The sequence below is a fragment of the Bactrocera tryoni genome, chromosome 2 (assembly GCF_016617805.1).
Source record: "Bactrocera tryoni isolate S06 chromosome 2, CSIRO_BtryS06_freeze2, whole genome shotgun sequence".
In the NCBI taxonomy this organism is placed as follows: domain Eukaryota; kingdom Metazoa; phylum Arthropoda; class Insecta; order Diptera; family Tephritidae; genus Bactrocera; species Bactrocera tryoni.
Genome location: NC_052500.1, coordinates 28055053 through 28127141, shown reverse-complemented (window position 1 = coordinate 28127141; position 72089 = coordinate 28055053). Strand labels below are relative to the sequence as shown.

The following is a 72089-nucleotide window of genomic DNA, read 5'->3' as shown; positions in this document are numbered from 1 at the left end:
GCCGGGGTCTATTGCTCGGAGCCGGATTTCAGGCACCTTCAGGGGACTTTAGCTGACGGACTACAACTGTATCTTCCAAGCCATCCGTCTGACTATCGAACCAGTTCAGGAGATGCACAAGTAATGTTAAAAACGATACGTAATGAAATTTCCGAAAGGGCTGACAGACGGATCAGGTTGAGCTGGAATTTCTCGAAGGGTCTACAAAACATTTGTAATTTTAATGATAGTTCACAATCCACTGGCATGCGGAAGGTACTGGGAAGGAGGCATGAGATAGACGCCGAAATACCTGTTATACTTCTGTTCAGCCTTATCTAGAAATCGTCTTAGATATCTAGGAACTCCGCAGCTCCAGAGGCTAATTGAAGTATCAAAAGTAGATATCAAATCGCTCTTAAAGTTCGAAAAAGGATTTATGTCCTTCATGACAAATATTTCAGTTCAAATTAAACTGGATCTACATCTTGAATTATTAAGACGGGTAGGTAGGTTAAGGTTCCTGAAAGTGGTTTGTCAAATAAAGACGTTTTTCGTACAGAGACTTGAGTTTGGTCGATCAGTTTATATGACAAATATCTTATATATAACTAATTGTCCGATCTGAACGATTTGTTCGGAGATAATAAGGTTCCCTCCCTTTAGATAGTGATCTTTGGTAATTATCTTAGAAAAAGCAAAAATGTTAAGATAACCTAACAATGCTGGTAAAGCTGCCAGAAGATATGATAAAGCTACATGCGTCCCGAATACTTGATGCTTTTTATATGAATTGTTGAAATACATTGAACATCCAAACAAACTAAGAAAATTTTTTATTCAAAACTAAAAAAATCGATAAGATATATAGATACTAAGAACTATTGAATTATATGTACGAGTATACTTAACACTTACCCTCACTCCTGCAGTATAAAAAACCACATCGGGTGTAACTGTCATCTCTCTGAGCACATCGTTTAGCTGCGCTCCGATATTGACTTGATTTCGCGCTTCATATGTGATACTACATGCATGCATGGTGGCTAAGCTTTTCAATAGTACGTCCATCTGTGTTTGTGTTAGAAATTCCGCGGGATTCACCAGTGGCTCATAGCCCATATCGACAATATTTTGCATGACAAACAGATCTCTGCGCGTAAAGTAGCACTGAGCGCACCAGACCGTCGGCGCTGTAGCAGATAACAGACATAATTAAAAATCTCTATTAATGGATATAATATTATTAATGAGAATGATAACACAAGAGATAACATAAAAATGGCAATAAAAAGAAGCCAGCATATAATAAATATTAAAAACCAAACAATAGTGGTTAAAATTTATGATCAGTACGTTGGATCGATATTTGTAAATGATTTTTTTCCAACAAACCCAAATAATTGTGGTACTCACTCAATTTCCTCAACTCATTTAAGAGTTGCTCGTAGATCGCTGCTTCTTTGGTAAGCATGCCACAGGCTTCAATAAACGCCGTCATCTTGGGATTTTGATAAGGCAAGGATTTCACGAAGACTCTCGTTGTTTGAATTGTGTCGTTTGCCTAGAAGTAATAACAGAATTAGGTGCTTCGGTTTATGGAATTTTAAATTAATGAGTCTAGAGAGGAGCTCAGATGTGGATAATTTAATTATTGGCGTCTAAAATTGGTGAGTTAGATGTAGTGGATTTTTAGCTAATTCATACGTGTAGAGTTAAGTGTGGAAACTTCATGAGTGGTAAATATCCTTCAGCTTCCAATAAATAAGTGACAAAAAACGCTTCAACTTTCAAAGAAATGAAATTGTAAGCAAAATGGCCATAGTTCTCTCTGTCAAAACGAACTTCATAAGAAGAAAAAATGTTAACCTCGTCTAAACGGAAGCTTTAATACCCTATACAGATGCACATCTTAAAGGTATACAATTTATTTTTTTTGATTTTTAAAGGTCAGTTTGTATGTCCAAGGGTGATACACTGTTTTTAGCGACCCCACAACTTTTCGATACTTCAAAATAGTCCTCAGTTTCGGCGGTCATTCGACGAGAATTTCGTCCCAGCGAGCATTATTTTGAGATCTTAAAGAAGTAAATAGTCGCTGGGGTGCATATCTGGAGAATACAGTGGATGTGGAAGCAATTCGAAGCCTAATTCAGGGATATTTGTTTTTCGTTTTCACTGATTTTTGACACGTTGCATTGTCTTGCTGAAACAACACTTTCTTTTTTTTCAAATGCGACCGTTTTTCGGCAATTTCGTCCTATAAACGGTTCAATTATGCTTTGTAATAGTCGCTGTTGATAGTGCTTCCATTTTCCCTTGCGTCAATAAAAATTATTCCTTGCATATCCCAAGATACCGACGTCATAATCTTGCCAGCCGACTGTTGCGTTTTTCTTCGCTCGAATGTCTGACGATTGGACTTCGGTGCGATATTATGTTTCATCCATTATCACATACCGACGCAAAAACTCGGGTTTATTACACGTGAACACCTCCAAACACTGCTCCGATTCTTCAACTCAACGTTCAGTTGATATCTTTAGAGTATTCTCGAACAACTTCACTTTATAGTTCTCCAAAACTATTTCCCGAACTTTTTTATATTTTCGTCGGTAGCAACATCGCAACTGCGTTCACTGTCTTCGGTGTCCATATCACCTTGTGTCTGAGTACAGCAATCCTTGATAGTTGATTTTCCTTGGACAATGTCTTGAAACTCATCATCAAGCCAAGGTTTTGCTTCTTCTGTATTTTTTCCCGCCAAAAAGCATTATTTTATGAACATCCGAAATTATTTTTTTCTTTTTCTCAATAACAAAAGTTGCTTCACTCAAAATGATATAGTTCATAAACTAATAATCCGTCAGCTGTCAAATTCAAACACGGGTTTTTTCCAAGGTTAGGACTAACTAAAAAATTTTTAATTCCAGTAGGCTTAAATCAGGCCGGGGACTTTTCAGTTGATCTGCTACATATGTACTTTATATGATCTCCGAAGTTTTCTTTGGATGTTAAAACAAATCTTAGCAAACCAAAAAAAATTTGGATGTGTATTGTCCCTTAAAAATTGCAGTCGTTCATAAGAAACACCCTTTATGAGCGACACTTACCCATAGGTCAGTGCCACTCAAAGCGACATTACCTCTAGAAATTTATATTTTAATTCCAAGTGAAAATATTCGCCTAAGTAACCAGTTGGTCCACACTCTGGCGACACATTATATTCCAACAGCGAAGCCGCCACATTTGAATTCAATATATTGCTCAATATTTGCTCGACTTCGGAGCGTGAAAAGAGCTCATTTGGCTTATCAACACGTGCGAGCGTTGATGTCGTCGGACTCATTTTTATCACTTTTGCAAATGCTATTGTGCGAATGATAGACAATCAAAAAACGAGTCTCGTGAAACAAACTTGTATACTCTGCGCTCGTATCAGAAAAAGTTCACAAACACGTTCACGTCGTCGTAGCGTCTCCACAAGCGAATGGCAACTAAATCATGCCGTTAGTTTACTCATTACTTATACTAATCAGTTATAACCGAAGATAAAGAGTGATTTTTTTGTTTTTTTTATTTTATAAACACTAGGGTCAGTAGGAAATAGTCTCACAAAATTCTTGGTATTTGTGTATTACATTTTCAAATGGATATTACCGTGGGTATATACAAGATCAGTTATTAATCTTTCCTACGAATGGATTCAAACAGTGTTTTAAGAAAAATTTTACAACTCACAAACAAGAATTTTCAACCAATTTAATATCGTCTTATTAAAACTTAGCAAACTAATGCCGCTGACATCTGCTAACCCACGTCTTCGCTATGGAGTATATGGGTAACCCTGATTTCCGGCCAATATATGGTACATACAAGTAAAATATGAGGTAATGCTAATGGCTAGCCTATTCATAATTATAGGCCATTGGAGCCAGACTCGGCGTCACTAACGACATGGTATCATATTCGACCTTGTGCATGAACTAAGTTAGGAATGTGACCGAGAAAAGGAGATTCATGATAAGTAAAACACAAAGTTTTCATACACCAGTAAAGTGGATTGAATCTGTGATCGATAGTTCAAACGGCGAAATTTACTTATTCACCGATAGATCAAAGGTGGAAATAGGAACAGAAGCGGGCTTATTCTACAATAATCCATACACTCAAGGTCTGTAGCTTCTAAATAAATGACTTTTAGACCGAAATTGTGAGCATAACAGAAGGTACCAAGTAGGTTTCTATTCTAAGCAGCGAGTTCACAAACATTTTCTCCGTAGCGCCAATACTATATCTCTCCGTAGCGCCAATACTAAGTCTCATTGCGTTAGTTTATGCAAGCAGGCAATAAATAGATAAACAAAGTCTGATAGTGTTTAACGTGGGATCCTGCTGCCGACAGCTTAACTCCACGGTGATAAACAGTAGGTAACTGGATTATTGTCAACTGGTTACCCAGTCATATAGGAATAGAAGGAAATAAAAACGTTGACGAGCTGAGCCGCCTGCGCCGCTCGGTGCAGCTAGAAGCAATGTTTCCTTAAGCTGCCTATACTATTCAGCACCTTCTGGGATTGTTTGAAGCAATAGACCCTAGAAGAACACCTCAAGTTTTGGATAAGAACTTACACCGGACATACCAAAAGTTACTTTGGGGTAGTGTTGATGGGTGATAGAAGAAAAATCTTCTACTTCTAAGCCAAAAGGAACTTAGTACTAATAAACGGACATCTACTCTAAGATCCATTGTTTTTATGCTATAGTGATCCGATATCGAGGGTTCTGACAAATGAAGAACTGAGAAGCTAGTTAAATCGGCTGAGCCCCTCATGCTGATCATTTATTATGTATGAATATATAATTTATAGGGTCTACTCCTTACTGACTTCATGACAACTTAATATGCCCTGCTCAGGGTAAATTAAACATATATTTGGTGAAAGTAAAATTAATCAACACCACACCACAAGTCATTTGGATATTGAGATATCTTTAGAAAGCTCAACACAGTTGCTTCCTCCTTCCCCGAGAGACATTGTGATAAATATATTTAATAAACTCATAATTAGATACTTATTATTTTGTTGCATGCCAAATTTGGTGAGTTGCTCTTATCAATAGTTGACGATAAGCACACTTTATGGATACCATATATTATTATCTAGATCAACAGTTATATTTTGCTAACACCAGGTAGATAACTAGCAATATAATAGATCATTTGATAAAATTAGAAAAATTCTAGCAGATTTAATGTTAAAATTAATATTCATTGATAAACTTTTATACATACGAGTTTACATTATAAGATATCCGTTCATAGCCTACACCATCTGAATGAAATTTGTTTGACCTAAAAATTTAAACTTTTATAACGTAACATTGTATTATTGTAAAATAATTTAAGTAGTACGTAGGTTGCTATATATATTTCTGGCCTAATAATGTAAATAGGCATATTTATCAACGAAAATGTTTTTTTATTTTTTATTTATTTTTTTTTTGTCGATTGCTGTTTTGTTTCGGGCTCATACGCATAGATCCATGATTCCTCACCTGTGACGATCTTATAAACGTCTTTTGAAGCACCGCGATCGTATTTTTTCAGCATTTCCTTACACCAATCCACACGAGCCTTTTTCTGAGCGATTGTCAAATTGTGCGGGATCCAACGAGAACAAACCGTTTTTACGGCCAGGTGTTCAAGCAATATCGAATGTATGCTGGTGGGAGCAATGCATAGGCATGCCTCTATCTGAAGGTATGTCACATGACGGTCTTGCATTATCAGTTCACGTACGGCATCGATGTTTTCTGGCACAACGGCTGTTTTTGGACGACCTTCACGGAATTCGTCTTTGAGCGAGCGTCGGCCACGATTGAATTCGTTGTACCAGTTTTTCACAGTGCTATAGGATGGTGCTTCACAGCCATACAAAGATTTTAGTTCATCGATGCACTCTTGTCGTGATAATCCACGTCGAAAGTTGTGAAAAATGATCGCACGAAAATGTTCACGAGTTAATTCCATTTTTTGGCCGAGATGAATTTTTTAATTTCCTGTAAATAAAACAATTCACGATTAAATGGCAAAACGTTCTGAGTGATGTTATGCTAAAAAATGTCAAACTTTCCAATGGAAATGTCAGATTGCACCTGGCAACACTTAGTGTTGCTCTAGGCCAGTATATGTATATATAGCAGCCCTCGTAAGCACAACAAGATTTCTCAGTCTCATATCAGTACTTAAAGCCGAAGAGCTATTTGTAGTTTCAGACATTGATAACACACCTAAAATCAGATGCCGACTCAATTAAATTACTAGACTAGAGTTCTCTTAAAAAAAGACAAAAAACCAATTTCGGCTGCCCCGTTGCTTTAATATCTTTTACAAATACAAAAGACCTGATTTTTGAACTTTCGCTTTGTATCAAAAATCAAAAGCGACTAGTTCTCTCTTAACTTTCTTCACTCAAAAACTGCAATATGTCACAAATTTGTTCATCCATATACTTCCCAAAGTCGGGACATTCTTCCATCAGTTTTAATACTGCTTCAGTGCGTTCCACATGAACGTAAAAATTAGTAACAATCGCGCGTGGAACATGCAGAATTGTGCTGACAATCGCTCTGTAAAGCAAACCGAAAAACTGAAATTCCCAGTAAGATGCCAATAAATCGGAAAAAGAGAGCGGCACATCGGTCTGCGCAAATCCATTGGCGACACAGTCACCCTCCAGACAATCGTAATAAAAGCGCAAATATTCCATTTCACCCGCTTTTCTTGTAGCCTTATCTAGGTTCATAAACAATATGTATATCAGATCGATGGCAGGTGGACAGTAGCGCGCAGTTTGATAATCCACGAATATTACCGAACACTGATTCGCATTCGAAGTATTGTCGCTAAAGAAGATATTACCGCGCCAAATATCACGATGGCAAAGCACATTCTGGTACTTAGCAGAGCTTTTGGTCATGCTATACACGCTTGCAATGGCAGTCACAAAGCGCGCTTCAATGGATTTCCGGACCGAAATTGGTTGCGCTTCTAATTGTGATGTTACTAAAGTGCGAATGGCACGTAGCCCTGTGGTGTACCACGGCACTCGATGCGACACAGTAATCTCTTCGTCTAATTGTGGGCAGATGTCGGCAATACAAACGCCTTCTATGTGTTCGAGCGCTAAACTGGATGCGTGCTGTGCAGCTAAAGCTCGTAGCACCTTTCGCAGATAGTGGTCAGGTAGGCATGCTTCGGCTCTGGGATACAAGACATAACCCAACTTTTCCAAGTCTTCGAGCACTATGAGATCGTCGCGTGCATAGTAGCAGCGGGGCGACCAGACAACGGTGGCTGTAAATAAGGAGAAGTGAAAAATAACGCATTAACAACAACACTCACATAAGTATAAAGTGCCATATTAGCTAGAGGACTGTTACTTCAGCAGACAATATCAATCTTCTAAGGCCATTTCTAATTTAAAACATACATAGATACTTAATTGGTTCGAAATTACTTCATATTCAAGGCGGTCCGAATTGATCTTCACCAAAGCATGAATTCATTGTTACATGAGAAACCAGGAGTGCAAAAGGAGGACAAGTTTCCGGACACAGCCCCAGGAATATCAACAATCAAGAATTGGTATACTAAGGGTAGAATAGGTGAAGTGAGTATAGAAGACGGAGAACGCAGTGAACGTCCAAAAGAGTTGGTTACCGACGAAAACATCAAAAAAGTCCACAAAGTTATTATGGATGACCATAAAGTAAAGTTGTTTGAGATAGCAGGCACTCTGAAGATCTTAACTGAACGTGTGCATCATATCATTCGCGAATATTCGGATATGAGAAAGCTCTGTGGAAAGTGGGTGCCGCTCGAGCTCACTTTTGACCAAAAATAACGTTCACCTTTTTCTTTACTGGCGTAGACACCGCCTAGGCGGTTATAGCCGAATTAACAACAGCGCGTCAGACGTTTCTTCTTTTCGAAATATAGCGCCAATTGGAGATTTCAAGCGAAACCAGGTACTTCTCCACCTGGTAGAAGTCTTCCTCTTCCTATTGAAACTGAACTATTTTAGTCCATTCGGCTGACATGACCTACTCAGCGTAGCCTATGCCTCTTAATTCGCTGGACTATGTCAATGTCGTCGTATACCTCGTACAGCTCATCGTTCCATTGAATGCGGTATTCGCCATCTTCCGCAGAACCTTTTTCTCGAATACTCGTAGCGTCGACTCATCAGATGTTGTCATCGTCCATGCCTCTGCACTAAATAGCAGGAGGGGAATAATGAGTGACTTGTAGAGTTTGGTCTTTATTCGTCGAGAGACGCCTACTCAGCCCGAAGTAAGACCTGTTGGCAAGAGTTATTCTGCGTTGGATTTCAGGTTGACATTTTGTTGCTGTTAATACTGGTTCCAAGATTGACGAACTTATCTACGACTTCGAAGTTATGACTGTCAACAGTGACATGGAAGCCAAATGACGACTGCGACGATTGTTTGTTTGAGGACTGGCGATATTTCGTCTTGCCCTCGTTCACTACTAAACCCATTTTCTTCGCTTCTTTGGGAGGATGGAGTGATGTGTAGAAGTTCACGCAAGTGGGCAAAGTTCTCTGATTGACCAGAAATTATTCTTTTACATATGGCTCAAACAACTCACGACTTCCGGTCTTAGGCCAAGTATCCTCTTCGTAGCCAAAGAGCATCTGTTTGAAGGGAGCTAAAGTGAGTGTCGATGTGAATGAAACACGGCTTCATCATTTCGCTCCGAAGTCCAATTGACAGTAATCCGAGTGGACTGCACACCATGAACCGTGTCCAAGGCCTGGCGAAAAGAAACAGCCAAAGCAAGGCTATGACGTCTGTATCTTGTGATATACATTGAATAATTTCTACTGACTGCCTTGTAAAAGGAAGGACCATCAACAACGACTATTACACAGTGTTATTGGACCGTTTGGAAAATAAATTGTCGAAAAACGTTCGCATTCGTAGAAAAATAAAGTGAGGTTTCACCAAGCCAATGTACCTCGTCACAAGTCAGTGAAAATGTTGGTAAAAGAATGCTCGCTGCGAAGAATTTTCCGTCGAATGAAGAGGTGATCGCCGAAACTGAGACCAGTTTTGAAGCAAACTACAAATCTTACTACAAAAATGGTATAGAAAAGTTGGAGGGTCACTATAGTTCGTGTATCACCCTTTAAGGGTACTATGGTGAATAAAAATAATAAATTTTCGAATTTTTTACTATGATAAGCCCGGGACTTTTCAATTGACCGGTTTGCTTCGGTGAATCAGAACAATATTTTCCCATGTAGTAATTTGCAACTGTACATAAATTCCTCAATTACGACAAAGAGAATTACTCATACGCCAGCGCAAACAGCTGTGCCAAGGCGTATGAGTAATGAAAGAAATGAGTAGTTACATAAAATTTCTTTATTATTTACTTGCGTTGCAGATCCCAAACAAAACCAGGAAAAGTAAGTTGTGATGAAAGAATTTACAGTAAAGAATCTTCTGACAAGCCTCGAAATATAATTTAATCATTTTACGATACTCAAAAAGTACTTTGTTTTTGAAATAACAATTGCACCAGTTCTAGTATCAAGTTAATTGAAATAGTTACTCACAGTATCTGCGTAACTGCTGCAAGAGTGTTACATACAACGCCGCCTCTTTTCGATATATCGCCTCCTTATCTGGCTCTGCGTTGGCCTGTGGCACACGTTTGACGAAAGCATGCAGTTCGTGCATTTCGCGCCCAACAGTCAGCTAAGGTTTAGAAACAACATGCATAAAAATAATTTTGCACTCTTTCAGCCTAAAAGTATGCCACACATTTGGCTGTTAACGCCAAAACTTACATTTTTGTTTTCATCCGGCTCAGCGACGCTGTATTGCACCAACAAATGATAATATTCGCCAAGATAACCGTTTGCATTCTCCGCAGGCGTCAGTAGAAAGTCTTCTAGCCGCCACTTGAACTCCGTTTCACAGGCTTTCGCTAGAATTTTTTGGCATTCTTCGTTTGTTAGCAACTTTTTGGCTGCAGCTGGAGCACTTTTGTCTAACTCAGTCATAATTTTCGGTTTTCTTATGTAATACTAAAAATTCTTTTTTTTTGTCAAATAAAAATAATATAATTTTCCGTTGAATTTCACTACTTGAGCGTTACAAAGTGTATGGTTTTTCTATTTAGCTGCTCTATGTTTTGGCGACCGTCCAAATTCGTAGAGCTTCTCGAGTCAACTGTCCGCCGCCGATATTTAGCGAGCAATAAGTGCTATATATTGCATAAACAGATTCAGATATTTACATAAAAGTATGTATGTATGTATATATGGCGTTTGCTATTGTTTAATACAGCTGTTTTTTTATTTTGCTTTATTTTGTTGCCGGTAGCGTTAAAAGTGTTTACAAAGAAATTTGCTGTTGTTGTTTTCGGAACAAAATATCTAATTGCACTTCGCGGGTTTGATAAGAAACTTACATGCACAAATATGCAAGTGCAACTCCTCATACTCAAGGGTAGTAAACCGTCTAAAGTTTAGACTCTAAGCACACATTCTCCAACAAAAAAGCTTTCATATATATTTTCTGTTATACAATTTGCTTATTTGCGAAAAATTATAAGTACACTCTCTTCGACAATGATTTAAAGCCCTCTTAGCTTCTATATGCTATAGTAAACAATTAGAAAGCCTTTCTCGGAAGAGACAGAGCCGATATCGTCCTAATCCAATAAACTTGGCTAAGAAGTAGCGGCAGCTATGGACTAAGAATGATGAGTTTATTGCTGGCGGCCAGCAGTGCAAGTAAAATCAGAGCTTGTCTGTTGAACCGAAACGAACCAAAAGCTTTCCTCTTGCCAAATTTCAGAACATTGTTAGTGTCAGGCTCTAGGACGAAACCGGTGAATTACGATTTGTCTCTTGTCTAAGCAGTGTCTACACCAATAAAAAAGAAGAAGAAGTTTTATTTAATAGAAGATATTAAGCCTCTGAGATTCCTCTCACTTTATTAGGAGGTTCTATTCTTAAACCGGTGAACGCGGTGAATTATTTGGCGCTTATCCTGAATAGAAAGCTCTCATAGAAGCCAAACATCGTGGAGAGAACGAAGAAGGCATCGGTCGTCTTATATTGTTGTAGAGAAGTAATTGGGAAGAGGAGGAGCTCTCATTTCTGGCTATATGAAAGCGTTGTTGAGACAATAATGTTTAATGGCGTCGGTGTCTGATGGAGGGTGATTGTAAAAACCGCACTTCCTAAGCAGCTGGAGCGAGTTCAAAGAGTAACTATCATCGGCGTCTGTGGTGCCGTTAGAAAAGAGGTGCCATGAGCTTTTTCACGAATTCATCGAGCTTAAAAAGGAGGGTAGGAGGTGAAATCTTCAGTCGGAAGACTGCTATTAGATTTAGAGACGCTGTGTATGTGAAGAGCCCCGGACGGATACACGCTGTAATTCTGCAATACGTCAATTATATTCCTTACAATTTAGATCATAGCATTGCGGAACCTTTTCCTACTGGTTCCTTCCCTGCTAACATGTCAGGAATTCGAAGGCGGATTGAAGCCGTTAGAAAAGAGGTGCCATGAGTTTTTTCACGAATGCATCGAACTTAAAAAGGAGGGTAGGAGGTGAAATCTTCTATCGGAAGCTCTCGGATCAACATTAGTTTCAGCCTATCAGACCACTGTGGCGCTTTTCAAGCAATGGTTGCTGCCATCAAGTTGGCAGTAAATGTACTGTACGAAAGTACAGATTGCATTAGAGGCGTGTGCATTTACTCCGACAGCCGCTAACGCTCATAACTAGACAGAAACGTAGTACCTGCCGGCAACGGCCTTACCCCACGGCTTAAAAGCACATAGAGAAACCAAAACAATGCGTTCAACAGCGCCACATATAATACAAGTTTCTTGAAAGTATTATTTGGTTTCTATTGGTCAAGCGGAAGGGACACCTTTCAGGTTCGAGGCCGACCTAAAACCTTTGCCGTGCTATGGGTCCGACACTCGGCCGCAGTGTGACTCCACATTAAACTGAATTGTCAATTCTATCTGCTCTTATGTTGGGCAGTCGCCTCTTACGACAGCATACCTTACCGCTGGCAATTTCTACCCTCTGCCCGCTGAGAAAACAAGAAAGGCATGACCTCATCAGCAATAGCTTCAAGCTTCTTCCATATTAGACTTGTATGGAGCTCGGTCACAGCAAATTCACCGCAAACTACAAAGCCTATGACCTTGCGAAGGAGAGGTAGTTCTGGCGCAGAGTGAATCGTAGGAGACACTCCGAATCACTGGCTTTTAGCAAAGCCAATCTCGCCTCAATTGTTGGTCACTTGCTGCAAGACAGACGATGTTGGCAGCCACTCTTGTTAGATAAACGCTGTCAATAAGGGTGGTTCACGTTTTCCAATCCAAATACATGTGTAGTATTTGTATTGTTTTCAATGTTAAAAAAAAATCATAAAAACATTTGCCAAAGTGAATTTATTTATTAATTTCTCTAGAAGTAAGATAATCAGAAGCATGAGTACTCCTGAAATCAAAAGGCAAAGAAAAGTGACGCGAGTAGTCTCTGCTTGCATTAGTCATCATTTCAATAGTCATATTTTATGAAATCTGCAATTTTTGACGCATTTGTCGCTTCTCCGACAGCATGGTGCCATAAGGGCGTATTGTAATGTAATAAATTATCTCCACGAAGCTCAAGAGACTGGCGCCAACGAAAAGGCCGGTTGTGCCGCCAATGGATACTGAAAGAATCGCAATCAATTGAAGAAAGGTCAGTTAGGCTGAATTATATATAAAAATTGCAAAGATAATTGGGTAGACTTGTGCAAGAATAAGAGAGCAATAAATAAAGTCATATATATATCAATTAAAATGTATCGCATACCCACTAGATCCAACTTTCCACGCACAACATTTCGTTTGTAGCGCTCTGTGGGCAATTCAATAAGCGAAATCTCAACTTTCGCCAATGGATTCTGATTTTCAAAAATGCTGTAATAAAAATATTTATTTAAGTATAACTTCTGGAAGAATCACTGTTAGCTTTCGCAGTCGGCATTTGCAGACAAAATTGACTTAAAGTCGAGACTTCTGCTTGCTGAATAACAAGCTCTATGGTGGAACCTTCTTTAGGAGTATAAAACGAGCAATACATAATGTAAACCTTCTTTTGAAACATTATGCTAATCTTATCTCGAAAGAGTTCGAAACCCATGACACTTCCACACTCTTAAATATCCGTCAATGCGACTCGCATACAGCACGAGTGTCTAAACAAAAACCACTATCTGTCAAATGCTGACTGGGTTGTCATATTAATACATTGTTTACTTTTCTTTGCTGTCATGCACCGTAGAAATGTCAACTTCTGTGCAGGAGGGCAGACAATCACACACCAGCCCCTTACGTCCACGTGACCACTTGGCGATGATAACCGATAAGTCTTCGTAATTGCGATTCAAACACTCCAGCCCGTCCATATTGCACATCTGCCAATCGGGTGTGTTCGGCGAAAGATGACTGGAACAATTGCAGAATTCGATCTGGCGATCCTTGCGACACTGCACCGTGCAAGCGGAATAACTGTAGTAACGGTGTACGTCCAAATTATTTTCATCGCTAAAGCGACAATTGCGCTGAGCCACACTCGTTTCACGAATTTGATCGTCGTTTTGAATGTCTCGCTTGGAGATGTGGCGACTAAGAGGCAAAGATTGATAAACTGTTAGTTACCTTTTAGTTTTTTAGGAGATATTACTGAAAATTGTGATAACTGAAGAACTGATATACATATGTATATATTTTAAATGACAAACTTACACAAATGACACGTACGGCCCAACTAATAAGTAATCCGTTTTTGGTGTAACAAAAGTGGGCACCTCCTCCTCACCAAGTATAAAAACCTTAAATTAGACAAAAACGGAGAATATAAAAAGGTTAGAATATAAATACTTCAAAAGTCTAGGGTATGTAATATTTATAATTTTGAAAAAAGCTCATTTTTTAATTGAGATACTTTAAGTAAATTAGGCTCCCTAAAATATATTAACTTTGCATACAGGATAAGTTAGGTGGCACACTTTTTATTTGCCCATTACTTTTTAGATATCTCGAACGAAATAGGATTGATTGTGGCTACTTCGTCTGCCCTTGACTTTTATTTATCGTGATAGAGAAAGCTACTTTTGAACAAAATTGTAGGCGCTTGAACAGGAAGTGTAGGAAGGAAGGAAGGCCCCTCCAGTAAGGGTGATGTCAAGGACGATGTGCCTTCTCAGCTCTGTGTCACGTAATCTAGGCGTGTCCAGGTTAGGCATCGGTAGGACAGGCACAGCTAATTTGAGTTTTAAATTGTGGGAAAGTACGCTGACGGGTCGCGGGAATTTAAGAACTCTACGGCGTATATAGTAGCGTCGTCAGTTATCATCACCGTGACTATTGAGATGTAGATGCGCTCAATTTACCTAGATCTTGCTCTAATATTCTTTTATTCATTTTTTCTACCAATTTGATTTTTGTGCGCAGTGATAGCTATTTCTCACAATTTCTCCTTGTAAGCCAGGTTCTTATAATCTCGAAAATACCTCATTAAATAAGGTTATCTTCCGATTTAACAACATTGCTATATAAATAGGTTATCAAAGGTTATTTGGCCGTTGGTATCCGTCGGCATGCGACATTTGCTGACCGCGAGAAGTATTTGTGCGAAGAGTTTAGAATCCTGATCATTGAAAATCCAGTTCTTCAATATCTCTCTTGTGCGCCACTGTGCATTCGTCTCACACAATCAATTTGCACCATTGAAATAGAGCACCGCGACTTTTACTTACATATGTATGTTGCAAATAGGCGTTTCTTCACTTGCAAGGTTCAGCGGGAGCTTGAATACTGAGTGTGCGGTTGTGCCATCACTTAGGAAAGTTTGCGACTATTCCAGAGGACGCAAAAGCCAACACAACCACTGTGCCAGCAGCAAGTTTAGCAAAAAAGTTTTGCCATTGCCCCCTGATGCGTCCAAGAAAAAAACCCTTGCCCGCTAGCTACGCGGTTTGTTATTAAATTGAAAACTTGCCTTTGCTCCGTAACAGAAGCTCTGCTTGGTTCACTTGAATTCCCAAAAGTCGCAAAAATGTGTAGCGCCTCATTGGCTAGTGTTATCCCTTGGCAAAGCCGTTTTATACTTGTCTCAAAGTTGCCGGCGGTTAGAGCATCCGCAGATGCTTATCATAATCGCAAAGAGCTGACCGGCACAACATGGCATCATCCATCGTTTCGTCCCAGTAGCCGTCGCCTTTACGTGACGTTTCCATTCTTTTCGTGACGCATTCCATGTGTGAGGGTTGTAATAAGCGGAACATCGACTCGGCCTGACAGGTTTGCCTCTGTACAAAAACATGCGCTAGCCGTTTGGAAGGTGCACAGCAAGATCCCTTTTATGTAACGGTAAACCAATTATTCCTTATGTCGCTTTGTTACTACTTACTATCAGCTCAGCCAAAATATGTAGATCTTATCCTTTGGGTTGATCGTAGGGTTACTCTCCTGTCTCACGGTGAAAATGGCATGGTTATCTACCTTATATATATATATATTTTTTTTTTTATATAAAAAAACATAAAAAATTATAAATCGCATGCGTCCGTCTTCAATGTTGGTCGAAGACTGCAGATACGAATTAGTGCGCGGCCACGCACTGAGCGATGAGCGACGAAATTAAAACATATGAAATGCCATTGAAGTGGCCACGCAGTAAGCGATGAGAGACTGAGCGACTGAGCGATTTCTCTGCGACTGAGCGACGTCGCTTAACAATTAAAACATGTTCTAATTTTCAGTTGACTGCTGAGCGACGAACAGAAAGAATGGACAAATTTAACATTGAAATGCTTATTTCTGAGGTGCAAAGCTACCAAGTTTTGTGGCAGGATAGCCACAAAGACTTCAAAAATAAAAATATCACTGACAACATATGGAAAAAACTGGGAGAAATATGTGGTTGGTCTGGTGAATGTTTTTTTATTCATAAAAAAAATTGATTGTTAACATATTAACATGAACATCAAGCAATATATCAAAAGATTGTATAGACATACGTAGATATTGAAAGAATCTATCTGGAAATTTAGGTAGATTTTGATATAAATGATTAAATTCACCGAACCTCCATCTTATTTGGTTTATAGGATGAACCCCATACTTTCTTTTTTTATACGTAGCAAGATTCTATAAACATGATATCTTTTTTCAAGCAGTAATATACGCTGTACAGCCCTTGGCAACGGCATTTTAGCAACTAATCGCTCAGTAAAAAGCCATACGTCGCTCAAAAGGCCGCGGCCTTAGGCGACGTGGCCATTTAAAGCATCGTGTCTTTTTTTTTTGGAAAAAGTTATGTACATTATACGCGAATCCATTTTCATGGATTATATATTTCCTCATGGAAATCGCTCCAGCCGTTTAGTCGTAAAGAAATAACAAACCTACACACTCACAAACTTTCGCCTTTATAATAATAGTGTGATAATAACCCCTCAAAAATAAGTCATAAGTAATCAAATTTAAAATTCAGCATTACCAGTCAATTCCGTTTCTTCTTCCGTCAACGGAACCAAGGGAGAATTTGTTGCAGAAAATCATTCGTTTCTTTCGCAATGCGATATGGCACTAAGACTGGTTGAACCTAGTTATAGTCGGAAATTTTGGCATATGATGAACCAACATTTATCAAATTAATTTTTATTTTGTTTGAAAAAAGGATATATGTATATAAGGTTTTCGTCGAAACCCCAGTCGAATCAGTTACTCTTATAGCGTTCCTTCGAACAATAAACGATGAGAATTTTGTGCCCAATTCTGTCAGTGTGTTCATAAAGGTTTGCCATTTCATCATGTCACGTTTCATTTTTGTCTAATGGTTGAAAATTGTTCAAGATTAATAACTAAATTAATATTATAGCTTCGCCAACAAAGAAAATTGGGGTGAGTCAAATCGTTATGTGGTTTAGGAAACGCCATTGCATCCCCAAAAATTGTCCCTTTGGTTAGGATTGTGGTATGGCGGTATCTTTGGGTCATATTTCTTCTGGATTATAACACCCGGAATTTGATGAAATTGCCGCGGACAATCTATATTTCTAACAAGACCGGGCGCCACTCCATGTTTCACGTCCATTTTTAGACTCATTCCGTACAAAGTTTGGCGACTCGTTAATTTCGAGAAATGACCCAATCAAATGGCTTCCAAAATCAAGCGATTTAACGTCCCTAGATTATTTTCTCTGAGATTATTTTCTTGTTAAAATAAAAGTTTACGCCAATCAAGCAGCAAGTTGTGCTCGAAGACAACATTCAGCGCTCTATAGCCGGGTCATCGAGAATTGGCGTAAACAGATGAAAATTGAAAAAATGCAAATTTGAGTTTTTCATTTCATTTTAACAGCTTGTTGTTCATTTTGGTAGACCCTGTATATATTTTATAGGGTCTCCGACGTTTCTTTCTGGGTGTTATAAATTTCATGCCTAACTTCACCCTGTTCCGGGTATAAATATGGAATATCTATTGGTTAAAAAATAATCTCATTTCGAATTTTTCGAAATTTTTAATATTATAAGTTTTAAGCACTTACAGTGGCTTCAGTGTGCAGTTCCATTTTCAAGGATCCGGGTCCAGTATAGCGATTTGAGTACATATTCAGCTTGGGGCCATTGTTTTTACTGAAATTCGAAAAAGTGTTCAGTGCGTGAAGAATGTAAATTCTTTATTTAAAACAAACAATACACACCCCGCCTGTAAAGAGTTAATGGCATAACAAATGCCCAGTTCCGTTTCCATGCGATGGAAATATTTACAGCACTCAAAGGCCTTGTCATTCCACATACAATTTTGTATCGAGTCCTGACAGCTGCTGCGCACCAATTGAGCGTAATAAGAGAAATTCGAGTAAAAGCAGTTTTCCGCCGGCTCCTCACCGCCACATTCATGCACGGTGTGATAGGATTCGCCACGAAAGAATGAAATCTCGCTAAGCACTTCCTCCAAAGTGAAGTCATGATCGGCGCCCCAGAGCCTGAAAAAACAAAAACAAAATTGATGAAAAGTGTAAATTTTTCAAATGAAAGCGTAGAGAAGATCATTTCGGGCATTTTAAAACTTACTGCTCCGCCACTTCCTGTATGCGATCCATGTTCTTTGATTCACAAACAACGATTGCGGGAAAATTGGTGTCCCAATCGCGATAGGAACTCTCCACCACAAAACTGATGGCATTGTGCTCAAAAGCATCTAGAGGGCGTAGCAATATTAAATAAATATGAGCGATTCATTGTGATATCATGAAAGGAAAATGAACATTTACCCAATGAAGCTTTTATCAGCTGCCACGAAGCCATCCACGATGCCACTAGGCATAACGCCCAAAACAATCGCTCTAGCCATGATGCATCTTTGTCCACTATGAATTTTGCTCCATGCAATGTTGAGTTTTTGAAATACTCCTCAACAAGCTGACGTAAACGCATATTTTTTTCTCTTTTGGTATACCGTGAAGGATCAAGTGATTTCAATGAACGCCAAACGACCAATAACTCGTGGCGATGTATGGCTATGCTCAATCAGGTCAGAGCTTGACCTCACTTACGTAATTTATTATGCACATTCATATCTTATTCGAATCAGGTTATTAAATTGTTACAGCAAACAATGGAACAGGTGTTTCAATTCGCATGAAATTAGCAGTATAAGCTCAACCCCTGAAATCAAAGGTGCACGGCGTCTGAGAGTCTGTGCCCATATCCATTTTTTGGTGCGTGGTACATAATCGACATACAAAGCAATTTGTTCCACTTTTCGCCGCTGGTTACCTTTTATCATTTGCCGTATTAAGTTGTTCAAGATTGTTTTGAATAGTGTTCTCCGTGCTTCTTTCTATCGATTGCACTAAAATAAAGTATGATTTGCATCTAGTGGTTCTTCTCTCTAAATAAATGCACGTCGTCCATGTATTTTCGGAAATACCCGTGACCGGAACGCATCTGTCTTAAGTATAGTTGCCCTCGCCGTGTTTCCTACCGTACCACATCTATGTACATACCTTTGATTACTTTGACGGCCTTTTTATCATACACCATCTATGAAAATTCTATAAAGCCTTACTTAAAAAGCCGAATATCTCGAGAAGTATTAATGATAGCGATTTTGACCTCGGACCTTTTTTATAGCAAATAAAATTTCATACAAATTTATCATGATCATTTTTTCTATAGCTCCTGTCATTTACGAGATATATACAAAAAACTGCGAAATTCTTGGAAAAATCGGGTTTAGAGCCCCGTACTACCTCGTCGGTGTGAGTTACGACTTTTTTGCACTGGGCACTTTTGTAGAGTGAACAATTCTGAGAAATATGCGTCTACAGTCAAAGAGATGCCATAAAATATGTACCTCTGATCTGTAGGAATTTAAAGATAAAAACTCACGATTGTGGTGTATTTTCTATGGAAAATTTTTAAATGTCTTGGTCCAGTTCTTAATGTTAATATTAAGGGCTAAAATTTTCAGGGAATTTTTATTAGGGTATTTCCAAAGAAATTTCGTGACAGGACTGAAAAAAATTAATTGTTCAAAGAAAAACACCCTTAGAACTGAACGATCGGAATCAAGTTCTTGTGTGGAAAACTTTCACATTTGACGATATATCTTCACGAAATTTGGTATGGATTATTTTCTAAGGCAACAATGTAATCTCCGAAAAAATTGTTCAGATCGGCTCACTATAGTATATAGCAGCCATACAAACTGGACACATATGTAGTTACTAAAAAAAATGCACCTGTGAAGGGTATATTACCTTCGGTGCAACCGAAGTAAACGTTTTTTCTTGTTTTTGATTTAGTTAACAATAATATTTCCGCTATTTAATTGTCGAAAATATGTATATGTAAATAACGTCTTTAAGCATCAGTAATCCGTTTATTCTGATTATATTATTTATATTATGAACTACATAAATGGTAACTTAAAGGACCAACCATGATGAGAATACATACTTTCAAGACAATCTATCCGAGCATATTCAAAAGTCAAGCACTGGTATAAGTAAAAATGTTGAACCTCTTTGAGAAAGGGTACAAGAGGCAATAACTCCAAAAATATCACAAAACGTTAAGGTAAACAAGTAAGAAAGAGCTAACACATAACACTCTTGAACTTGTAGGAGTCAAAGCCACCGAAATACATACCTTAAAATGTGAAATGTCAACCAGAGAATCGGAATCTACTCCAAATGAACTGCGAGACGCACAACAGTCGGAAAACTTTCATGAATTAAAAGAGTAAATATCTTTTAAAGGGCTTTATTGCAGTCAACGATCGACCTATTTGATACTTCCTGATCTCATCGCGTTCAAGGCCAATAACCGTCATGTTGCTTCCTTTAGTGACCTAATTACAAACGTATTTTATCGATTACATACACCAAATTGCAATATTCAACCTTTATGTGAGTTTTGAATGTGAATTATTGTCTAATGGTGAATATAATACGATCCATGTGTTGACAACTTCGATATTCACTGTTCTAAATTGAATGCTGAATGTTCTGCCATTTTCGTCTGGTGAGCGTCACCGATAGAGTAGATATCCATCATTTGTAGTTTGTAGTTCCGAAAGAAAAGCATGTGTATACATAGTATTTCGTGCATTTATTGTCAGACATACAAACCGAAGTGGAATTGTGGTGTCCATGTACCATATTGGTTTTCACCATTTCGTATAATACTGGATTTTTCTCTGCATCAGGAATTTCCGCAGAAATGAGTTCATCAATTTGATCTGGTGTAGCCACCATCCACCATCCAAAGAAGAATGTGTACGTGCGACAAACCTCTCTTTTACCACTCAACAGAATGCATCTGGCATCTAACAGCACCACATATATGTACGTTGCTTCAAGATAAAGTCCATCAAGCATCGTAACTGTTGTTACTTTGATCACTTTGTGTGAAACACACATAAAGTTTTTCAATAATTTTTCTTTCGAATAGCCGGAATAAAAGAGGAAGCGGCCGAAATTGAACGATTCAAATAATTTACAAGTCAAAATATTGAAAAACAAAACAAACAAAACTTGAAAAAAATTTTTATGGAAAATAGTTACTTTTTGGAATTTTCCAATTTTCCGACTTTTCCTCACAAAAAATAAAAGGTATTTTTATTTCTAATCCTTCCCCGATCCACATGGAACAACCTCTGAAAATTTCATCAAGATTGGTGCAGTCATTCTCTTAGCGTTACTAACAAACAAACATTCATTCGTTTGTATGGAAAAAATAAAAGGGCTGCTTTTAGGGGTTTTCCGGCAACTATTCGAAGTTTTCTTCCCGTAAAAACCATCCTTGAACCTCAACGAACATTTTGAAAAAAGAATTAACAAAATTGGTCCAGGCATTGTTGAGTTATGCGCTTAGCAACACATATTGCGATCACGCCCATCTACGAACTCGATTTTTTTTTTTGTACTAAGAAACCGTTAAATCAAGTTTCATCAAGATATCTCAATTTTTCTCAAGTTACAACTTACACGGACGGATGGACGGCCAAACGGACAGATAGATAGTTAACCGGATTTCAACATCACACAATTTCTCATCATCCTGATCATTTATACAAGTTTATATATATATATAACCCTATATCTATCTCGACTAGTTTTAGGTGATACGTACAACCGTTAGGTAAAAAGAACTATAATGTTCTCTGTAGCAACAGGTTGCAAGAGTATAAAAGAAAAATCAAATATATGTACGTACATATTAACTGTTGATTGGAAGATATAAAATGTTGCCTGAACTTAGACTTTAAATTGTTTGAAAAAACCGCTGAAAAGAACTAAATATTTGCTGTTGAATATTTTAGTATACCTTGAGGGATACTAAAAATAATATGCAGTATAAATAAACTCATCTCTAAAATTCACAGTTTTTGAAATATTGCTTAAATCGCACAAATGGTACATATGTACATATGTATGTATATAGGTAAAGCGATGACAACCAGACGCAAAGCAAACAAAGTGTGTGTCAAAATGAGAGCTGTGCTTCTCTCTTACAATATCTTTTCCGTCTGGTGTTTATTTTTAGCAAAACAGCCTACATGCATACATACATATAAATTTGAAAAATGAACTTCAATATCACTGAAATTGTAGGGATGCTGTTATGGAGGTAAGATTTTTGAATTTGTTTTATTTGGTATATTAAGTTTTTCACGAAGTTTGTAACGTCCAACTTGCGGGACAAGTACACAAGAGAGACACCATTGTTTGCCTAGCGCCTTGCTCCATTTCGCGGGCCTGTGTCACCACCAGACGGTGACCAGATTTTCTTCTGATCAGAGACATTGTGGGAATCTCTTCTATGGAGTGGCAATAGATTTTGTGTATTAACATATGTATGTATATGTACATAGCTGCCAAACAAACTGAACGATAAAAATGTAGTCTTTGTTGGAAAACTTTTTATTTGACAAATTATCTTCACGAAATGCGGTGTTATTGTCCAAGTGAATGCTATAATATCCAATTTATCATACAAACTGACCGATGAAATCTAATAGTTTTAAGTAATCTTTTTTATTATGTGCTTCAATTCAAACGAATTTAACTTTTTTCTTGTTTGGATTGAAGGCAGTCTGTTGGCTTGAAAATTGATAATCTCATTTAAATACTACAAACAGATAGAATCAGATAGAAATTAAAAGTGAATTAACTATATGGGAAATAGGCATCATTGTAGTCTAACTTCGGCCGACTTTCGACATTAGTTCATATTGATCCAGCAGTTTTTGAAATATGCAATTTCACTTAAGAGTGGACTGGTAATAATTCTAACAAATTTATTGAACAATTTATCCCGCTTCTGACAGTTTTCTGCATAATATCCATATCCATATAAAAAATGGGGCTGACCATCATCACATTTCATCCAAAACCTCGAATACTAGGTTCCCTTACAATCATAAATGCAGTGGTGAAGTGGCTGGGTTGCTGTCTAACCTCACAAATAATAATTCAAATAATGATAATCCCTCCGCAGGCAATAACAATCCATAGTGAATAGATATCATTGTCATGAAAAGTTTCGTAAAATTAGTGACGTTTCTTAGTAACTTAAAATCATTTTTTGAAAATTTGTAATCATACAACGCAATTGAAGAGTGAAACTTGGTAAATATAGTATATGTATGTCTATTCGTATAATTGTCTACATATACAAGTATGTGCATTGTCATTTGAATACCTGAGTACTGCTTCAACTGCGATAATAATACTTAGAATCACTTGCTTGAGCCTGTCTAGTTTTTAAATAGATTTAAGATTTTATAACTTATTGTTAGGCTTTAAGAAAAAGCAGATCCAATAAATAAAATAATTTTGAAAAGAAATAAAAAATATTACATAATTTTTCTGAAATTCTCTCGTCCCAGAGGCTACTTCTGGTAGATGTTTAAATACCGGCGAAGGATACATGGATAGAGTGAAGTAGCTGAAAACGAGGCGCAGTGAGCCTTTTCAATGTTGACGGAAACTTCTCTAAGGAGGTCTCTCTCAAGCGTAGGTTTAAGCTATTGTAGTGATTTTCTGGCAGAAGTGGCTTTTATTAAGGTAACAGTAGACAAACTGCTTTGAAGTGAGTATTCATTCCAACAGCAGAGCGGCAATACTACCGCCAAGTTTGCAAACTGTGCACTTAAAGTTAATCAGGGTGTGTTTGTCCTCACTAGAATAGAATAAAGGTGGTAAGACAAAAAATTATGTCGGACGCAAATTATCCAAGTTGTTTAGAAGCAGGTGAGGCGGCAACAACAGACAGTTTATCTTCGATTGTCCAGCTTTTGCAAGATTGGGTTATCGATGCAAAACGCTTTGTCGATTCATGGGGGTCTTTTTGATCAATCTTACATAAGTTCTAGGTACCATAACGGACCGGTGTTAAAAGCGGTCCAAGTGCTCTTGTTCGGTTCCCTATTTAACCTAACTTAGCCATACCTAGTTGATAATGGCCGATCCATATTTTTCAAATGTTGTTCGCGGCTACGTCTCAGACAGTCCATTCGTTGAGTCCAATTTTTGATGACTCATTCGAGCATTTCGACTGGTAACTGGCGAATGACATGTGTGATGCTTTTCTCCAAGGCTTGAGTCGAAGTGGATTGTCCGCATAGACTTTAGATTTCCCCACAGGAAAAAGTTTAACGGCGTGATATCACACGTTCTTGGTGACCAATCAACCGGCCCAAAATGTGAAATTATCTGCTCACCGAAGTATTCTCTCAGTAAACTTATTGATTGATTTGTGTGGGCAGCGACACCGTCTTGTCGAAACCAAATGTCGCCGCGATCACGAACAATCATTATTGACGGTTACCCTCTCACTGGCATAATTTTTGAAGAAATATGGACCGATGATTCCACCGACACACAAATCACAGCAAACCATTGGGTTTTCTGAATGAAATAGCAGCTCTTGAATCTCTTCAAGTTGGTCTTTCGAATTGCGGCATTGCTTGTTCATACACCCATTGAGTCAGAAGTGGACCTTATCGCTGAATAAAATTTAGTTCGAACACACGTCGGATCTTTTTGGAACTTTCCAAGAGCCCATAGAGCGAAGCTATGTCGCTTGGGATGGTCCAGCGGCTTCAGTTCTTGTACAAGCTGTATTTTGTACGCTTTCAATTTGAGATCTCGACGTGAAATGCGCCAAGTCATTGAGTTGCTGTGTATGTTGACCATAAATTGAACAAAACTGCCGAAGCACATTCTTTACCGAACGTGAATTTTCGAAATAAAGTTAAACGATTTGTAAATGTGGCTCAGGGGTAAGTCTTTCATGATGAAATGCCATACAATATTGGACAAAAGTAACATGACAGCTTGACACGACTCACACTGAAGAACTGAGAACTGTCAAAAAATGCTATTGAATTAAGTACCTCTAGTTAGATCACCCGTTATCATGCACCAATCGATTAAATATGAAAAATATTTGCAGAATATTCCCGGCTTGATATGCGTTTTAATTTTGTCGGGTTCAATATTAAATAGCCCGAATATTTTTTAGTCAAACTTGTCAGATGTCGAAACCGTACGATGCACGGCAAATTAGGCGTGGTCAAGGTCAAAATGTATATGCAGCATAATATATGGCGCATATAATTCCTACTCGTGTTAATGTCAGAAACTATTTGCATTAATTAACCATATACCTGCTGGGAAGGTGCACAACAAGCTGCTGGTTTGGAGCAAACCTGCTGCAATGTACGCGTATGTTGACGAAATACCGAGAGCATGATGATGCGACTGGAAAACGCAACAAAACAAAAAACCGTTAAGAGCACGCGGCATCGACAATGTCAATGGTCGTTGAAATAGATTTAAAATAAATTAAAAATAAAATAGTAGACTAATAACGGCATTATGTGTTGAAGTGCAACCCCATTAAAGGCAAAACGTGTTGCCGAACATGCAAAATATGCAAAATCGTATTCAATTTCATATTAACTGGAAACCGACCCCTTAAAATCGATAATTTATTACATACTGCCTGGGGATATGCGAATTCATTTCAACCGCATATTTTGATAATTTTCATGTTGTGTTTACGGAAGAAATATTGACTGATTTCTGAAGCAGGAAATTGAATCCTCTGCTAGAACGTGTTGATTATTCTAATTGCTGAGCTTCTACAAGCTTCCCGAAAATCATTTAATTTCAATTCTCACATTATAATTAAAATATATAGTAATAATATTTAGTAAACACGTCTGCGAAAGTATTTATAGACATATCGAATATTTGTATGTATGTAACAATGTATGTGTGCTTTGCTTGTGATACCTCTTCCACGTTAAATTCGTTTTCATAATATCACCGCACAGATTATTGCTAATTTATGTGCATACATATGCATATCGTCACCTTAAATGCAAAACAGCGTATCATCAAAAAAATACATACCGAAAAACACTATCAGATTTAATAACCAATATATAACCATTTTATAACCAAAACTCAATTTATTTTTTATTTTAGTGTGTGATAACCAATATATAACTAATTTATAACGAAAACTCAAATCTTATTACACTTTGAGTGGTTTTTATTAAATAGTTTTACCTTCGCCTGTAAACTAATGAAAAGTGATGTTACGTTATTTTACATTTTCTCTGATGATATATAGTATTTCAAACATTGTTTCAGGATTAATGAATGAACAACCATTAAATGATATTGAGTCACATACGTCGGTTGCCTTTTATATTTCGGGATTAGTGAACAAAAACAAATATAGGGTAGTCGAAAAAGACTTTTCGTATTTCTAATCAAACTTAAACTTATTTTTTTTATATTAATAATCAACTTTAACGAACCAAATATGCAGCATTTTGGTCGGCCACTTTTTGCCCTTTTTTCGCTTGAAACATTATTTCACCAGTGCAAAAGTTTTCTGGTTTGCGACAAGTAATTTTCATAGGCTTCTCTTGAAGCAAATTTTACTTCATTAAGGGAGTTCTGCATTGTACGAAACAAATGGAAGTTCGTTGGTGACAGGTCAGGGCTATATGGTGGATGCATCAAAACTTCCAAGCCAAGCTCTCCCAGTTTTTGCCGAGCCAACAAAGATATATGGGATCTAGCGTTGTCTTGATGGAAGACGAAGTCCTTTCTGTTGTTCAGTTCTGGCTGTTTTTTTCTATTGCTTGCTTCAATCTCATCAGTTGCTGACCGTAAAATGTAGAATCAATCGTTCGACATGACTGGAGCAGCTTATAGTGGATGATTCCTTTCCAATCCCATGAAACACGTAGCATAACTCTTCGAGGCGTCAATCCTGGCTTTGCTACCATTTGTTGAGCTTCACCACGCTTGAACCATGATATTTTCGCACATAATTGTCGCATTTGATCCACTTTTCATCTTTTGTTACCATACGCTTCAGAAATGGTTCGAAACATACCTTTTGAATGCATCAACCGCCTATACAGGAGTCGAAAAACGTTGACCTCTTAGTTTATTTCTTACGAAAGGGAATAAAAAGAAGTCAGTCGATGCCATGTCAGGACTATACGGAGGATGACTCATCAAATCGATGGTTTTGAGTGCTCAAAAATGCAGTCAGTCAATGCTTCAGTTGATGAGTGAGAGTTAGCATTGTCGTGGTGCAGAGTGATCTGTTTTCGTCGTTTGGTTTTCCTAATTTCTTGAAATACAATTGGTAAAGGAATGATTGTGTACCGCTAAGAATTTATTGCTCTGCGTTATCCTCATGGTACGATAGCGACAGTTGTGTAAAAAAACAGGCAACCATTTACTTGGAAGTGCTTCGTGCGCGAACAACTTTTGTTGTAGTCGGCTCATCTTGAAACAACTACGAATTTTACTGCTCTTTTCTTTCGAAGCTATACGCGTACGTCCACGTTTCATCATCTGTCACAATTTCATAGACTCCTTTCCAAGCGCTGTTATCGTATTTTTTAACACTTCTTTCGACTAATCGACTCGAGCCTCTTTTTGAGCGCTTGACAAATTGTGTGAGATCCAACATGAACACATATTTTTAACAGTGAAATATACTTGTACATGCAATATTGAATCCATGCTGGTCCCACTTATGACTATAGTTGTCTCTATCCCGGATAGGTCACATGACGATCTAGTCATATTACTTTGCGCACAGCATCAATAGTTTCCAGAACAACAACTGATTTTGGGTGACCTTTACGACATCCGTCTTGTAGTGATTTACAACATCGATTGAATTCACCATATCATCGATAAACAGTGATACTTGATGGAGTTTTATCTTTAAAAATTGAACTATGTTCATCGATTCACTCTTGACGGGTCAATTCACGTCGAAAGTTGTAAAAAATAATCACGCGCAATGTTCTTGGTTTAAATCCATTTTTGATCGAGAAGAATATTTTAAGTTACTGTATGAGTACTGTATGTTATGAGTAAGCATATCATCGAGAGTGTCAAATTTTACGAAATTGTGAGTTTCCAGATTGCTACACTAGTGTTGCTAGATACCGAAATATACCGTCTACCATCACCTTAACAATAGCCTCTTATACTTGCAAAACACTACAGTTCGGTAGTCTAAAGCTAAGATTGACGAACCCACCTCGAGTAGTCTTTGAGATCCAATGATCCAAGTTTCCAGGAATGCTGTTAAAAAGAGGGAAGAAAATTTCGGCGTGTCCCTGTTCGGACCTCTTATTATGCCTAACATCCCTGAGTGCTGTGTGTAAAACGGCATTATGTGCTATTGTTGGTGCAGTTCTCAGGGCAACAGAGATGCCTGCGAGACGTTCAAGCTACTTAGAAAATGTAGCTTTTTTGCCATTTACCAGACGAATACACCATAGAAAATTATTAGCTTGATTACGGCCACGTAGAGCCAAAACACTGCTTTTGGTGAGAGTCCCCACAATTTCCCTATAGCTCCTCTACAGCAGCATATGAGAAACGATGGCTTCCCCTCGACCCCGACCTCCATGATAGCTTTCTATAAGCAACTCAGTCGATTTGATAAAGCTAGGTTTTTCACTCGCCATTAGATTAACAATGTTTCCAAGTTGAAATATTTGTAGCATGTAGTCATCCTCCGCGCTTGCTCTTCATTCTGCTGACTCATTATTAGCAAGTTTCTGAAGGTGAAACCACAGAGGATAGATTACTCACATATTGACTGACAGAAAGGGTATAAGGTCAACCTATGTATAAATATAGGGCTCTCAATAAGTGTCATATCAAACTTCAAATTTCACTTCAAAAAACTTCAAATAAAAGTTGTGGCCTTTGCCTAAAAATTCACAAATCAAAGACTATCTGTACCTATGTACAAATATAGGGCTCTCAATAAGTGTCATATCAAACTTCAAATTTCACTTCAAAAAACTTCAAATAAAAGTTGTGGCCTTTGCCTAAAAATTCACAAATCAAAGACTATCTGCATTATCTTCGGTAGATCTAAAAACAAACTTTTTTTCAAATTATCCAAGTAAAAGAAAACACTCGAAAACAAAGTATGATTTCATCAACCAGAAACATTTAACATTTAGCTTTAACACCGTGCAGTAGCGGTGCCATCGAGCATGACAGTTTGCTCCTTAATGTCAGCGCTAAGTATGCGGTCGAAAATGCGTAACGCAACATGCAATGAAGTGCACTTCCTATAATATACTACATTAAGATTATGTATGTGTGATGTAAGCAATATGCGTCAAGTACCTTCATAAACGCAACTACTTGACATATAACCCAGTAAACCTAGTAATCAAATTTAAGTTAAGAAAAGCATATCTGACGTAGCCAAGTTGCTACAATAGCAGCTAAGTGCAAAAAATATACTTATAGTGCTATATTATATATGAGATCCTTAACAGACAAATGCTAGCTTACATGAAAACCTCGATCAGCTTAGAATGTTTGATCAACCTACCACTTATTACAGTTAAACTATCTTTGAATTCGACAGTGAGAATAAATGCAGAATTCTGTCTATTCTAGACGTAACTCGCATCGAACACTATATTTTGTTGTTACACCTAACCTATCTTAAGAGTATTATCGAAATTTTGACACTGACGGCATGAGGGTTATCGCGGTTACTTATCCTAAATGCATCAATTTTGCTTGTTTTCATACGCATTGTGCCAGAAATGGCACTCATCGCTGACACAAATTTGGCTCGAAAACGCGGAATCTTCTTGAACCTTTTCAAGTGGAAGACACAAGCTGAATTTTGTACGATTTCAATTTAAGATCTCGTCATAAATTGCTCCAAGTCGTTCCATACGTCAGTCCAAATTGCTGCGAACGGCGATTCGGCGCCTCTCCATGGTCTTCGTGTACATTCTATTGAACAAAAATAACTTGACAGCTTAACACGACTCTTGCATGATCTGTTAAAAACAAGGCTATTGGTAAACAGGTATTTCTACTTGCATCACCCGTTATCATCTACCGAAGACATATAATCAAACTGTTTATTTCGCACGAAGGCTTTACTTTGTTCAGTTTGGCTAGTTCTGCAAGTTTAATTATTGGATTATCCTCAGAGGGTAGAGGAAAGCATTTTACAGAGATAATGTGGGAAATGATAAAAAAATTAATAAAATATAATAGAAAAAATATTTAAAGAGACGCAAGTCTTCGTAGGTGACTGTTACAGTACAAAAATTTAAGTTATTGATCAAGTGGTCAACATGTTAAATGAGGTAATAAAGACCAAATTTTACAAGTCACGCATCATCTACATCATGCTATATGGTGCAGAGACAAGGACGATGGCAACAGCTGATGAGTCGGCGTTACAAATTTTCGAGAGAAAGGTTCCGCGATAGATTTATGATCCAATGCGGGTTGGCAAGGACGAATATCAAAGACGATGGAACAATGATATGTACGTGTTATTCGACGGCATTGACATAGTTCAGCAAATTAAGAGATAGCCGCTACGCTGGCTAGGTCAGATCGTTCGAAAGGATTAAAACACTCGAGCTCTGAGAGTATTCAACGCCATACCCGCCGGGGGAAGCAGAGGAAGAGGAGGACCTCCATTCCCTTTGAAAGACCAGATGGAGAAAGACCTGGCTACACTTGGAATTTCCAATTGGCACCACGAAAGAAATGACTGGAGAACTGTTATCAACTCAGCTATAACCGCGTAAGCGGTTTCTACGCCAATAAAGGAGAAGAATGTTCCCATATCACTGATAGAATATAACATTTATTGTGCTTTAGTATGCTCAGTATCTTGTTCTCAACTCCATAAAAATCTCAGAGCAGGTATGAAAAGAGTATTATATTCGTACCAGACCCTGCGTCACTACGGACATACTCCCCTTGTTAATTAACTAAATTGGCAATGCCACCAAAAAATGGAATCCATGAGGAATTAAACACAACATAGCGTTCAATACTAGGCCTGACTGCATTAGGTTATGCAAATAGGTAATAACTGAAGTCGGTTAATATCATGGTGGGGCCCAGTCATACAGGGATAGAAGGAAACGAAAAACCAGACGAGTTTGCCAGTTTGGAACACAATTAGCCTAAGCTGCTCCAGACCATTCAGCCCCTACAAGGGTTGTTTGTAGCAATTATCCCTAGAGAAAACAACAGGTCTTGGAGCACTAGGTCATGTCACAAAGTTACTTTGGGGTGGTGTTGTTGGTGGACAGACCAAAAAGCTTCTACTTCTAATAGACGTCAGCTGCATGAGTCCGAATATATTCTACTTCTTCCAATGCTCTTTATTCGGTATTTTACAAAATCCACATAGTTGCTGGATAAGAGCTTATATGATTACCACCGAAAAGCACAATGGGTCTAATGATTGATTAATTGCGGACCGGTTACGTCGTGGCGCTCTTGCGCCTTGACGAACACTTTTGGCTTGCTGGGCTTAAAAGTGCATATTTTGGGTTTTGGATAATTAGGAGCGCCGTTATGTTCATGTATGTTCAAGAGTGGACAATGAAAAGCACTTACGCATGCGCATGCGCATATGCACTTGTTATTGTTGTTGCTCTTATGCAATGCAAACCGCGATTTGCTGTACTCAGACACCTCAAAGGGAACAATACATAAACGAGTACATACCTAAACACATACATACATACTACATATTCACAAGCTTATTTGGCAATATTATCCATTGATTGATTTCACTGAACGCAAATTTGGGTTATGAGGGCAGAGGCATGGTTACAAAATGTAGATATGTGAGAGTATTTATAACTGCTATGTACTTTTGCTAATGTTAATTTAAAGACTATTCGGCTTGAGGAAGCCCTACTGGCCAAAGTCATCCAATTTAGTCGCTATACTAGCTTTGAATAAGGCTTTAGTACTTTGGTGCTTTGGCGATTATTTATGATTTATGCTGTAACAAACAACTTTTCCTTTTCTTCTAAACAATTTAGGAAAACGATGTTAGCAGACTTTAGTAAAGCTCTGCATTCAAGCCACTCGCTTGTACTAACTGTGTATGCCGCAGGTGTGGTAAGTTGCATATGATTTTTGCTTGACGGTAGCATTGCAGATGGCTTTGTGCTGACCTTGAGTTTTCCCAGTTGAAATCTGTCAAGCCGCTGTCACAGCTAACAGATGCAGCTGAAGAAATATTAATATTTAGCATTGGTACAAGTATGCGTGACTGGCATAGATTATGAAATCATATGCGTACATATGATGTCTCCCATATGTGAGAGTGTATCTGCAACAAATAATAAATACAAGTTTTGTAGAATTTCAAGTTTGCATTTTAAAAATGATTTAAATGCAGCTTGGTGCGCTTTTTGTCCGCCTTAGTGTAAGTATGAGGTGGCTACGAGGGTTCGACGGCTCTTCGGCGAAAACTCATTCAACTTCTTTAAATAACGGTGGCTTGGAGGTTAGGGAATGAACGAACGGAAAAGCAAACACTAATTTACATACGTCGAAAAGTTGTACCGTAAATATGTATGTTTCTTATTTAATATCTATGCTATTTGCATTTAAATTGAAGACTTAATTCATTATGCGATCACCCCGAGTTGACATAAAAAATAGAAATAGTGTTCTATTGTATTTAGGAGCTAATAGTAAATATTATTGCCTGCGGAGGTAAGATTGATAAGTGTAGGTGGGTACAGTTCGCCGAATGATGACATATATGTACGTTAATTATACTGATTTGTTATTTATATTTGTTGTTTTTATGTTTAAAATTAATCTTTGCTGCTTAGGTATCCCTTGAGATAAGCGAACGATTATGAGCCATTAGGGCATATGCTTCGTAATAATGGTTGTCAAAAAAGTCTTGCGGAATTTTTATTGAATTTTCAATTGTTCATAAAATTGGTTACAATAATGCGACTCAAGCCAAATATGCGCCGTTTTGTTCGATGACGCGTTCCCAACGAGATGACAACTTCATAATGGCCCTCTCATAGAAGCTCGCTTCCCTATTGGCAAAAAACTCGGAGAGTCAATTTTCACAGGACTCTCTTGTGGCCAACTTCAGACTACCAAGCGCATTAGCCATGGACAGAAACAGGTGGTAATCACTTGGTGCGAGATCCGGACTATACGGTGGTTGCGAAAGAACCTCCCATCCGAGCTCCCGGAGCTTCTGGCGCTTCACTAAAGATGTGTGTGGTCTGGCGTTGTCCTGATGGAAGACAATTCGGCCTCTGTTGATCAAAGATGTCCTCTTCTGCATGAGTGCTGCCTTCAAGCGGTGCAGATGTTGGCAGTACAGGTCCGAATTGAGCGTTTGGCTATAGGGGACCAGTTCATAGTGGATTATTTCCTGCCAATCCCACCAAACACACAGAAGAACCGTCCTGGCCGTCAATCCAGGCTTGGCCACCGTCTGGGCCGCTTCACCGCTTTTCGACCACGACCGTTTGCGCCTTACGTTATCGTAAGTGACCCACTTTTCATCGCCAGTCACCATACGCTTCAAAAACGGGTCGATTTTGTTGCGATTCAGAAGCGATTCGCATGCGTCGATACGGTCAAAGATATTTTTTTGCGTCAATTCGTGTGGCACCCATACATCGAGCTTCTAAGTGACACCAAGCTTCTTCAAATGATTTATAACGGTTTGATGACTCATGCCAAGCTCTTGACCGATGCTACGGCTGCTACTATGCCGCTCTCTTTCGACCAATTCAGCGATTTTATCGCAATTTTCGACGACAGGCCTTCCGGAGCGTGGCGCATCTTCGACCACTTCTACACCAGAACGAAAACGTTGAAACCATCGTTGTGTGGTGGAAATGGAAACTGTATCGGGTCCATAAACTGCACAAATTTTATTGGCGGCTTGAGATGCATTTTTGCCTTTATCGTAGTAGTACTGTAAAATATGCCGTATTTCCTCTTTATTTTGCTCCATGTTTGCGACGCTATAACTCACGAACGACTTAAAAGAAACGACATTCAATCAAACACGTGTTAGCGCGTGAAATGAGCTTCCCAAAAATGTGTAGCATGACCCGATGCGGCGAATAAAACTAGAACTACGCGCTTTCAGCGCCAACTAGCGAAAATACCGCAAGACTTTTTTGACAACCCATTATAATAAAGGCTGGATATGCTTGAATAAGGGGTTAAGTGTAGTCAGAGACATGAAAAATAATACTTTTAAATATTTTTTTTGCCAATAAATGATTTTATTTTATAAAAGTAAAAACATCATCTAAAATGAGTCCGATAAATAAAATTACTTTTATTAATCGATAACCCGATCAATTAAAAAAGCTTTTTTTTGTTTCGATTAACAAACTGGTGATGTTTATAAAAGAAGATGGAGTCACAAGTGAGGAAAGTTTTCCGTTTGCCATTAACATGGGAGTGGCCAAAAACGATTCTTTTATATATGGCTCAAGCAGCTCATGACTACCAATATCCTCTGGGTAGCCACAGAACATCGGTTTGAAGGCGAGCTAAAGTGAGAAGGCGAAACATCACCGCCACAAGGTTGTGCGCTGGGTTTGGGAACCGCCACGTAATTCCCCCCCTTTTGAAGCTGCAATCACAGCAGATAGCCGAACGACTTTCTACTTGTCTTGAACTCCTGCACACTGAGAGCACTCGTCAACAACTCGGTATAAGTGAACTGTGAGACGGCATTTCAAGTTCCTTACTTACAGCTGCAAACAAAACTATTGGTTTCGGAAAATGCAAAAGATCAGCTGGTGTGATGAGAAGTGACGTGTCGTAGTGGAGAGAAAACAGACTGCTTACCTTGTAACGTTACAATCGATCACAATACGTGCGGGATGGGATAGATACCGATAGTTTAAGAGGGACAGAAAAAAATAGGAACCGAAATGCGTGAGTACGAAGAGCTTGACAAACTGACCGACAGTGGTAATGCTCGAAAACTCTGCAAAAAGATGCGGAGACTAACAGATGTTTTTAGTGACTGATGCCCAGAGCGTACTAAAATTATTGAGATAACACTTCTCCAGCCTGCTGAATGGCAGTGAATGTATAACGCCACCAGAAGACGTATCTGATTCCCCAATCAATGAGGATGGAGCAGACGTTCCATTGCCTGACGGTTGCCAATCAAGCTATTCAAATACGGCGGCGAAGAAATGATTAGGAGAATGCATCATCTCTTTTGTAGAATATTTTCGGACGAAAGAATGCCCATACATGCACGATTGAAATTTAAGTATGCTCTTCTCAATCCACAAAAAGAGATATCCCTAAAACTGCGCCAACTACCGTGGGATAAGCCTACTCAACATCGCATATAAGATTATATCAAGCCTATTATGTGACAAATAAAGCCCACCCTTAGGCCAGATTTTCATCATGCGCCAAACCTTGGGAAAGACCCGTGAAAAGAGGATTGACACACACCACCTCTTCGTCAGCACGAAGCCACCTTTATGCTGCTATGTCTGAGTTTGGTATTCTTTAGGAATACCGAAAGCTCCGTCAGTATCGGGAAGGAGTTTTCCGAGCCGTTCGATACGAAACCAGCTTACAGACAAGGCGACTTCCTACTGCTTGACTTCCTCAATCTACTGCTGAAAAAATAATTCGAGCTGCGGAGCTTAATTGAGCAGGTACAATTTCTATAAGAATGTAAAACTGTTGGCAAAAGCCGAAGATATTGATATCATTCCCTCAACAACCGAAAAATCTCCTCTCTTCAAACAAACAGTCATCGCATGCGTGACTTGGCTGCCACATTGCTGTTGACATTCATAACTTCGAAGTCGTAGATACTTTTGTCTATCTTGGAGCCAGCTTTAACATCCAACGCAGAATAACTCTTGCCAACAGGTGTTAGTTCAGTCTGAGTAGGCAATTGCGAAGTTAAGTCCTCTTTCTACAACTTCCCGTCCTGCTAAATGGTGCAGAGGCATGGGTGAATACCGCAGTCGATGGAACGATGAGCTCTACGAGATAAAGGACGACATTGGCACGGCTTATTGCCAAGTCAGTTGAAGAAAGATTCTGGTTCGGCCTTCTTAATCATACATATGTATATCTGCTATACAAACTGAACGATCAAAATCAAGTACCATCTTGATCAAATCAAGAAACATCTTTATTTGTGAAGGGTATTCTATCTTTTGTTTGACCGAAATTAATGTTTTTTTATTGTATTTAGTTCATGGTATATCTGTGGTATTTGGCAAATTTTGAACTTTTGTATATTCTCATTAGAAAATTTAGACACACATTTTTATTTTTATTTGTACGCGCTTGTGAACTTGCAAATGAAAAAATATGGTTAATATAAGGTATGAGATATATATTTACTCCCCGCAGTATTGTGAGCGTTGAAACGTATTAACGCTAAGGGTATAACCAACGACATTATGACACTTAACTTTTAGGTTTCACGGAGTAATTTCAAATTTACTCAAATAGTTCTTTACCCCCTTCGCTAGATGAAGTATTGAGAGATGGGGCATATATACTACATACAAGGTCTGTCGCAAAAGAAACAGGACTGTTAAAAAAAACCACAAAAAATTAATATTTTTCAAAAGTTATATTTTTTTTTATTCAAAGCAATTTCCTTGTGCTTCGATACAGCGTTTAGCCCGGTCAATTAGCATTTCAAATGAGTGTTTAAGGTCATTTTTGGGAATGCTCTTGAGTATATCGGTCGTCGCCTTTTGGATAGCTGAAATGTCCTGAAACCAGTGTCCTTTCATGGGCAAATGAAGTTTCCAAATAGGTAAAAATCACAGGGTACCAGATCAGGTGAGTAAGGTGAGTGATTAATGGTTAATACGGAGTTTTTTTCCAAAAAATCAGTGACAAGCGTCGCCAAGACCCTGCCTCTCGGTATTGTGGTCGAGCACGACGAATGCGTGACAAAAGACGCTTCATAACATCAAGGTAAAACACAGCATTAATCGTTTGGCCAGGTGGGACGAACTCTCGGTGTACAATACCCTCGGAATCGTAAAAACAATTCATATATTTATTTCATATACCCACCAATAGGTGGCGCCATCAGAAACAGTTACATATATTTAAAAAGTTCTGTTTCTTTTGCGACAGACCTTGTATATGTAAATATATAAGATTTCTTTTGAAATTATTCCTTGCTTCACAATCACAATTGCGGTTTGTGGTGGGCGTTCAACGGCATCGGTTTCTGAGAAGGTCCAAACGATGGATTAAATTTTAATTTTTTTTGACAGCTAATATATTGAATGTTAGACAATTTTATTGTTTAGTACAAACCATGATTAAACAATATCGTGTCTCCCTAATGCAAAAAAGAAACACCTACTTGTTGCCATCAACCACAAACGGTTGCTGCTTCTGCATGCAATTTACACACAATGCCACCATTGAAGCTGCTCATTAATTACAGCGAACGTCGAAGAGTGAATTGTCAGGTGTTGGCTGTCAATGCTGACAGAAATTGGCTCTTTCAGTTCCCGTATCTGCACAAATCATTAATATTTCGTCGAACGGCGCAACGCCGTCTACCACAGACCACATTCCCACAACTCGTACATAAATATCACTGCTTCTCCAACAGCTTCCAACTCATGCGGCGCATATGACTACACTTTAGTACACGAAAGGTACACGAGTGCGCCAAATAGAATAATAGAATGCCAAGGCTGGCAATCGAAGATTGTTGCTTAATTTCTTTAATTCGCCATATATGCATATGTATGTATGTAAATGTGATTTAAAACCATGTTTTGTGTAGACAAAACTTTTACCTGCACTCGACATGAGTTTAATTAGTTTTGATAGTTCGGCGGAAGGGAGCCAACGATGCTCGTCTCTTTGCAAAGCTTGCTGTTTCAAATAAATGTTTTCAGTTGGAAGTTAGCATTAAGGCGAGGTCTAAATGAGAATATAATTTACTTTAATTTATGCACAAATTTAGCTTCATCTGAGTGCACTTAATTAATTACATTAATTAAATGTGGATGTAAATGACATACAATTGAACTACCTCACTCAAACCCTACTCCTGCGTCCGCGTTTAGTAGCACGTTCAATATGAGCAATTTTGAAATCGATATATGGAACTCAGAGTCATGACTAAGAAAGAGATGGCATTGATGGAACACTCCGAGGTAAACGATTTAAAAGCTTAACAATGTTGCAGCGGCTGTCTAGCAGGAGTTGTGGCTGCAAGCCAGCGCGACCAATAAATTTTCTCCACAGCTGAAATTATGACACTGGGTTTGATACTCGACACTTCAAAATGTAATTCAAATAAAAGAAAGCTCGGATAATGATATCTCCAAAAGTTTGGATCGACGATTGGAAAATTAAATTGAGCCTTCATGACAATACCCCCAACAATGTAGACAAAGGCAGCCACCTTTGTCGCGGCTCACAACATGGTAGTTTGTAGTACCACCTTTAACATTTAAATATCCATAAAACTATCTGGATGTTCCCTAATCGTAACACGTGCAACATTGAAGAAGGTGGAACTACGAACTCTATGGGAATGACCACAGAGATGGAGCTAAGCGCATTGGAGCTCAAGGTTTGCGTTGATTAGGCTATGTCGTACGCATGGAAGATGATGCTTCATCGAAAAATTCCTTCGATTCGAGACTCGTGGGTGGAAGCAAATTCGCCCATACATCCGATGAAAGGACCAAGTGCATAGGGACAACTATGCACTTGGTATGTACAACTGACGTGACCTCGAAGGTCACTAGGCAATGACATAGTATTGTGCTCTCGGTCTAGAACCACCTACCATTGTAGTGCCAAAGAAGAAGAAGAATATTTATTTTATTGAAATATTTAAAAAGAATATTATATATTTCTATTTTAGGAAGCCTATTCTAAAGGGTGATCCATTTCGAGGTTCCCTACTTGTTTAAAGAAAAAACACAGAAACTTCAAATTTGTTGGGGAGTGTTCATTACCATTCGAAAAAACATTTTATGGCATTTATTTTTTGAAGATTATCTCTTTCAAATCTTTCAGATGGTCTATCCGTTGAGTCTAATTTTCGAGCATTTCGACTGAAACGCGTGATGTTTTGTTCCAAGACCTGAATCGAAGCGGATTTGTTCGTATAGACTTTAGCCTTTAAATATCCCAACAGGAAAAATACTAACGATGTAATATCACACGTTCTTGGTGGCTAATCGACCGGCCCAGAACGTGAAATTATCTGCTCAAAATCGAAGTGTTCTCTAATTAAATCCATTAAGGAGGCGACGTCTTCTTGAACTCAAATGTCACCAAGATTACGAGCTTCAATCAGGCATAAAATAGTCGGTTATCATGACGTGATAACGGTCGCCATTGCCGATTACGTTCTCACCGGCATCCTTTTTGAAGAACTATGCACCAATGATTCCAGCGTTCCACAAACCACACCAAATCGTTGTCTTTTCTATATAAAATGGCAGCTCTTGAATCTCTTTAGGTTGCTCTTCTTGCCAAATGCGGCAATTTTGCTTGATTATATACCCATTAGGCCAGAAAGAGGCCTTATCGCCTCACAAATCCTCAAAATTTAGCTCGAAAACGTTGGATCTTCTTGGAACTTTTCAAGAGCCCATAGAGCTAAGCGATGCCGCTTAGGAAAGTTGAGCGGCTTCAGTTCTTGCAAAACCTGCATTTGGTACGTTTTCAATTTAAGGTCCAACGGAAAATGTGCCAAGTTGGTTCATTTGTCAATCCGAGTTGCTGCGAACGGCGCCGAATCAACTCTCCACAGTCTTCATGTACACTCTCAGCTACGCCTGCTGTATTTACGACACTGCATGTAGGACCCGGTCTATTCGGTCGAATATTATTCAATAATGAATGCAGGGTCTCAAGACGGGTGATGGTGTTGCAAATAGTACGCTCAGTAGGCCGATTTTGTTGACCATAAGTTAGCGAAGCGCGCGTAACACATTCCTTACAGAACGTGAATTTTCGTAATAAAGCCAAACAATACTGAACAAAAACAAGATGACAGCTTGACAAGACTGACGCGGGATCTGTCCAAAAAAGGTTATTGAATAAAGTACGTCTACTTGGATCACCCGTTTTAAACAAACATCGACTGTCACCCAATGTAATATATATTTAAGTAGACTCTTCTTACCTTTGCGCAATTATTTATATTGACTTTTCGAATCCATTTTTGATTAGCTCACAGCTAAGCAATTATTGCCCATTTATAGTAAAATATCAAAAACTTGAATATGAAACTATTATAAAAATGCAGCATCATTGAGAGGAGAGCAGGAACTAGAAAAGTAACGTTGTGAATGAAGCAACCAACCACTCACCCGATCGCTATTAAATCTCGTACATTAACTCTTATGTGAGCTTATATAATTGTCTGGCCACATTTATGTCCGTGGAGAATTTATATGCAGTCAATAGCACAAAACTACACCTAGCACATACATATATGTACACTATATAGTATAGCATATATACATTAGCTTATAAAATTATATGAACAAAAGCAATTGTAATTTCTTCATAAAGTATTTCCTCATGCATAATGAATTATAGTAAATTTTTGTGGCAGTAATTAATTTTGCACAGAAATTATGGCATTCCCACGAGTGCAAATAACTACTTGGCTTGATTGATGAAATTTTCTTTGCTAGTTCCCTCAACCAATAAATGGATGTTAATGCTGATCAATGGAAGACAAACGATTCGGTCAGTTTTTTGAACTACAGGCTCGGTCATTCACACTTTAATTTAAGTGAAGCTTTAGTAGTCTTCCTCTTAAAGGCTTTACCTTTTAACCAAAGAATACTTTAACAAGTAAGGAATAGGGTGTTAAGAAAATATTATATACCGAATTTCATTGAAATCGGTTGAGTAGTTCCTGAGGTATGGTTTTTGGTCCATAAGTGGGCGATGCCACGCCCATTTTCAATTTTTAAAAAAAGCATGGGTGCAGCTTCCTTCTGCCATTTCTTCCGTAAAATTTAATGTTTCTGACGTTTTTTGTTAGTCGGTTAACGCACTTTTAGTGATTTTCAACATAACCTTTGTATGGGAGGTGGGCGTGGTTATGATCCGATTTCTTCCATTTTGAACTGTATATGGAAATGCCTGAAGAAAAGAAATTCTGTAGAGTTTGGTTGACATAGCTATAGTAGTTTCCGAGATATGTACAAAAAACTTAGTAGGGGGCGGGGCCATGCCCCTCCCTAATGCGATCCTTTGTGCCAAATTTCACTTTAATATCTCTATTTATGGCTTAGTTATGACACTTTATAGGTTTTCGGTTTCCGCCATTTTGTGGGCGTGGCAGAGGGCCGATTTTGCCCATCTTCGAACTTAACCTTCTTATGGAGCCAAGAAATATGTGTACCAAGTTTCATCACGATATCGCAAGTTACAGCTTGCACGGACGGGCAGACGGACGGACAGACGGACGGACGGACAGACAGACATCCGGATTTCAACTCTACTCGTCACCCTGATCACTTTGGTATATATAAATAACCCTATATCTGACTCTTTTTGTTTTAGGACTTACAAACAACCGTTATGTGAACAAAACATAATACTCTATTTAGCAACTTTGTTGCGAGAGTATAAAAATAGTAAACTAATTTCTCGATAATTTTTTCTCGTTCTTTTAACATTTCTCTTCAGTAAGGGTTGCCATTTTATCATGGAAAGATATACGATCTAACAACGAGCCGAAATTATTAAAATTTACTATCGAAATACGCAGTCAGTGGCCCCAACTTTAAGAGTGTCATAATCGTCCTGTCGTGTCAACAATTGAGCGTCTAGTGGAAGAATTTGAATCGACAGGCATAGTGCAAAATGTTCATGTGCTAGTGAAACAAAGAAGTTGGGCTGAGCAACAACTTGAAAATTATGCGGATTTTCATCGCAAAATCATCTTCAGCGATTGGCGCATTTCTGGCTGAATGTCTTCGTCAGTAAGCAAAATATGCGTTATTGGTCAGGCAGCAATCCACACGTACTCCATGAGTCACCATTGCCTCCCGAAAAAATTACGGTTTAATGCGGATTATGGCCCAGCAGCATCACTGGGCTGTACTTCTTCCCTGATGAACAAGACACGTTACTGTAAATGAGAATCGCTACTGCTCAATGATAACCGAATATGTTTGGCCTGAATTGGATGATATGGACTCAGTCCTGGTTCCAACAGGACGGCGCCACAAGCCACACATCGATTGTCACAATCAATTTATTGAAAACAAAGTTTTGTCAATTGGCCGCCACGGTCGTGCGATTTTCGTTAAACTCTTTGCTGTGGGGATACGTCAAGTCTATGGCTTATGCCAACAAGCCAGCGAGGATTAATGAACTATCGGGTGATTTTTTAAGAGCTTGATAACTTTTTTAAAAAAAAAAACGCATAAAATTTGTATCGTCCGATTTATGCTTGAAAACCGTCGAAAATTGGTTTCAGCGGTTGGACTTCTGCAAGCGACAAATCGAGTTCCACACATAATGGCATTGAATGTACATTCATAGGTATAAATTATTCCATTGATATCCCCAACTGCTTTTGTAGTGCTTACAAAATTTTGTAGCGTCACAAAATAACGACTGGGGTTTTCAATAAGACATTACTTTTTTCGAAATTGATCTTTTTGACAGTTTGGTTTACCATTTCATAATAAACAGACTTACCAGACATACTTGTACTTCAAAACAACATTTTCAAATCTCGCAAATTTATTGCTAAGTTAATGATTCGGTTCGCGCGACACATCGCGCCCTACGTCCAATTTTCAGTCGACTTTATCGCTCAATAGAGCCGGTTTCACGCCACATTTACGCTACTGGATAATACCCATCGTCAAAGACGCCATATAGTGCGCACCGAATACGCTATTGCTGTTGAGACCCAAATGAGTCCAAGAGCCATCAGGCGCAAAAATTGGAGCTCTGGACATCCAGTTTATGAAGATATTGCAAAAGGATCTTGGTTTGCAGATCTACAAACTCAACTCGTGCAAGTATTTAAGCCGTACGACTATCAAGCGCATCACACATTCTGCGAATAGGGCCAAAACGAGATGGCCATCCAGATTTTCACAAGAACATGTTGCTCAGCGATAAAACTCATTTTCGGTTGAATGGGTGTGGTTAACAAATAACCACATGCCATTTTTGAGACACCGTGACATTTTCAAAAAGTCACGTGTGCTATGCTGTATGGGAGAAGGAATCACTGGTTCATATTTGCAGTCGCCCATAATGTTAGTAAATGAGGTCATATGTGACCTGGTCTACGAGAAGGGAGCTAACGTGCGAAAACTAGTTTTCTGGGAAAAACTGTTAAAAATAATCGTCAGTTTCTCGTTATCTCATTAATTGTTCTCCTTTTTTTGACACCTAAGCCCCCTTTCCGTAGACCAGGTCACATATAGCGCCTTGATTAAGGCCAACAGATGGCACTACATGCCATACAGCCGGCGACGCAATCAATTTATTGAAGAAAGTTTGGGTGTGAGCATTATCTCTCACGGTGGGTCCTTGTCAAGATTGTGACATTTAAAACCACTGGACCTTTTTTGGGGCTATGCAAAAATGCTTGTCTAAGCAGATAAGCCCGTGACGATTGACGTCTTAGAAGAGAATATTCGGCACCTCATTGCTACAAAAAATTATCGAAATTGAAACCTTTTTTACAATAAAGCTAAATTCTTTGCCGTAGCAATAAATTTCTAAAAAAAAACCCTTTATATAGGCTGAAATGTTACCTTTAGCCTGCCCAGTAACCGAACCGAAGGTTGACTAAATTTAACATGAGTTAAGCGTTCCCCCAATGATGTTATCTGAATTCGCATTTGCCTAATTGATAATTTATCTAAAGACTCCCTTTCCAAATACTTATGTACAAAGAACAACCTCATAACCACAAATATTGAAGTTCGAATGCCTTTAGGTTCAAGCAAATAAGCTAGTCTTCAAATTGAATTAACGCTGTGTTTATGCTGGAGCTGTAAGTGCTGATCCAAAATCGTTGGCGAATTGTAAACAAGGTGTGTCCTCAAATTCGCTACAAATTTGTATGCGAAAAAAAGCAAAAAGTTCCGTCTGCATAAAAAACAGCCATCGCCCCTTGACCGCGGGGCTTATAGCTTGAACATATGTATATACTCGTACATACGTTAAGTGGTTTTCGTATTTGTGCCTACAAAATTTACTTGACATTGCGAGTTTTATCGTTTTCGCTTAACCCATTGCTAATTAACATTGAACACGGCTGGATTTTTGTTTTTATCGTAAAATTTATTTTTAAATAGTCATATAATTTATATTTTTTGTAAATGTCAACTGGCATTCGCGTCCGTGGTAAACGATCGTTTGTCTTTTTTTAGACAGTATGGAAGACATGTTGCTCATACATTAATTTTAGTTTTTATTGGTTTTTTATTATTAAATTCTTCATAAAAATTTCGTAGTTGTTTATAATACTAAATGGGCGAGTTTCATGTGTTGAGTACAATAATTTAATATGAGAAGGGTCTAGATGGTTTGTTGTAGTTATAACCATCAGGTCCGAGAGATCCCGCCTCGGGACCGCTAGGTCCTGTTGGTCCACCAGGGCCGCCTGGACTATATGAACCACTTGGACCACCTGGGCCTTGTGGACTTCCTGGACCGCTTGGACCACCTGGTCCTCCTGGACCATATGAACCGCTGGGGCCTCCTGGACCGCTGGGACCACTTGGTCCACCTGGGCCTTGTGGACCACCTGGACCGCTTGGACCACCTGGTCCTCCTGGACCAAATGATCCGCCTGGGCCTCCTGGACCGCTTGGACCGCCTGGTCCACCTGGGCCTTGTGGACCTCCTGGACCGCTGGGACCACCTGGACCATATGAACCACCTGGGCCTCCTGGACCTCCTGGACCGCTGGGACCGCCTGGGCCTTGTGGACCACCTGGACCGCTGGGACCACATGGACCTCCTGGGCCATATGAACCGCTTGGTCCTCCAGGACCTTGTGGACTACCTGAACCGCTAGGACCACATGGACCTTCTGGGCCTTGTGGACCGCTGGGACCACCTGGACCATATGAACCGCTTGGACCTCCTGGACCACCTGGGCCTTGTGGACCTCCTGGACCGCTGGGACCACCTGGACCATATGAACCGCTTGGACCTCCTGGACCTCCTGGGCCTTGTGGACCACTTGGACCGCTTGGACCACCTGGACCATACGAACCGCCTGGACCTCCTGGACCACCTGGGCCTTGTGGGCCACTTGGACCGCCTGGGCCTCCTGGACCACTTGGACCGCCTGGTCCGCTTGGGCCTTGTGGACCTCCTGGACCGCTGGGACCTCCTGGATAACTAGGCTGAGGAGCAGGGTATGAAGGTTTTGGTGCTGGATAGCTAGGTCGAGGTGCCGGTTGACTAGGTTGCGACGGCCGAGGTTGTGGTTGTGGACGAGGCGCCGGCTGTTTTGGGCCTACTTCATTTTCACCAGGTGGTGGTAAATATTCTGGACCGGGTTTGGCAGGCTGTGATGGTTTCGGCTGTGGTTGTGGACGTGGTTGGTATGTTGGTCCCGGAGTGGGTTGCTGTGGCCGTGGTTGATATGTTGGTCCGGGAGTGGGTTGTTGTGGTCGTGGCTGATAAGTTGGACCAGGAGTAGGTTGTTGTGGTCGTGGCTGATAAGTTGGGCCAGGAGTGGGTTGTTGTGGTCGTGGTTGATAAGTTGGGCCAGGAGTGGGTTGTTGTGGTCGTGGTTGATAAGTTGGGCCAGGAGTGGGTTGTTGCGGTCGTGGTTGATAAGTTGGACCAGTAGTTGGTCCTGCTGGGGGTATATACTCAGGACCAGGTTTTTGCTGACCTGGCTGTTGTGGACGCGGTTGAGGCTGTGGTCGTGGTTGAGGCTGAGGTTGTGGTTGAGGACGTGGAGCAGGATATGAGGGCTGTGGTTGTGGCTGAGGCTGAGGTTGAGGTTGAGGCTGAGGTTGAGGCCTTGGGGCAGGATACGAGGGCTGAGGTTGAGGTTGTGGTCGTGGCTGTGGTTGAGGACGAGGTCTTGGCTGCTGTGGTTGCTCTGGAGGCAAATATTCCGGTCCTGGCTGTGGTGATGGCGCTGGACGACCCGGTTGAGGTTGTGGACGAGGTGCTGGCTGTGTAGGCTGTGAGGGTGCTGGATATGAAGGTTGAGGCCGAGGTTGTGGCTGCGTAGGCTGTGAAGGCTGTGAAGGAGCGGGATATGAAGGTTGTGGTCTTGGTTGCGGTTGTGGCTGTGGGCGTGGTGCTGGATATGATGGCTGTGGTTGTGGCTGTGGCTGTGGACGTGGCGCTGGATACGATGGCTGCGGTTGCGGCTGTGGCTGTGGGCCTGGCGCTGGATACGACGGCTGTGAGGGAGCTGGATATGAAGGTTGAGGCCTTGGTTGTGGTTGCGGCTGTGGACGTGGCTGTGGTCTTGGTTGATATTGTACATCATCTATGCCATTGCCCGAAGGTGGTGCTGGGAAAGGCACCGAAGGCTGCTTATAATGATAACCATCCTCCTGCAAGTCGCTGCTCAAGTGTGAGACATCAGCATGCGCACCAGTGGCAGCTAGTGCCAGCAGTAGTACAAATAATTTCTGAAAAATATATGCAAAAAAAGAAAATTTCAAAATTTTTTAGGTGTCAAGCCATAAAATATAAACATATTCAGTATACATCAGTATATAGTATGTATGTAAACAAGTCAAGTTTGGCAGACAGCTATTGCGCAAGTCATAATTGCTTACAATGTGTAGTGTATCCGCAAACTAGTCATTAAATCATAATACACTTTGGCCGCCTGCACTATTCAAATCAGTTGAAAACAATCAAAGCGTCTTCAATCAACAAAGAAATCTACAATTGTAAGCACAGTCACCGACTCGCCTAAAAATGTCGGTGAGAAAACGCAAAAAAAATGTATAAAAATTAAAAAAAGGTGTTATTACGCGAGCTGCATCTATAGGCCGCCCTTAAAAGTTATGGTTTTGTACCACTTCACTATTTCGTGATGGTATTCTCAATAAGCTGGGAACTGATTGTGCATTGAGCTGCCGTTTGCATTGCAATTGCACTGTGCTTCATGTCACGATGTCGAAATAAGCCCGGCAATAACGCCATAGCAATGTACGCTTATAAGCAAAAAAACGCATTCGAGTCAATGTTTCGTTAATTTTTCAAAAAAAAAAATTTTGCTACGACATAACCGAATTTCTCCATCACAAGTTGTGTTTCCATTATTAAAGCTAGCGTTGTTGATGCCGAGTCAACCCTCCGTTAGGCGCCCAAAAAACTCGGCTGTATAAGTAGAGATTCGCTATATTTGGTTGTTAAGAAATTGTTGTTGTAGTTTTTTTTAGCAACAAGTCAGACAGACGTTGGTCTTCAACTTTTCATTTTCCATTTTCAGCATTGCCAGGTATTCTTTGTCTTCACCTATGACATAAATTTTGTTGCTAAGCACATATCGTCACACTGGCTCATAAATCACATTTCGCGCTAATAGTAGGTAATACCACATGCATACATATGAACATGTATGTATATACACATATGTGCCCCAACATGTTGCAAAATAACTGCTTGGCTGGTGCAAGTAACCGTCTTGCGAAATTAAGATGCCCATTATGATTATTTCTTAAAAGCTGGTTTGCCTTTAACTCACCATTCTCAAGTTTCGGTCGCTAGTACACGACTAAAGAAAGTTACGTAATATATTTTGCGATCCTTGTCTGTATAATTATATATTATTCATATAATCGGTAATGAAATTTTAATATTATCACTAAACGTTTGGAGTTAGCGAATTCACTTTGTAGTTGGTTCACAACTGTTGCACGCCCGATCACCGAATGCTGACCAATTGTTCTCGCTCAGCTCAATTTATATGAAAATGCGCGCGGTTCATGGATGCTACGGTGCTAGTAGGGAATCCCAACTCTCGCGCGCGCGCAGTCGCGTCATCTCAATTGTTTCTCCACAGTAGCATCTAAGATGCGAATACCTTAGACTCTTTCCCTTACAGAAATACTATTAGATTCAGTGGCTGGCTAAGCTGTCAATCCGCTAAGCCGCCGGCAACCTCAATAGCAGCGTCATCGCAGTCAAAGCGACCTGAGACTCAGCAGCAGCAACAACAAGCCCAACAGCAACGTAGCTAACGAGCAGTTATACTCGTAATACAACAAATACAACAAATACGAGTAAGGTAAACAAACAAACCAAAAGTCATTTAATAAAGCGGTGGCGCACGCTCAGTAGACGAGCTCAGACACACCATGTCACATTTACATATACATAAGGGTTTTCCCAAACTCTATGGTCTTTAGAAAAACAACAACTAACTCTATGATCTTTATGAAAACAACAAGTATGTGTGAATGTAGGAGCAACATAATTGCGTTTGACGGCTGTACATAGCTTATAAATATGGTGGTTTTAATTATTTATGAAAATTCGCTAATAAATTCAATATTAAATGTTATTGTAATTAAATAAAGTTTGCACATGAATTAGTGATTATTTTAAGTTTTTAATATTCAATATCGAAGTAGAATACAATTTACTTTTTTTTTAATATGATTGCAGAACATTAATAATCATTAATGATATTTCCATGTGTAAGTGTGTTGGTCGACATTCCCACGAAAAGTAGTTGTTGGTGGCTTTGAGGATATTGCTCCGATGTCGAACCGAACCCATAAATTGAATATACATATATAGGCACTTAATTGAATTTTTTAAGTGTTAACAACGATTTATCTCAAATTTCGAGTAAAACTACAAGTTCCATAGAAATTAAGTAACAAAGTCATGGAGTCAAGCCGTTAGGCTCTACACGAGTGTCATCAGTGCAATGACAAATGAAAGAAGAGAAAGTCATAAGCTTAACAAATTGGAGCAGCGGTAGCAAACCTCACTCACAAAGGATGATGGACCCACAGACTGATACCGGACATACATTCTTGGATCGACAGCCGACATGGGGACTTGGGTTTCCTCCTAACCCAAATACTAAGTGGACATGGGTGCTTTAGAAGCCTGATTCTAGATTCTAGCAGAAGATTAGTCCGAATTGTCCGACGTTTTCAGAGATTTTTGAAGTCTCTGAGCATGTATTCTTTTATTGCCCTCTCTTTTTAAGTACATGGAAAAAAATTAAAACTGCACTCGGTGGTAGTTTTACTGTGGAAACTCATCTGTCTATCCACTGAGTACTGGAAAGCTGTCAGCGAAGCGGCAACCTTAATCATGACAACCTTAAATAAGACATATAAAGCAGGTTTGGTGTCCGTCAGTCCGTGGCATAGAGGAGACTTAAATGTCTATCACTTCCACAAGGTAATACTTGGTGATATGGAGAATGATATTATCGAAAAAATGCCGTAAGTTGTCGTATTGCTGAATGGATTCAAAGTTTTCGAGCTATGCTCGACATCCAGCCAATACAAATGAAGCAAAAGGCAATGCTTACTGACTGCCGACTCATAATTTTAAGCCATTGCAGTCAGAGTTCGAGCCACTGCGACGATGGTATGGGGTGAGTAACCCTGTTATGAACACAGGCTAAATTGACATTGCGATCAAGAAAAGGACATACTTGAGGAATTAAAAACAACATTTTCATTCCTCAATAGAGAAGAATAAACTGATGGTTCTGTGGACAACACTATCAACAGCCAAATCTACATATTCACCGAAGGATCAAAGGTTGAACTAGGAACAGGAGCAGACCTCTTCTGTAGTAATCCAAACACAGAAGGTAGCTTCAAACTAAATGAGCACAATTCATTCTTTCACGCCGATATTGTGGGCATAACAGAAGGTGCTAAATGGACTTCCACTCTAACCAACAAGTCCATAAACCTTCTAGTGAGTAGCCAAGTGGCAATTAATGTTATCCGTAGCGCCAATACTAAATATCAACGAGTTAGGTTATGCAAGCAATATGCAGTTATGTCGACAATAACTAGACCACTCAGTGGATAACTCGGCTAATATCATCTGGGTTTCCAGTTAAATTAAATTAATACCCGTTTGGAGGGAGCTGGAAACGCAATTCCCGTAAGCTGTCCTAGACCATTCAGCTCCAAGGGTTGTTTGAAGAATGGACCCTAGAGAAACCCGTCAGTTCCTGGAATACCAGCAAAATTACTTTAAGTTTGTGTTAATGGTGATCTGACAAGAAAACTTCCAGTACTTCTGGTCAAAAGGGAACTTACTAACATTTTAACGGTCATCACAAGGTACCTATCCTTAAACATGCCACCTTCAGAAAATTAGAAAAGTGGTTTCGGCGAAATGCAGAGCATCTTCTATGCGAAGCCCAGCTTTTGCTAGATGAAGCGGAATATATTCCACGGCTCCCAATGATCCAACATATAAGACATAGCTACTGTGGTGGAAAAAAATCATGTTTTTTCCAAATCTACTGAGTTGGTCGGTTGGAATTTGGTTACCATCCGGGAGACCCAGTGGAAGCATGGTCTAAGTGTGGTCGACTTCGTTCTGACACTCACATGCCTACCTTTTCAACCAACCAATCAAACGAGTTATAGGAAATGAAATAATTTAAAATTTTGGAATTAACACCTATTTCACATAACCTCAAAATGTATGCGAAAAAATTCAAATATCCAAATTTTCGAAATTACTTTTTTCTTGTACAAAATAATTCTCTTTTACGATCTGTGAAGGTGATGTATCATACTTATGTCCCAAACATACTGCATTTTTTATATAATATTTAAAATATTATTTAGTTTTTGTTTGAACATTTTGGGTTCTTTTCAAATTCAAGTCGAAATACGGTTTTCTATTTTTAAACCAAAACTTTCACGGCAAAATATCAGGCTTCTTTTTAAAGTCAGTAAACTTTAGGATGGAGTTATGTGTGGAGGATGGAGTTATGTGTGGAGGATGGAGTTATGTGTAGAAGTTCACGCAAGTGAGGAAAGTTCTCTGATCGCCATTCACTTGGGAGTGGCCACAAACGATTCTTTTACACATGGCTCAAGCAGCTCACTACTTCCGGTCTTTGACCAAGTATCCTCTGGGTAGCCTAAGAACATCCGTTCAAAGGCGAGCTAATGTGAGAAGGCGAAACATCCCCTACATAGGGTTGTGCGCTGGATTTGGGACTCGCCACGTAAAAAGCCCCCCAATGAAATCTAAACGACAGCCTCAGCTGAGAGACCCCCCTTTTGATGACGACCATCGCAAACGAAATAAGGACTACGATTTGAGGGCAAGCACCTGGAATGTCCGGACCCTTAATTGGGAAGGTGCCGTTGCCCAGCTGGTTGATGTCCTCGCGAAAATAAAGGCTGACATCACCGCCGTCGATGCGATGGACGGGACAAGGACAGAGACGAGCAGGTCCTTGTGACATTTACTACAGATGCCATATAAAGGAGCGCAAGTTTGGTGTTGGATTCGTGGTGGGAGAGAGACTCTGTCGCCGAGTACTATCATTCACTGCGGTGAATGAACGTCTAGCCACAATCCGCATCAAAGCGAGGTTCTTCAACATATCGCTGCTCTGCGCCCACGCCCCGACGGAAGAGAAGGACGAGGTGACCAAAGATGACTTCTATGAGCGCTTGGAGCGCAGTTATGAGAGCTGCTCCCGCCACGATGTCAAAATCGTGCTTGGCGACTTTAACGTCAGGGTGGGCAAAGAAGGGTATCTTTGGCACTACGGTCGGTAAATTCAGCCTCCACGACGAAACATCCTCAAAAGGGTGGAGGCTGATTGACTTCGCTGGGGCCCGAAATATGGTTATCTGTAGTACTAGATTCCAGCCTAAGAAGATTCATCAAGCTAACTGGCTGTCTCCGGATCGAAAAACTACCAACCAGATCGATCATGTTGTGATAGACGGAAGACACGTCTCCAGTGTTTTAGATGTGCGTGCGCTCCGAGGTCCTAACATCGACTCGGACCACCATCTTGTTGCAGCCAAGATTCGCACCCGCCTCTGTGCAGCAAAAAACGCACGCCAACAAACACAAGGAAGGTTCGACGTCGAGAAGCTGCAATCACAACAGACAGCCGAACGATTTTCTACTCGGCTTGCACTCCTGCTCTCTGAGAGCACTCGTCAACAACTCGGTATAAGGGAACTGTGGGACGGCATTTCAAATTCCTTACGTACAGCTGCAACCGAAGCCATTGGTTTTCGGAAAGTGCAAAAGAACAACTGGTACGACGAGGAGTGCCGTGTCGCAGCGGAGAGAAAACAGGCTGCCTACCTCGCAACGTTACGATCGACCACAACACGGACGGGATGGGACAGATACCGAGAGTTGAAAAGGGAAGCGAGACGCATTTGTAGACAGAAAAAGAAATGACAGAAAGGCTGAAATGCGTGAGTACGAAGAGCTTGATAAGCTGGCCGAATTTAAGAAAATATTGATTTATTTATTTTTTAACTAAAATGAGCCCAAACACAAAATGAAACTTCGCTTGATCACCATTTTTGATCATTATCTATAAACGTGTTTGACTCATACATATTACTCATTGAAGTACATAGCGCATATGTATGTATTGATAATGAATGCTGATAAATTGCAATTTTGATTTCTATGAACCGAGTCTAGATGGTTGCAGTCTTATGCGAAGAGTGCACATGAGCGTATGACTCTACATTTTTAATGTGAGTAATTATTCGAATTATCATATCTGTATTAAAATAGCAATTTGCAGCTGGGATCTCCAATTTGTACCATCTATTAAGTGCACGGCATTAAAAATCCAAACACCTTCTTGAGAAACTTGCAATATCGACTGACCCAAAAAGTGCAACTGTGTCAACTGAAATTGCATTCAATATTTATGGTTTCAAACATAAATAGTGTTTATGCAAATACATTATAATATATATTATAGATAGTAGTATAAATGAAATCGCAGACAATAATTGCTGCAGCGCTGGGAATTCGCATCTAGCGCTGTCAGCGTGGCTTCGTGGCGAATTTTAGCATTATTGTCATGGTGTCGCCGCTGTTGTTATGCATTTCATTCAATGTCAGCTTACTATTATTCTGCGGCAGTTTGCGGGTTTCCATACTTTCTGATTCCATCAATATGAAATTAATAAGCCATTATTTGTAGTTGCATTATGACAATTGGTTATTCTGTGCGAGTGCACACAGACGCACACACACACACACACATAAGCGCAAACATACAAACATCGATCAAAAAATCTTTTCATTACATAATAAAATATTTTTACGACTGATTTTGAATGATGAAACCGCAGTTGAATTTCAAATTATTTTTAAAGTTTCTGCCCACACACACACACATACATATATACGCAAATGCATAGTTATGCAGCTACGGATATTAGGGTGCACAAACGACTAAGCGTGCGCTCCAAATCCGGTTTGACGTTGTGCAGCGTCAACAGTTAGGCAGCTAGAATTTCTATTCCATAAATATTAAGTGTGATAGGCGTTGTTGACCTTTAGTTTTTTAAATTGAAAAATTCAAAAATTCATAGTAGTGCTCTCTTCGAATTGCCTAGTAAATGCACGTTTTTATGCTCTGTGCTCAAAATAGTCGCAGACCAGCCACTTGACCGGCGTGACACAAGTCTAAAATCAAATGAAAATTAGTTTCTTATTGTGTGTGACCAGAAAAAAGTTATTCCCTACTAAAAACATTTTCGTATATCCTTAACGCACGTCTGAAGCCAGGTCACCTGCAATAAAGGTCACTCACTCGCTGTATAGAATTGATGTTAAATTCGGTGAGTGGGAAAAGAATGTGGTGGTCAGGTATGCAGGGATAAATATTTATACCGATAGCTCCAAACAAGATCATCAAATTGAATTGGTGTATTGTCAGCGTGATCTTTTGCCTCAAGGCCTGAATCGAAGCTGGTTTGTCCGCATAGACTTTAGACTTTATATATCCTCGCGGAAAAAAAGTTTACCCGCATCATATCACACCATCTTGGCGGTCAAACGACCAGTCCAAAACGTGAAATTATCTGCTATCTGCTCAGCGAAGTTTTCTCTCAATAAATCCATTGAGATCATGTGCTTCAATTTCAGGCATCAAATAGTCGGTTATCATGGCACGATAACGGTCGCCTTTGAGGATTACGTTACCGGTATCATTTTTGATAAAATACGGAGTGATTATTCCACCGTTTTATGTCTTCAGGTTGCTCTTCGTCCCAAATGCTGCCATTTTGTTTACCCACTGAGCCACAAAAGCGCCTTATCGCTTAACAAAATTTGGTTCGAAAACGTCGGATTTTCTTGGAACTTCTCAAGAGCCCATAGAGCGAAGCGATATCGCTTGAGAATGTCGAGCGGCTTAAGTTCTTGCATGTATTTTGTACGCTTTCAATTTAAGATCTCGACGTAAAATATGCCAAGTCATTCCATTCGTCAATCCGAGTTACTGCGAACGGCGCCGAATCGACTCTCCATGGTCTACGGCTGCTATATTTCTTCACTGCGTGCTGGACGGGATCTATTCGGTCGAATATTATCCAATAATGAATGCTGAATCTCAGTGATGATGATGATGTTGCGAATAGTACGTTCAGTTGGTCGATTATGTCGACCCTCAGTTGATTGAAGCTTGCCAAATATATTCATTGTAGGACTCGAGTTTTCGTAATAAAGTTGACCGATTTGTAACCGTTGTTTCCGAAATGAAATGCCAAACAAAACTGATCAAAAACTACATGTCAGCTTGAAACCACTTATGCGTGATCTGTCAAGAAAGCGGCTTTGAAATCACTAAAAGGCATTAGCTTTATCAAAGATGTTGAAATAATGCCTTGAACTGGATCTAACCTCCTATAAAACGTTGGGTTCTAGGACATACTGATATTCCTGGGAACTGTGAAGTACATAGATGAAATAGCCAGGGCAAGCAGCACCCTACAAGCAAAAGACGGAATTTATATAGCTAAGTCTTAGTAGAGTCAATTCCTAATAAGCTTAATAAACAGGTAAGCGTGGCATGAATGAAGTGTAGAACTAGTTACACCATACAATGACTATTCTAGAAGCTGTTAGGAGGTAAAATAAGAAGAGGATAAGAATATTTTCTGTGTGAATGCAAGGTTTTGTATAGGAAAAGAATCGCAACGCAGATAGAACTTTTTGTACTGTAAATTTCTTTCGAAGCTCGATGTGTTTCAGGGAGAGCATAATAAAGTGAGGCGATTTTAGTCCCGTTGGTTTCCCAATGGGCCTCCTACCGACTTATCTAAGTTCTCCAACATTTTCTTTTGGGTGTTATGAACGTTATGGCAAACTTAACATACCCCGTTTCGGGTTGTAAAAAGTAATGGGATGAAACCGCAGGCATCTTTTTTCCTATTAATCTTGAACCCGGTAGCTGGCCTAAGAAATCACCGCATTCAACGGCTATTCACAATAATTTGAAAATATTGACAAAGTAAACAATTCGTCATTACGTTGACGCGACGCTGCGCTGTCTGTTTATTGAACTATTTGGGCTGAACTTCGTACTTTTAATTAGTATCGGCTGGCATGAGATGAAGCAACACGATTTTTACGTATCAAAAATTGATAGCAATCCTCGGAAATCGTGGTTTTATTATGCCAAAAAACAATGATAACAATGCGGATATAAGAAGGTCGTGTGATTTTCATCAAAATCATCTTAACAGAAAATTAACTAGTTCCTGTAAAAATGAACGAGTCAGCTCTTGCCCGAAGCAAAGCGCACACTAACACCTACACATATTTAAACAAATATATTTTTAGCGTGAAACGCGAACCGCAACTTGGATTGTTCAAATAAATTGGCTTGTGTAAATTTCAGATATTTTGTTTTTATGATTCTTATTTAAATTCATGCTTAATTTTCTGACAAAATTACCTCCTTCAAAATCAAATTAAAGTAAATAGAAGTAAGCTTATATAATGTACATATGTATTACTTTAAAGTTTATTACCAAAGCATGTAAATTTGGCAAATAATTTTTTTATTATAACAAATAAGTCAAATGGATGCTTTAGGCATATCAAAATCAGACTGGCATTTAATTTCTAATTACTATTACGTTATAATATAAAGCAATTATTACCACTATATAATACATACATATACTTCGTGGTCTATGAATATTTTTTTAAGAATCTAAAAAGAGTATATTAAGTTTGGCACGATGTTTGTGAGACCCAGAAGGTTTAGGTAAGGTTACTTGGCTGATCAAAGATCGCATGTGAACTCCTATATATTGTCCTTTTTGAAGCCAAAGGAAAGAAGAACTCCTGTGTTCGAACTTTTGAATTAGCTAAACGCTTAGTAGCCAATACAAATTTACGCAAGGCGTTTCATTTTTCGGTGGGATGTCTGAAGGTATGCGCTCCCAAGTTCTTAAGTCTTGACCTCCCAAACGCGGACCAGTCTTCTTCCATATAGCTTCTGTAAATTTTCAACCTTACAGCAGGGACGCCAATAAGGCAATGGCCTGTTAAAAGTCCCACAACTAAGAAGAGACTAGCTTTACTGAAGCAAAGAGAACACCAGATCTCTTGCGATCGATCTTGGTTCAAAAGGCTTTTGCGATGGTGGCACAGCGCTGGTCCATCTTCCGCGAAGCCCAGCTATCTGGACTAGTAGAGTACAAGAGGATACGGGAGTACCAACCCGCTCCCATTCTACCGATAGTCGATCTAGAGTGCATTTCATTACTATCTTATCAGCTTAGCTATTTCCTGCTTTTCCGTTATACTCCGGCAACCATACCAGTCTTATCACAAAGACAATGTTCATGATAATAGTTTAGGCACTCTTCGACCGCACTGTAAATAAGTCAATGAATGGTCACTTCTCAGAAGGAGCCTGCACTTTGGAGCAGCAGATCTACTGCTACCCTAATGACTGCAACATCGGCTTGGAAGACACTGCAGTAGTCATGAAGTCTGAAGCTGGAGTTGATGGCGAGCTCCTGACGGTAAACCCCTCCACCAACCATCCTCCAAGCTTTGATTCATCCGTAAAGAAGCGCACTGACCCTCTCCTTCAACGTCTTCTTTTCATCCACAACTCCCTCGCCGGTATGTGAACAGAGAAAGAGCCGCCAGAGTTCGGTTTGGGGACTCCATGATCCGCTATGAAGTTAAAGTGTGTGAGGATATCCAATTGTTCCGTTACGTGTTCTTTTAAGAACCCAGATTCGCTGAGTCTGATAGCAACTTTCGCAGTCATACAGTTTCCGACGATGTGCACTATATTCTAGCTGGCGTTAAGTGCCATGGTTGAAATAGACCTTGGTGCACCACACATACTGATGAGTTTCTTCGCAAGTGTGGTCTTTGAAAGAGCTCTCCATCGCATAAATACTCCATAGAACATAATAGGCTTTACTAGGGTGTCGTAGAGAAACGTTACGAGGCTGAAATACTCCTGCATCATCGCGTACACGGTACTCAAGAACCTTCTTTTGACCATAAGTGCTACATCGCCTGCATAGGCAATCGCCCGGCAGACACGATCCTCAAGTTTTTCAAGCAGATCGTTAACGACCAGGATTCACGATGAGGAAAGAGAACTCCGCTTTGTGAGATCCCCCTACTCACATTTCGGTTATCAGAGTGACGAGCTGTGTCGATTTAGCATATATAGCATTTGACTACCATGTCCGCAAACAAAGCTCATAAAAATCATGTCCATGCATGGAAAACTTTTTAATTGGCAAGATATCTTCACGAAATTTTTGACGTATTACTGTCGAAGGCAATGGTATAAGCTTCTTAGTAATTGTTAAGATCGGATCACTTGTATGCAGCTGTCATAAAAACTGACGAATCATAAATAGATACAGCTTTGTATACCCTTATATATATGATACAAAAGGCACCTGAAAAGGGTATTCTAGCTTTGGTGGAGTCAACGCGGTTAATATTTAAACTAGTTTGGAGTGCGTTTAAGTGATAGAATCGTCGGAGAGACGGTAAAGGTATAAATACATGGACAATAATCGGTAGAAATGTTCAAATTTATAAATTAGCCGCTTGCAATCTTGTACTTCACCTCAATTTAACACTTTGAGTCTACAGAATGAAAATAGAAAGACCGAAATATATCTAGATATCCGGTACTGTTTAACTTCATTGACAGCGCACGAAAATTAAGAGTTCTAACTGTTATTTTACTCCGCATAATGACATTTGCAAAAAGTGCGTACAGCCATTAAGGCTTAGGACTGGTTCCACAAAACATGAATATGTTCGTCATCATATCGCTCATTAGCTGTAAGACCGGCACAAATCAAAAACCGTGATTTTTGAGTTAATGATGCAGAATTGTTCGTTATATCATACTTCATGTTGAGTGAAAAATTCATATGAATACCTCTTATATGCTCCGCTTGAGAAGAGAATATGATTCCTGTTTTCCGTGTAAGGTTGGAGTCAGTTGAAAACTTTTAACGCCTTTTCTGGCAAATCGATTTTTTTGACTTATGCCGGTCTTGCAACAAATGAGCGATATGGTAACATAACTAGTTAGATGGTAGCTAGAATTTCAATGCGCGTCCAACAAAATATGACTTTTTTAGTCATTGCTTATAATCATTTTATTTTTCATACATTTATAATATAATATTATTCATATATTCTTAAACAAATAAATTAAAATTTTAATTAATTTGGGTTTTTATTTTTTTTTTTTAATTTATGGGTATTATTTTTTATACTCAAAAAACTTTCAAAGAAAAGTGCAAATATCATATTTAGCTTCGATAAAAAAAAGGAAATCAAATCCAGCTGTCATAACAAAGTTGTGTGTTCATAAAATTTTGATTCTTTATCACCGTTATTTCTGTCTTTTTTCCCATCATTTTGCTTTGGTTGCGGACTGTTGGAGAGCATGGTGCGCCAAGTAACTGTGCATGCTAAATACTCCGCTTTAAATATGTTGTCACAGATGTTAATAAACTTTTGTCATTCACTCGGTTGCATCAGCAGTAATCGAATGTATGTAAATCTAATGTTTGTTTTCACATACTAACAGTTCATTAAAAGCTCTTTAAATGTGCAAATTTATTTTGTTTCGAGCATAAGCAAGCAGTAAGCAGCAAAGCATGTGTTAATTGCTGTATACTCGCGTACAACTTTTCCATTTTATTTGTTTACTTTGTTGACACAGTTTCAGCTCTGTTAAGCGTGTGTCCTTTCTTAATATTTAATATTAAAAGTTAAGTTATTGATGCAAATAAAAAGAATTTTATATTTTAATTGGTTATAAATATGTTGAGGTAGTTGAAATCTATTCTCAATAAGTTTTATGCGTTTGCAGCCAATATATTATAAATACATATGTACATATATTAAAGTATAGAAAAACATATTCATCTATTCAAAATTTTCAACATTTCAATTAGCATGTGTGCCATAATTTTAAAATTACCTCAAATTAAAACACAATTTGTAGCATTAAAGATTGTGCTTGCATGTGCTTATCTTTTTTGTCCATGTATGAACTATTACTACTACCTTGTGATTATGTTAAATTGAAATATGATATGTTAAAAACTAGAAAAATGTTAATTTCGGCTGCACCGATAATACCCTTCACAAATAATGTCAAAAAATGTCTTGCGGTATTTTTATTGATTTTTGTTTTTTTTTTTTTTATTGAAATTGAAATGAATTTTTGATGACTCATACCCAGCTCTTGACTGATGCTAGGGCTGCTACAATGCCGGTCTCTTTCGACCAATTCAGCGATTTTATCGCAATTTTCGACGACAGGCCTTCCGGAGCGTGGCGCATCTTCGACCACCTCTACACCAGAATGAAAACGTTGAAACCATCGTTGTGCGGTGGAAATGGAAACTGTATCGGGTCCATAAACTGCACAAATTTTATTGGCAGCTTGAGATGCATTTTTGCCTTTATCGTAGTAGTACTGTAAAATATGCCGTATTTTCTCTTTATTTTGCTCCATGTTTGCGACGCTATAACTCACGAACGACTTAAAAGAAACGACAATCAATCACACACGTGTTAGCGCGTGAAATGAGCTTTCCGAAAAGGTATAGCATGACCCGATGCGACGAATAAAACTAGAACTACGCGCTTTCAGCGCCAACTAGCGAAAGTACCGCAAGACTTTTTTGACAACCCACTAAAAATGTTTGCGCACAAGAAGTTTATTTTGATACGCTATAGTAATTCGATCACGAAAGTTTCTTCGACAATAGTTGCTTGAGGCCCCTAACACTTGGTCGCAGGAAGGCCTCACATGAGACTCAACCTTACGGTGGAATAGGCATGTAGAATTAACAGTTTCTGAAGTCACCAAGGTACGCATGATATGCAGAAGCCTAGCCGGTAGATCTTGGAGTTGCAAGCCAGGTATCACCAGGTGGCTGTGTACCATGATCGTAAGGCCTTTTGTCACTTATGAAAAGGTTGATTTTGCATCGAAGACAACGCAGTCTTTCGCAGGCCTTCAACTATGGAAGCTGCAAAGACTCACCTGCCTCTGCAGCACTTGAAGTCATGCTGGAGATCACACAGCAACTAGTGATCAAACATTGTAGCGTATCATACCAATGAAAGGCTTAGGTTAAGATACATCACTGGGTTTTCTTCCAAGAGACGGCGTTACGAAGAGGGTAAACTTTACAAGAAGTTTAAGGTTACTCTCGGCAGTAAGGCTGAGTGAATTGGTTCCACACTCGACCTACTACTGAGGAGCACCACTTTTCAGTGGTATACTGACGGCTCGAAAACACCGGAAGGCATTGGAGCACACATTACCGGACCGTATACCAGTCAGTGTGCAGAAATCAATCGCCATCGCAACTATCGCAAACAGCGTACATATTGCTATACTTAGCGAAAGTCAAGCGGTACTAAAAGCGATCTCAGCTTATGAAGTCAAATCGCTTTTAGTGGTGGAGTGTATACGAAGGCTGGACCGTCTATCAGTTTGCAACCGTGTACACCTGATCTTGGTGCCGGAGCAGAAAGGGATAGCCGGCAATGAGCTGGCCGATTAACTAGCACGCTCTGTGCCTGCTTCCAGGAATCCACACCACACCATAAAGGAGTTGCGCCGCACGGAGGAGAGAGTGTAGAAAGAACGGCTCGGGCAGCAGGCAGCAGGAATGCACCACATCAAGTTACTACTGGGAGATTACAGCCTAGCATGGTTTATAGATATGATCAACCTCCACAGAGACAAATTTCGTCTCCTTGTCGCGCTCTATACTTGAGTGTTGAAGAAACACTTGTCCAACATAGCCCAGTAAAGAAGATTCTTTTGCTGCAGATATTAATCTAATGAAAAACTGATGGGCACATTTGAAAAAGGAAAATAGCAACTGTTATTGATGTTCCGGGGGGTCATAAAATATTAACACACAAAAAATAAAGTTCGTGTAATTGTTTTTGAATTATGAAATATGAAACGAATTTTTAGACAGTAATGCAGACAGACATTAATTTAACGAATAAAATGGTTGTCAAATACACTACTACTTAAAATGACGTTGATTGAAAAAATTTCATAAAGAGCTTCAATTAATAAAAGGTTAATTTCATAAAATAATAACAACAAGTTTGTCACGATAATTCGGCTCACTTATGGCTCTTTTTTAAGTAAGGGCAGTTGTCAACAAGTTATTGCAGAATTATTGGAAAATCAGTAAGTAGTTACAAGGTAAAATCATTGAAGGTACTGGATCACCTGCTCGTATAATGGCTCAAGCAACAGATTTATGTAATCTAAATTAATTCTGGCGTTGCTTACTTTTATCGGAGAGCCGAATTGTCGGAAATCGGTTCATTTACACTAATCTTAGTAGACAGTTGGTAAAAAATGTTACGAGGGCTGTTGTATATATTCTGGCTTAGGGCAACACTATGTGTTGCCAGGTGCAATCTGACATTTCTATTGGAAAGTTTGACATTTTTTAGCATAACATCACTTAGAACGTTTTGTCATTTAATCGTGAATTGTTTTATTTACAGGGAATTAAAAAATTCATCTCGGCCAAAAAATGGAATTAACTCGTGAACATTTTCGTGCGATCATTTTTCACAACTTTCGACGTGGATTATCACGACAAGAATGCATCGATGAACTAAAATCTTTGTATGACTATGTAGCACCATCCTATAGCAAGGTGAAAAACTGGTACAACGAATTTAATCGTGGCCGACGCTCGCTCAAAGACGAATTCCGTGAAGGTCGTCCAAAAACAGCCGTTGTGCCAGAAAACATCGATGCCGTACGTGAACTGATAATGCAAGACCGTCATGTAACATACCTTCAGATAGAGGCATGCCTATGCATTTCTCCCACCAGCATACATTCGATATTGCATGAACACCTGGCCGTAAAAAAGGTTGGTTCTCGTTGGATCCCGCACAATTTGACAATCGCTCAAAAAAAGGCTCGTGTGGATTGGTGTAAAGAAATGCTGAAAAAATACGATCGCGGTGCTTCAAAAGACGTTTATAAGATCGTGACGAATCATGGATCTATGCGTATGAGCCCGAAACAAAACAGCAATCGACAAAAATAAAAAATAAAAAAAATTAAAAAAAAAATTAAAAAAAACAAAAAACATTTTCGTTGATAAATATGTCTATTTACATTATTAGGCCAGAAATATATATATGTATATATATAGCAACCTACGTAGATGTAGATTTTTTGAACTCGAAAATTTGCATAAAAACCTTTTGTTCCGACAGCCAGTAGCGCTTCATTAAAATCTATTATAATTTTGGTAATCCCTAGGCTCTAGGGTAACCTATAAGAATTTCATAATTCAAACATAAAGTTAACCACATGTGATTCGGTTAGAATTGTTAATTGGCTCTTAAGACACTCATAGTAAGTTTAACAGAAATCTCTGATAGCGTTGTAGGATAACTTGGAGATTAGTGAATGAACGAACGGAAAAGCAAACACTAATTTACATATGTCGAAAAGTTGTCGTACTGTACATACATATGTATGTATACTTATGTACATTTGTTTCTTACTTAATACCTATGCTATTTGCATTTAAATAGCAGACTTAATTCATTATGCGATCACTCCGAGTTGACATCAAAAATAGCAATTTGTTCCATTATTGTTCTATTGTATTTAGAAGCTAATAGTAAATATTATTGCCTGCGGAGGTAAGCTTGCTAAGTGTGGGAGGGTACAGTTCGCCGAACGATGATATACACGGTAATTATACCCATATGTAATTTATATTTGTTGTTGTTATGTTTAAAGTGAATCTTTGCTGCTTTCGGTACTTACTCGCCACTGAGATAAGATTATGCTTATGAGACTTTAAGGCATATGTTTCATATTATAACAAAGAATGGAGATCCTTGAATAAGTGGTGAAGTGTAGTAACAGACATGAAGAATAACAATTTTATATATTTTAGCTGCCAATAAATTATTTTATTTTATAAAATTAAAAAGATAGCATCATTGCTTAAAGTTTTGTTTTGACTGAACGGAACTTTGAAAAAAAAAAACAAGTAACGAAGAGCTAAGTTCGGGTATAACTGAACATTGCGTACTCTTGCAACTTACAAGGATTAAAGCCGGTTTAATACTTTCATGATATTTCATTTGCTAGTTATATGTGGTCTAGGGCGAGCTTTCAGCCGATTTTATTTAGTCTAAGCACAGATATCCAAGGTTTTAAAAAAAACAAACTCTCTAAATTTTATTAAGCTAATTCACATATTTGTCAATATATGCGGCATAAAGTCATCTGAAAGTTCGAAAATCTTTATATTAGGTATATGGGGGCTAAGCATATACAGATATGCAACTTTCAGGAAAGTGGTCTCTCTTATATATCCCTCACAGTGACCGACAGTGACAGGGCTCATACCATCTCGTGTGTAAAATTTAATGTCTCTGTCTCTGGTTGTTGATTGCTCGCGCTTCAAGCAGTTTTTAACAGCATCGTTATCTGATTATTTTTGCCAAGAAGGCGCACCCAAGTTTCATCAAGATTTCTCAATTTTTACACAAGTTACAGCTTGTACGGACAATCGGGTAGACACTCAGATTTAAACTCATCTCGTCATACTGATCATTTATATATTTATATATATCTATATAATCTTATATCTATCTCGATTAGTTTTAGGTGATACGTTGAACCGTTAGGTGAATAAAACTATACACTCTGTTGCAGCATGCTGCAAAAGTATACAAATAGTATTCAGTTCCAACCGAAGTTCCTCCTCATGACCAGCGTTAATACTTGGAGATTCATCTAAAATCAAATCGACAAACAAAATTAGTCTTATTAATAGATGATGTAGTGAATGATCGAAGCTTTCTTCTTTTCCACATTCATAAAAATTCATCGATATCTGGTTACCTGTTCAAAAAACTTAGTTTAGCACGAAAGCTCCATGGCGCCCGGCAACCATTTGCTAATTATAATTATAAAATAAATAATTATAAAAATAATTATCGAATAACTCGAAAACTATTTGTCGGATTTACAATACATTTTCAGAGAATATTTCTAAAATATTTAAGCTTTGAGGAAAGCCAAAAAATCGAATGCAGACTATCCCTAACTTTATTCTATTTAATAATCTAAACTAAAGAGTTAAATAGGCTCCGAAACTGCTCGTCGGAATTGAAAAATTCTTTCACCAAAAGCTATGCTCCAGCGAAACTAGTTACAGTTACCATAGACGAAAATATTATATTTTCGAAAAGTTATGGATTCTTACTAAAATGGCAATAATGTAATACAAGTTGTAAAAAATTACCTAAAAAATTGCTTTCCTATCGCTCAGAATACAACTGATTATAGAACAAAATAATGCACGGCGACTTTGCAGAATATGTCAATATCTACAAATCTGTTTTAGTTACGCCACAGTAAGTGTTCTTCTATGAAAAATAAATAATTAAAATGCCGTCTCTGTAAAAGCTCCACCTTTGTACCTTAATATTAATACTTATAAAAATTATTTACTTCATATTTAAGACTGCTTGAATGCTTTGTATAACTTTTTGAATTATTCGATTCGGAAATTCCTTCGAAAGAAATCACGTATTTAAAAATGTAAGTAACTTTTAGAAAAAATTCGTATGGTGAGCGGCGATCCACTCGGCTAGGCTGCAACATACTTGTAATATTTATGGGGGTACTCTCATGTGAGCGCCTACATTTTACCACTTTTTAGGAAGATTTCTTTTATGCGACAACAAAATTCAATCATTTTAATTTTTTAATATATTTTTATTTGTATTTTGAAATGTACAAAAAATTTTTTTTTTTTTCGTTTTTTACATTTTTAATATATATTTTTTTTAATCAAAGTAGTCCCCAACAAAAAAAAGTAGTTCACTGGTCATGGTGTTAGCGGCTGTTCATGTTGTCTGAAATAAAAAAAATCGAATGAATTATTATTCAGCAGTGCTGCTGCTATTGTCCCTACCAAATATATCAATTTCTTTAAAAAAAAATGTTGAACTTCAAAAAAAAGTCACGAAAATCTTATTTTTTTCGTTAAAAATCGTTTAAAAAAATATGAAAATATTTTCGAAAATAAACAGTTCTCTGTAGGGACGATAACTATAAATGATTTAAAGAACATATGTAAATTTTAAAGCAATTGGTTGAATACTTTTTTTTTAGGACCATGACAGTTTCAGAAAATGATGATTCGAGAAAAATACGTTTAAAATCATGGCGCCTGGTAGACAGTCGTTTACGACGCGTCGGCGACTATGAGCTGTAACTTATCAAATACTATCAATTTCGGTCTGAATTTTTCACAGCATGTTTTCAATAGGTTTAACTGTCAAAAAATAAAAAAATTGATTTGTTGAAGTGATTACATGAGAATAGCCCCTTATGCGTTGTGGGCGCCATTGGGCCACGGGAGGTGAGTCAATGTCATAAAATACAGTGCAACGCGGCTCATTTGTCCAGTTAGCTTCCTACTTAGTGGTTAGGTACGAAACTTAACATAAATAATATTAAAAGTTCGAAGTTCACATCTCATTGTCTCTGTATGAGCTCCTCCTTTCACAAGTGGGATGGCAAATGGAGTGATTTGCTAGTATCTGGGAGTTCCACACGCTGAAATTTTGCTGTCGAACTTACGTATGTATATATTTATATTATATTTAGTAGCTTTGGCAACTATTCCTCGAAAGTTTAAGCAACAAAGCAACTGATTCTATTCGTGAATCACGCGTGTGTTTATCCCGAATCCCGGATATTAGTTATGTTTACACATTTACATATGAATACGGTTAATAAAATTGTTTGCAAATATTTGTAGTCTGGCAACGGAAAAGTGGTGGTTGTGGTCTATAACTTTTTAAAAAGTGTATGTGACGGCGTCCGCTAATATGTTTAATAAACATACATATAGTTATTATTTGTGATAGCATTGTACGCTTGAAGTGTGGGCGAAAAATTTAAAATTCAATTGGAAAATATTATCTCATATGGTCGTTTCCATCACTCTTATATTGAAGTTATTACTGCCAAGTTAATGCTATTAAACTATTTCTCTAAAATTAAGCACTAAATATGAATAAAGAAGATTATCATTGTGAGGAAAATGTGAGAGGTTATAGCGGAATTTTACTTACGATTGATTTTAACTATTTTCCATGCCAAAAATTTACTCGCACACTTATATTTTATGGTGTTAGAAACAGCCTCAAGTTAATCGGATTTGTTATATTAAAATCTACAGCATGTTAACAGCACTCACAATCACTACTTGTCCATAATTATGGGCATAATTATCTTTTCTTAGTGTTCATTAGTACTTATTTATTAGCTGAGCACATTATAATGCGAATTAACAATTATGTATGATTGTAAGTTGAATACAAGAAATTTGTAGGTACTTTACGTATTCAAATCTTTTTCATTTTGTTTTTGTTTTTTTTTTCGGTGTCTTGAAGATTACCTCATTAGAACGCATCAAATTTGCCTATTAAATTCCCATCATCAATCACACGGAAAAAACGGAAAATTTTAATTTGGCATGCAAATTAAGATGTTTAATTCATAATTACGGCTTACACTTTGCCAAAATTCGGTAGAGAAGCGACGCCAAATGAGTATTAATAGCGTGAGCGCTGTCAATACTGCCCACACCAACAAATATAGCAGAATACATGACACAAAGACGACCGGCGAATGTCGCGACTTAACAGATTTCTATATTTTATCTTGTTTTGACTATTACTGACTAATCAATTAACACGTAAAGCTTAGTGAAGAGTGTCAATTCTCCTTTAGGGTGGGAGGGGGCCATCGATAGTGCAATAGACATTTAATTTATGTATAAAGACACACCGAGTTAATAAAACTAACATATTATTTCGTACCGAAAAAATGAAAATTCTAAATCCATTTGATCATGTACGACCCATACGAGAATAGAAACTAGAAAAACCGTCAATTTCGCTTGTACCGAAACTATAATACCCTTCACAGGTACAAAAAAATCCTTACAAGAAGTTGATTCCTATCCTTTAGATTGTATGGCAGCTATTTGTAATAGTTAGGTTAGGTATCATCCATCTAGACCACAGTTCGCACGTGGACTGCTATATGTAGTCCTTTGTGAAACCATGCTACAGTGATCCAAAATTTCTTCAGAGGTTCCACTATTACTTTAGGCAATATCTCGTCAAATGAAAGAGTTTTCCATGCAAGCACTTGTATCTGTTCGTTCAGTTTGTATGGTTCCAACAAATGCGCAGCTTTTTGGGGAGAGAAAGACGTATACAAAATTTCAGATCGATATCTTAAAAGCTGAAAAGTTATTTCAAGTATATACAGGCAGACCGACAGATATAGAGACAGACATGGTTAAATCGACTCAGCTGGTCACGCTGATCACTTAGATATATTTTTTAAGGTTTTCGACGTGTCATTCTGGGTGTTAAAAACATCTTGGATAACTGAATATACATTGTTCAGGCTATAACAAGAAAAAAACCTTAACTTCAACTGCACCAAAGCCATAATACTATTTCAACTCAATGGAGAAGGTGTGAAAGCAGCACATACTGACGAGATAGTACTGATGGTGTCTTTGTATCTGGGATTTATATCCGGCAAAGGACTGTCAACTCGGCTGTTTTCTGTTTTCTGGCGCAACAACAATCACAACAACGCAAAGCTAAAACAAGATAGCAAGTTGTGCCTCAAAATTGCGCTTTCAGCGCTAAGTGAGCTTAGAGTGACAGCACTCCTGTCTAAGTACCTACCTACACTTGATTTCGATCAGTCAGTTTGTACGGCAGATTGTATTGTTGTCTTGAGGAATAATTTGTGTAAAATTTCTTCAAGATAACTTGTACCAAATAAAAAAGTTTTCCATACAAGGACTTTATTTTGATCGATCAGTTCGTATGACAGATATATAGTGTAGTGGTCCGAATCGGTGATTCCGACAAATAAGTAGGTTTTTGAATAGAAAGGGAAGCGTGCAAAGTTTCACACCGATATCTACAAAACTTAGGGACTAGTTCTCGTATATACAGGCAGACGGGCTTTGTAATTTCAGTTCATCTATGTGTTTCAATAAATGTGTCTGTGTCTACTCCTTATAATCCATTGATTTGAAATCTGAAAATTATAACATCAAAGCACGTAAATATATTGCTTTTATTAAACTAACAGTGTGGATAAGCAATAAATTGGTATTATTTAATTAGCAACATAGAAACATTAAACGCGAGGGTCACAATTTACGATTTGAAGATTGTGTTTACGATGGTAAAGACAACTTAATTAGCTACCCGGAAACAAAATAAGTCTAAGAATCATGAACTAAGTATAAGATAGTCAAGCAAGTTGTTTGCGAAGAGTTATTATATTTGGTGGATGGCGTCACTATTCAAAATTGCTGTAAAATTAAGTAAAAAGTTAACATCAAGTCGAAAATAAATTATAAAAGACCGAACAGTAAGATAGAAGAAAGGAACTGTCAAGCGCATAAATTAAAAACGGACAAGATGTAAAATGAATTATTAACAAAGAAATTTAACACTTCTTATACTTTTGATTAATGAGGCAACAACCGTGACTATGCGCCAGTCATTAGCGTCTCAGCTGCGTTAGTTGAAAAAACTAAATCCACTTGTTGACGATTCTTGCTTCAATCGCTAGCTCTTTTCGTATATGCTGTAGCATCAAATGTCAAGTAATTAAGTAGAGTTAGTGTGGTTTCTAAAACTTTATAAGCGATTAATTAAAGTGTATTGATTCTCTGAAAGAATTTATTTGTAATTGCGAAGGACATAATAGCGAAGAAAATACTTGTTGTTCTGCGTATTGCTTTCTTCTACTGAACAGAGCATATTAAATGTTCCACGATTTTAGTAACACAGAAACCCTATAATATACATTTATATATAAATGTTCACCAAAGAAATTAATCTTAACGGACCACACTGGCATATACACTGCCGGTCACCAGGTTAGCACACTTTCATCATCCTAAAAGAATTGCTTCTGTTTTTTTCGGTTGAAGAAAAAGCAATAATCGAAGCTTAAGAAGAATTACAGCTTTCAGTAATCGAAATATAAAAACAAAAGTTGTCAGAAGTCGAACAGTACGGCCGAAATAATGAAGACGGTAACAAAAAATTAATTTCTGACGTTAACAAGAGAGAGAGAGAGATATCTATTTTGAGCAAAGCACATTTAAAATTTCCACCATCTTCTAATATGGTTCGTGCGAGCTGCAGTTCTGCAAACGGTTATAAGTACAAACGTACTTCTTCTTCTTTATAGGCGTAGACACCGCTTACGCGGTTAGAGCCGAGTTTAAAACAGAGCGCCAGTAGTTTTTCCTTTTCGCTGTTTGGCGCCAATTGAAGATTCCAAGCGGCGTGGTAACCTCCGTCTTCCTCTGCTTCCTGGAGTATCTTCATCAATTCGGACGACATGACCTAGCCAGCGTAGCTGCTTTCTCTTGATTCGCTGAACTATTTCTATGTCGTCGTATATCACGTACAGCTCGTCGTTCCATCGACTGCAAAATTCGCCATTACCAATGCGCAAAGAACCATAAATCTTCCGCAGAACTTTTTTTTTCAAAATTCATAATGTCGACTCATCAGTTCGTCCATACCTCTGCACCATATAGTAGGACGGGGGATGTTGGATGACTTGTAGAATTTGGTCTTTGTTCTTCGAGAGGGGACTTTACTCTCCAATTGCTTCTCAGTCCTAAGTAGCAGTAGCAGGTTCAAAATAGACGAAATTATTTACGACGTCGATGTTATTACTGTCAGCAGTGACGTGGGAGCCAGGTCCTTCTTTTCCAGACCTATACGCTTCGCTTTTTTGTTCAACCTGGAGAAAGCAGAACCAAAGGCGTGGCGCGGTTGTTTGGACAATGATATTGATGCATGCTCTTTATCAGTTCTTCGCCGCCGCATTTGAATAGCTCGACCCGCAATCCATCGGTCCCCGCCGCTTTGTTGTGCTTCAGTCGGATAATTGCTATGCGAACGTCTGCCGTGTTATGCTTTCACTGCCATTCAGCAGACTGGAGAAGTGTTCCCTCCATAATTTCAGTATGCTCTAGGCATCGTCACTAGATCAGCTCTGGGGTTCTATAAGAATATGCACCGGTCTCGAAACTTTCTGTTAGTCGCCACATCTTTTCGTAGAACTTTCGACCTAACCCCTGTAGCCCAGTTTGTCGAGCTCTTTGCACTCAGGCATTTCACCTTTCTCTTTGTTTGCCTGTAAATGCGTCTCGTTACCTTCTCAACTCGCGGTATCTATTCTATCGGGCACGTGTAGTGCTCGATTGTAACGTTCAGAGATGGGCAGTCTGTTTTCTTTCTCCTGCGACATGGCACTCTTCATCGTATCAGCTGTTCTTTTGCCTTTTTCGAAAACTAATGGCACTCAGAGAACTTTTTTCACTTGTGTAAACTTCTTCATATGGTTCCTAAAAACGTAATGGAAACTACTTTGCTCCATTTTAAAAATTTATTTGGAAGAATCAAAGCCAGTGGCAGTGGTCCGATTACGCCCATCTTCAGCCTTAATTTTTTGCAAAGCAACATGTGTCATCGAGATATCTTCATTTGTACTCAAGTTACAGCTTGCTAGGATGGACGTATAAACAGTCACCCTGATTTCGAGTCGTCTCATCATGCTGACTATTTATATTATATATTGTATATGTATGTCTCGCTTAGTTGAACAAAACTGGTATACTCTGTAACAATAGTTTTTGAAACTGGCGAACAGTATTCTACTAAAGAGAAATTAATTAAAGGTAGTAAAATTGCTTGATTATGAATTTCTATAAATTGTATTGGAAAATTGTACTAATCGCTACCAAATCGGATCTTTGTGATTATTCTCAAACAAAGCGGGATCGACTCATTATTAAAATAATATATAAGTGTTGAAATTAGTTAATAGAAAGGACTAAAAAAAAGGTCGTTCTTGGTGAAAAAGTCTGAAAATACTGTAAAAAGGGATATACTATGCCAACCGGATGACCAAATTTAAATTGTTAATTTTTCTATTGGCTTCAGAAAAAAATTTAAAAAATATAGAACAAGTAAGGAAGGGTAAGTTCGGGTGTCACCGAACATTTTATACTCTCGCACAATAAAGTGATAATCGAGATTTCATTATACGTCATTTACATATTTTTCAAATACCGTATTTGTGTAAAGTTTTATTCCGCTATCATCATTGGTTCCTAATGTATATATTATACAGAGAAGGCATCAGATGGAATTCAAAACACCGTTATATTGGAAGAAGGCGTGGTTGTGAACCGATTTCACACATATTTCGTACATGTCATCAGGGTGTTAAGAAAATATTATATACCGAATTTCATTGAAATCGGTCTAGTAGTTCCTGAGATATGGTTTTTGGTCCATAAGTGGGCGAGGCCACGCCCATTTTCAATTTAAAAAAAAGCCTGGGTGCAGCTTCCTTCTGCCATTTCTTCCGTAAAATTTAGTGTCTCTGACAACATAACCTTTGTATGGGAGGTGGGCGTGGTTATTATCGGATTTCTTC

General features: G+C 38.7%; 4 protein-coding genes across 4 annotated transcripts in view; all 4 read right to left on the bottom strand.

Annotated features, from left to right (window-relative positions):
• LOC120767861 overlaps window positions 1-3457 on the bottom strand; it is a 4156-nt gene extending 699 nt beyond the window's left edge. The window contains exons 1-3 of the mRNA XM_040094175.1: window positions 3125-3457; window positions 1396-1543; window positions 898-1172 (exon numbers count right to left, since the gene is read on the bottom strand). Coding sequence (XP_039950109.1) covers window positions 898-1172; window positions 1396-1543; window positions 3125-3328 — 627 coding nt within the window. The 5' untranslated portion in view covers window positions 3329-3457. The remainder of the gene's footprint in view (window positions 1-897; window positions 1173-1395; window positions 1544-3124) is intronic.
• Window positions 3458-6357: 2900 nt separating this feature from the next.
• Window positions 6358-10216, bottom strand: LOC120769012. The gene is made up of 3 exons (XM_040095856.1): window positions 9864-10216; window positions 9630-9771; window positions 6358-7339 (listed from the first exon to the last, which is right to left on the bottom strand). The coding sequence occupies exons 1-3, from the start codon at window positions 10077-10079 to the stop codon at window positions 6441-6443; spliced, it is 1257 nt and encodes a 418-aa protein (XP_039951790.1). The 5' UTR covers window positions 10080-10216; the 3' UTR covers window positions 6358-6440.
• A 2404-nt stretch (window positions 10217-12620) lies between these two features.
• Window positions 12621-18542, bottom strand: LOC120767198 (sodium channel protein Nach). Its single transcript, XM_040092999.1, has 8 exons — window positions 18380-18542; window positions 18180-18306; window positions 17807-18091; window positions 17651-17738; window positions 13842-13927; window positions 13353-13721; window positions 12907-13013; window positions 12621-12763 (listed from the first exon to the last, which is right to left on the bottom strand). Exons 1-8 carry the CDS (start codon window positions 18540-18542, stop codon window positions 12621-12623), a joined length of 1368 nt encoding a protein of 455 aa, XP_039948933.1.
• Window positions 18543-44305: 25763 nt separating this feature from the next.
• On the bottom strand, window positions 44306-47872 carry LOC120769396 (basic proline-rich protein-like). The gene is made up of 2 exons (XM_040096367.1): window positions 47700-47872; window positions 44306-46632 (listed from the first exon to the last, which is right to left on the bottom strand). Exons 1-2 carry the CDS (start codon window positions 47700-47702, stop codon window positions 44527-44529), a joined length of 2109 nt encoding a protein of 702 aa, XP_039952301.1. The 5' UTR covers window positions 47703-47872; the 3' UTR covers window positions 44306-44526.
• Between the last annotated feature and the right edge of the window lie 24217 nt (window positions 47873-72089).

What these genes read in the sequence shown, in the direction of transcription:
- LOC120769012 (XM_040095856.1), bottom strand. Translation starts at nt 10,079, where the DNA reads ATGACTGAGTTAGACAAAAGTGCTCCAGCTGCAGCCAAAAAGTTGCTA. An exon ending in AGCCGGATGAAAACAAAAAT is followed by an intron (nt 9,772 to 9,863) that starts GTAAGTTTTGGC and finishes TCTAAACCTTAG; the next exon opens with CTGACTGTTGGGCGCGAAAT. An exon ending in GCAGCAGTTACGCAGATACT is followed by an intron (nt 7,340 to 9,629) that starts GTGAGTAACTAT and finishes CCTTATTTACAG; the next exon opens with CCACCGTTGTCTGGTCGCCC.
- LOC120767198 (XM_040092999.1), bottom strand. Translation starts at nt 18,542, where the DNA reads ATGCGTTTACGTCAGCTTGTTGAGGAGTATTTCAAAAACTCAACATTG. An exon ending in GGGCCGTACGTGTCATTTGT is followed by an intron (nt 13,722 to 13,841) that starts GTAAGTTTGTCA and finishes TTTGCCTCTTAG; the next exon opens with TCGCCACATCTCCAAGCGAG. An exon ending in TGGAAAGTTGGATCTAGTGG is followed by an intron (nt 12,764 to 12,906) that starts GTATGCGATACA and finishes CGATTCTTTCAG; the next exon opens with TATCCATTGGCGGCACAACC.